Source organism: Thalia democratica, chromosome 5 (genome assembly GCF_965202585.1).
Source record: "Thalia democratica chromosome 5, ktThaDemo2.hap1.1, whole genome shotgun sequence".
NCBI lineage: Eukaryota > Metazoa > Chordata > Thaliacea > Salpida > Salpidae > Thalia > Thalia democratica.
The window spans coordinates 41,008,779-41,068,366 of NC_139169.1; the positions used below are offsets into that span (position 1 = coordinate 41,008,779).

The window sequence follows — 59,588 nt, forward strand, 5'->3', positions numbered from 1 at the left end:
TTTTATTAACCTACTTTAAAGTATTAAATCTTTTAATTAATAATTCAATGAAGTAAATTATGTTAAATAAGATATCATTTTTTAGAATTAGCTATACTTGATATTATAATTAAAAGCAAAAGCAGGACTAGCCTGATGTATATGATTGTATATTTTGTCGGTAGATTAGAATATGATTGTTGTATTTTTTTACGGTCTAGCTAATAATTTTGTACGATAATCTCATTGTTCTGCATGTAGTTTACAACCTTTTAGTAGCCTATTCCTGTTAGGTTATAGATATAAGGCTTTGATGATGTATTTTTTAACAACTTTCTCTGACAGGTATTGACGTGTTTCAATATAAGTTCTTTAAGTTGTTTAAACTATTTTCTTTTTTGACTTGTACATTTTAACAAAGTTCAATGTGTTAATAGTTTAACGTCAATAGAATACATTTTTTAAATACACTAGCTATTTACAACTACTATAGGCAATTTGTTTTCATTAAAACATAAAATAGTTAAATCAAAAATTGAAAATATTAAAATTGAGAAAATCAAAAAACAAATCCTATTTTTTTTTATCATTTACAATTTCCTATAGTATTTATATTATTTAACACTATAATTTTAAAATTTCGTAAAGTTAATAACTTAATCACTACTTATAATTTGTTGTTCTCAATGTTTAAGTTTTAACAACTTGTTCAATAATCTTATTATATGATCAGAACCAAAGCGAAATAGTAACATTAACTTTATGGTAGAAGTTTTAAAAAGTAACAAATATATTTTGGTGGCAAATTTATTTATTGCATAAATTTGTGAAATAAAATAATACAAAAAATTGCTTTCGAGCTAACAAGCTTCGATGAAATTTAAGTCCGTAGTCATTAGCTGTAAATTTGGGTAGAAAATTTTTCGAACAGTTTTAATTTTCCCTTTTTATATCTGCAAATGCACTACTTAAAGCAACTCTAAAAGTACTAACATCTTTTAATATCTATCTTATTAGTGTAACTAAAAAAGTAAACTAACTAAACTTTCAAAGCATTTTAATTAAATTTAATTTAAAATTATACTGCAACTTAACTAATGGGTGCTTAAAAGAATTTTAGTTATGAAAAATAAATTTATTGTAGAAAACTTCGTATTGGTTAACAAACTGTTTTTTTTGAGAACTAAAAGACAGTTTTTCAAACTTTGTATCTGTTTAAAAAACAAATGCTTTTTTTCTCAACTATCAAATACTAGGTATAAGTTTTTGTTACATATTCATTAAAAATATTAAATTTTAACTTTAACTGTCAAACTTTTTTTAAACAGCCAAGGTCTTTAAATGAAGTAACACCATTCTACGTGAAAAGCAAATCAAGATATTCGTGTTACCATCATTATTAGCAATGTCTATCTTAAGATGTGGTTCTTTTTTACGTTAATTTGTAGTGTTGTACTCCATTGTCAATAAACTTTAGTATCTTTTTAAAACAGTGGTATTTTGACTTTTTATTTATAGTTCATATTATGATATATTTATTGTACACCTTATTTATGTAGAAGGATAAATTTCGAGCGGTGTTAGTGTCTAAACAAACTTTAGATTTGAGTTTGCACAAAATCATACTTTTTATATGAGTTTTGACGACTAATTAACTTATTGAAATTGAGTTTTATTAATAGAAAAAAATTGGTTAATTTTAATTATATGAAGTATAATCAATAAATTCTGAATATTTAAAGGTATTATAAAAACATATAGGTAAACTAAAAGCCTGATTATAAAGTTTAAACTGCAAAAAACACACTAAGCAGGTAAAAAAAAAGTGATAGTAGTATTAGAAAAAAAGTTTTTTGAAAGCTGTTGTCAGTCTTTTTAAAAAACGCCTTCATTAACAAGACTACCTACATAGATATATACTATACTATGTTGGGGTGGGTGTCACTTTTGCACGAGCGTCACTTTTGCACGAGCGTCACTTTTGCACGAGGGGACACTTTTGCACGAGGGTCACTTTTGCACGAAGGGTCACTTTTGCACGAGGGGACACTTTTGCACGGCGACTCTTTTGCACGAGCGTCACTTTAGCACAAGGGGACACTTTTGCACGGCGTCACTTTTGCACACAGGGTCACTTTTGCACGAGGGGACACTTTTGCACGGCGACTCTTTTGCACGAGCGTCACTTTAGCACAAGGGGACACTTTTGCACGGCGTCACTTTTGCACGCAGGGTCACTTTTGCACGAGGGGACACTTTTGCACGGTGACTCTTTTGCACGAGCGTCACTTTTGCACGAGGGGACACTTTTGCACGGCGTAACTTTTACACGGAGGATCACTTTTGCACGAAGTGACAACTTTGCACGGTGTCACTTTTGCACGAGGAGACACTTTTGCACGGCGACATTTTTTTACAATGACAATTTTTTACGACAGCATTGTTGCACAACGTCACATTTTTACGATGAAATTTTTGCACAGCGACATTTTGGCACGATGACTTTTATGCAAGAAAAATCAATTTTACATGCAGGCTGATTAAAAGTTTTTTAGCAACTACCAAGTTTATACATAAAAAGAAACTGAAAACTAAAATTTTGTAATATACCTATTTTAAAGGCAAAAAATTAAAGATCTAAAATCTTAAACAGTAAAAGTTAATGTTAGAAACAAACTAACGAAAAGATAAAATAAAATTATTTTCAAAGATTCATATCAGGGACAAAAAAGTTAATTTATTTAGAAACTAGGATAAAAAACACTTTAAGTGTACGTAAGTTGTTCTACTTTATTTTGAATTTTAATATATTAGTCAACAACTATGCCTTTTTATATATTTTACTATACGGTTACAAGTTTACTGTTCAAATGATGAACCTAGGCATCAAAACCTAGACCGCTTACACTGGAAGAAACTTAAAGAAAAAAAAATAACACAAATAATTTATATATTATAACAAAGATAAAAACATAATTTGATATAAAATTAATAGGTTAACATAAAAAGCAAAATTTTACCACAAACTTATATTTATTTACGCTTTGATGTAGAACGAACAACATCAAATATTTAAATGCATTGACTAACAACAAAAATAAAATTCTAACGCTCCAAGGACATTAAGGTCAGGCTCTCATTGGCTTATTTCATGATCATGGAATGCTGGTGTAAGGATCTCTTGATACTTTTGATGAACATAAGTTCAAACTTCCAAATGTTACTCTCTCATTGGCTTATCATGATCATGCAACATTATTGTAATGAAATAATCTAAGTTTAAATCATGAAAATGCGCTACTTTATTGATTTTTTTTATTCTCACGCTACATTAAAAAATAAAAAAAACATCAGGTAAAATCTGAAATACCTTTACACTTCATAAACTAAGTAAATCTTTTTTATAATTTAACAATTGCTTGAAATAAAAAAAATTAAAACATTTTTTAATAGCTATATAATGCTAATTATAACATCGAGAGAAAATAAGTAAAAATAATACTCAAAATTCGTGTTTTAAAGCCTTACTAAACTAAGTTTGTCTTTCTGTTTAAAAAGAAACAAAATTCAGATTATTTTCATTTAATGTATTCAATTTTTTTTTTCTAAATTAAAAATGTGTATTCAACTAGTTTATTTAAATTATTTTAATAATAATAATAATTGTGGTACGTTATTATATTGTTCTAAGTAAAACTTCAAATAAAAACTTTACATTAAAATTTCATTAAAAAACTACCACATTTTATTTATTCAAATAACTTGCGTTGAAAACGAATATTATTTAAGTTAAAAAAAAAATTAATTAAAAAAAAATGTCGCCGTACAAAAGTGTCTCCTCGTGCAAAAGTGACCCTCCGTGCAAAAGAGTCGCCGTGCAAAAGTGTCCCCTCGTGCAAAAGTGACACTCGTGCAAAAGAGTCGCCGTGCAAAAGTGTCCCCTCGTGCAAAAGTGACCCTGCGTGCAAAAGTGACGCCGTGCAAAAGTGTCCCCTCGTGCTAAAGTGACGCTCGTGCAAAAGAGTCGCCGTGCAAAAGTGTCCCCTCGTGCAAAAGTGACCCTTCGTGCAAAAGTGACGCTCGTGCAAAAGTGTCCCCTCGTGCAAAAGTGTCTTCGTGCAAAAGTGACGCTCGTGCAAAAGTGACCCGTTCCCACTATGTTGATATCGCTAGATTTACTTTTTTTTTGGATAATTTTTCAAGGGTTGTGTTTAGTTTAGTAGCTACAACTTTAGTAGACAGAAATTTGAAATAATTCTGCAAAAAAAAAATGTATTATAAATGGATATTGATATGAATTGTTATTTGTTTATAAAAACTTAGTGAATTTTTTCCACTTAACTTTCTTAGTTATTTTAAAACTTGATAAAAATTTAGTAATTGTGTTTTTTTTTAAACTTAGAAAATACCAAAATTATTAATATGCTAAATTTGAAAAATAAAAATATAAAAAAATATATTTTTTTAATTTCTGTAACATTTCATTGTATTTTGGTAGTTATTTTTATATATAAAGTTGAAGATTTTGTAGTCAAAAAAAAATCTAGCTTGGAAATATATTGACTTAAGTACTTACCCAACAACAACATTTTTTTTTAATTCTGCAATTAAAAAAAACTACTCAAGCTTTTGAATCTGATAAAAAGCACTAGTCATAAGAGAAAAAAACATATTTTATCTTAAATTAACACCAGTAGTATCTTTTTTTTAGTTATAAGAAACTTAAATTAAGTTTATGAAAAAAAATCAAATTTAATTTTTTCCAGAAAAGTTTCTTGAGTAACTTTTAAATAGTACAAAACACCTGATAACTTAAAAAATATTTAATTGGAAACTGAGGTGCTTTATGCAATGTAAAGTTCAATAAATGGATACTATTTAGTTACAAAATGTATGTACACTTTTAAATTGTTTAAGTAATGATCAAAACTTGCACTGAATTTTTTTATAAAGCAACAAGTTACACTGTTTTAATGTTTTGCTATCAACAAGAAAGCTATATATCAACTAACTATATCTGATCAAGTTAGAAAAAGCATGCTGACAATAAGTTGAGTTGTGAATGATTCATTTTCGTCATTTTTTCGACTTTCATTAATGTTTAAAAACATATAGTACAAAAAAATTTAATTTTAAATTTTTTTTTATCTTATACAATTTTAATTCTAAGTCTACCGAAGGCTTGTGGTCTGATGATCGAAATGGTATAATCAACCCTTTTGTTAAACTTATACAACTTTTACACACGTGCAAAACAAAAAACATACTAATTATTAGTATTTTATCCTTTTTTATTTATTTGTTTTTTTTATGCAACTGCTTCACTCAAAACGGTTGAATGAACCGAAGCCTTGTCCTCAACTTTCCGCTTATTCAACCGCTTCCTTCTGTGGTACAAGTAAATCGTCCCAATTACCATGGCAACAAACAAAACCGCGGGACCCGAGATAATTCCAATCATAGCTTCGGTCTTTATAGCTCCACTAACGCCTTTCTCACCAACTTCGAATGATCCCCTGGTATCATTACGGTTGAGTGGCTCTGTGCTGGGTTCGACGAAGGTTATCCTACTTGTTGTGGTCTCGTTTGGGGTGGGTTCGGTAGGAAGCCCGATTAGATACTCATCGTTACACTCTTGACACTGGGTCCTGTTCCTGTTACAAAAAGTAATTTTGTATAAGTGTTTACGAATGTGTGTTTAATATAAACAAAAGAAAATATATTATTTCATTAGTACTTATCACTCAATCTTGCTTTTTTGTACATTACTTGATTACAAGTTTGTTTATTACGTTTTTTCGAACATTAGAAAAAAATACAGAAGGCTGTTGAAAAAGAATATACTTAAAGAAGTTTGAGAAGGTCAAAATCCTTACAAATGTTTCTTACTTGCAATTGCAGCAGTCGTACTCCAGTTGGCATGGCAACGTGACTTCCAGGTTCTCCCTGTCGCAAGGAGAACCTTCCAACGACCACGTATCACTGACACACTTCCGAGTAAAATTTTGTTCCGGGTAACACTTGGGGTGGTGGAATTCGCACTCACTACTTTCCCATTCCGTGTGGTACCTATGTCAAAGTTAAAGTTGTAGAAGTGTTCGAGTGAAAAGTGTATTTACTACAACTAGTTTATAGTGAACTTTTGTAATTGTAAATTTTAATTAAGAAATATACCTTTGCAGCAGATAGCTTTTGGTCATAAAATTAATTAATTAATATATTGATTCACAACTGTAAATACAATTTATACTATTTATCTTATTCAAATTTAATTTAAACAACAGTAAGAAAATAGTATTACACTTTATTAGATAAGTACACATTAATAGTAATAATATAAGGGTGTACCTAAAAATTGTAATCAACTAATTAAATCTATTAAACTGTTCTTAATATGTAAAAAACCTAGAAGTTTAGATAAACCTTAACAATAAAATTTTCAAGTTTACCTTCTATCAGTCGGACATAATTCCCGTTCTACCATAGTCACTGCACCGATCGATAGTCGACAAAATACCTAAGTAAAGTGCTAATTACAACAATCTTTAACAAAATCTTCACACATTTAAAAACTAGTCTTGGATTGAATATTTTGTTAAAATTTTAAATTTTTAACTTATTATATTTAATTTATAAAGATTTATTACACTGTAAGATATAACTCTACTTTACCTATCAAGTTTTTATGATAGTGCATTGTATATATTAATATTTATTCATCTACAACTACTTTAGTGTTATAATTAAACTTTATTGTAAGTTCTTAATACCTGAAAGTGCACATGCAACAATTTAAATAAAGAAATATCAGAAATCTGTTAAAGGCCAACTTTGAACCTCTCGCGGCTCAACTGGCTCATATATTTGCAGTTTTGACCTCTAAACAACGAAGACACGCAAAAAACTAAAAGTATCCTCTAAAACCAATATTTGCAAACAGTATTCTCCTGGTTTTACTCAAGTTACAAATTTGGTTAACTCAATACTTAAAACACTGTTTTAGGGCTATAAAAAATTAGTTGAACACAATTAAGTGTTAGAGCATCATACTTTAAATTTTTTTACAGTGAAATACTTTTTAATTTAATAAGCGTTTACTTATTCGAAAAGCTTTGAAGTTAGTGTTAAAGAAGCTTTTACCCGGTTGACGATTTTAAGAAGTTACTGATAAAATACACCAATCTTAGTTATAAAAAAAACTACAACTACCAGAACCTTCCGGTTCAATAACTTGAAAATGAATAAAACACTTTCTCACCTCATCAACAATATCACCTTTGCAGTCGATGCAAATTCTTCTCCTCACTTTCACGGGCCTTCCCCCTTCGCAAGTATTCTCTTGCTGCCACTTCCACTCGGCCAGGCAGTCGTACACGGTGTAGAGAAAGGGACACAAAACGGCTCCGAGTGCACACTCGATCTCAAAACTGCCCATCAAACTGAGATGAAAAAAAAACTATGAAAAAAACATTTCTTTGTTCTGATAATAAAACTTCTAAAACAAATTGACAAAGAATTTAGACGATTTTTAGTTTAGATTTAAGTTAGACCTTTTACATTTGACGTTAATCAAAAGTATAATTTATGACATAGAAATATAAAAAAATAGTTTTTGTTAAAAATTTCCCGCAGGGTTTTTTGTTTAAAATTTAACCGTAAAAAATTTCAAGTGTAAAATTAAAAACCAACACATTACTCTAACGTATGACTAAGATTACATAATTGTTAGTAAAACAATCTAAAAGTCTACAACAAAAGCATATAAAATTAAAATGTTGGAATGAAGGTAGTCTGCCTCTTTTGATTTTTAAAACTGGACAGTTTTTGAAAATTTTACTAAATAAAAACAAAAGATGGTTAGGAACCATCAAAAAAACCACTGTCTCAGTCATTTGATTCTATTTGAATAAGAATTGAAGATGTTTGTATTTTAATAAACGAAATATTTTTTCAAAGTGTTTTGTAAAAGACTGAGACAGTGGTTTTTTTGACGGTTCCTAACCATTTTTATTTTTATTTTTAAAAGCATATAAAGTTACACACACATACATCAAACATTAGTTAGTATTATAGCTTATGAAACTTTTATACAAATAAACTAAAAAAAAAAACATTATCTTTTAAATTAACCTAAAAAAAAGAAGTATAATAAAATAGTTGTGCTTATAAATGGTCAAAAAAATCTACTAGCTCTAAACTTATAATACAGAATAGATTCAAATAAAATTTTTTGATTAAAAACAAAGAGGAAAAACCTGAGACCATCACCGCACTTTCCATCGCAAGTTGTCGCAACCGAGTATTCGATGGGACATTTTCCCTTCAAGTTGTCCACGTAGAGATTCCACCAGCTTTCAAGTTTGTTTCCTTTGAGGCAGGTCTCCCTGTGCAAGAAGAAGTTGTAATCTCCACACTCCGGGCTCCCGAAGCTCGAAGAAATCGGTCCTACTCTCTCATCGGATAGTATTTGGTCGCATGCCAGGGTGTGTTGAAAAAAAGTAATTAAAACAGTTGCAAGTCGCAGATAGAAATATATAATCATAGATTGGTTTCGTTGTTTACCCACAAAAAAAAAAGTTTAAAACATGTTAAAAACAGGCCGAAGTTAAAACTTTTGACTTTTGTTTTAACTCAACTGCAAATTAGAATTATAAAGTTACGTTGTCATAGCGACAAAAAAAACTAACATAGTTTATTTGTTCATTTTTGTATTCGATTATCGTTAAACTTGGTTTTTCAATAGTAGACTAATAATAAACTAATTTTTAATATTTCCAGTGTAACAAACCGTATAAAATTTGCATTGCAATACTCAAGTTAAAACTAATGAATTGTTTATTCTTATACAAAATATTATTTAACAAGGCGCTAAATCTCAAATAGTATATTTGAGAAGTAAAAAACATAAAATCTGGTATAGTTTTTATGATACACTGTAGCTTTTACTGACTACAAAATAAATAATCTTGTGCTTAGATTTTTTAAATCTTGTAATTTAAGTTGATGTTCTATAAAGTATATATATATATAGTAAACTGTAAAAGCTTGATATCAAAAAAAAAAGATAACTAGGTGTTAGGTATGTTATAGTAACTGTATGTCAAGAAACGGTAAAAACTTGGTAAAAAAAATTGTGAATTAAACTTGTAAACTAGACTTGTAATTTTAACTGAATAACTGTTGGTTCACTTATCATATTTTTCATGATTTTTGTTCCTACTTTATTTTTATACTAATACTTAATGGAAATTATAAGTAATAAAATAGATATAATAAAAAATTGTGTAATTTTGTTAAATTGAAAATAAGTTACAAAGTTAATAATAAAAATTGATAAACACAACATTGTAAAAATTATACTCTTCATTTATTATTAAAACTTTATTTAAAGAACTTTCACAAAGTACTACATTTAAGTAAATTATACTTTAAAGATTTACCAATGTTTCTTTTTATTTTAATAAACAATATTAGACATGAATGAGTATCTAGACATAGTTTTTAAGACTAAGTAAACAAAAAGAATTGACGTTGTATGTTACTAGTTGTAAGCAAAATAAAATTATAAACTTGTTTAAATGTTTGCTTAAGTCGTAAATTTTCATTGTAACATCTTTTGAAAAAAAATAGAACAAACAACGTTATAGGTTGTTTTAGTTTATAGATGTATTACAAGCTTAGCATAAGGTATCAGTCAGTGTCAGGTATAATTTCAACAGTTTTAAAATGTTTTCTACAAAACTGTTTTTTGACTTAAGGATTAGGTTACTAAACCAATATTACACACATTTTTGTATTGTTTTCAAACAAACTAAAACAAATAAGAATTAGGCTAAAGTATAAAGGAGCATAATTTTCAACCTTAAAAGTAAATATTGTAATTAAACTTACGACAAAACAATCAACTTTTGCATAAAATTTTTCAAAGAAAGAATGGTTAATAAAGAAGAAAAAATGTAAGTATATCCCAAACAAGTTATAACTTTTTTTAATATTGTTACGACGGCTTTTAAACAAGAAGAGCTTGAATAAATGTTATATTAATTTTTTTGTTCTAGAGCTATGTTGTTAACAAAATAGAAAACACAACATTGTTAATCGGATTGTTTTAATATTCTTTTTAGTTATATATACTTAGATTTAAATAAAAAAAGAAACAAGATGTCGTTGTCAAGCGTGTCGCTGGAGATGAAGTCTCATGAAAACGCTGCGTTCGAATCCGACGGGGAGTTTGAGAAAAGGGGAAGCACCGAAGACGAAAAGGACAAGCTGAGGTCCGATGAGATGGGGGTGGGGAAGTACGTGTACCCGGAAGAAGGCTCGAGACCGGCGTGGGACAACCAGGTCCAATTTCTGCTGGCCTGCATCGCTTTCGCTGTGGGGTTGGGAAATATTTGGAGGTTCCCCTACCTGGCACAAAGTTACGGGGGAGGTTAGAACATGTTTGAGTTTGAAATCATATTTTTGTACATGTTTTATAACAGGTTTGTTAAACAGAGTATTTTTATTAATCAAATATAACATTTAAAAGTAACAACGCAAAGTAATTAGTTTTAATCCATTTTTTAATTACTTAGTTAAAATACAATTTAAAACACTTTTTTCAAGTATTCAAAGTCGGTCGCAGCTTAAAATAAACTTTTTTTAACAGAAATATTTCATTTAAATGCATTTAAGAATCAATCAATGCAACATAAATGTTACTATTAAATTATAAAACTTTACTTACTTTTATCAATATTTTTTCATCTGTTATTTATGACGTTTAAACAAGAAGAAAATGCATTACACAATTTCTAAAAGGCTAAAGTTTTATTTTATACTTGTCTTTGTTAGTTTTTTACGTTTAAATTTCCGATTAGTTTAGTAATTAAGTTAGTTTTTAAATACTGTTAAACTTAACTAAGTCACTTTTCATTTTTAAACATAGTTAGTTTCTTTTATTTCTTGTGAATTTTTTTGTGAAAGAGCAAAAGTAGTGTAAAAAACACTTCATAAAAGCTTAATTTTATACGTCATTTATTTTAATTGTACTAAAGTAATTAACATAAAACCACAGCTTTCGTAGCTTATTTTTTTAAATTAAAAGTTTTAAAAAAAATTATACTAATACTTAAGTTACTAAGTACAACTTATTGCATTATCAACTGTTTGTAATACAAGTTAAATTAAGAAAAAATAGTACTTACATAGAAATTCAAAAAATTTTGTTTTTTTTCACAATTTGTTCACCTTTGTACACTTCATTTTATTATTTTCTGACAACTAAAAACGCTGAAGCTTGGAAACTTTCATCGCTATATAGTAAAATTCCAGGTGCTTTTCTCATACCGTACATCATCATGCTTATAGTCGAGGGAATTCCCCTGTTTTTTATCGAGCTCGCACTGGGTCAGAGGATGAGGAGGGGCCCCATAAAAGTTTGGACCAGGTTTCACCCCTACTTGAAAGGTATCGGTTTCGCATCAATGATCACGGCCTTCTTCATCGGCTTGTATTACAACACCATCGTCGCCTGGTGCTTCTGGTACCTTTTCAACTCTTTCCAGGTACTTTTTTTTTTTGATTACGTAAAGTCTTTAAAAGTTTTCGTTTGAACAAAACAAACTGTGACCAGCCAAAGTTATGTTTCAGTTTAACTTGGTGAATACAGAAAATCATTTGTACTTTGAAAAAGTTTAATGGGTTTTAAAATGATTTTCTGTCTATAGGCTTTTTTTTGTTTATTTAACTTAAAAAATACAAGCTATAAAGTTAAAAATTTACATTTTAAATACAACTTTCTATTTTTTAATGTTTTGTTTAAGTTTTAACTTTTTTTTAATAACTTTTTACTAAAAATTCATATTTTATTTAACCTAATATTTTTCAAAATTTAAAAATCTCAAAATGACTCAAAAATATTTTGAAAATATAAATTAAACAATATATTTTAAACAACATCAACACCAACATAGCTCAACAAACAAAAATTACTTTATTTTTTCATAAACTTGTCAAGTTTAACAAGTGTTTACAAAACAAACAAATTAACATTGATTGTACTTTTCGCTGAAAAACATAAAAGCAAATATTTTTATGTCAATTCATGAAAAAAACATTGTAAATTTGTGTTAACAACCGCCAGAGCACATTTTTCTTATAGTTTTAGTACACAAAATCTTCTTAATTTGTTATTTAGAAATGAATAAACGAAACATTTTTCTAGTCAACAGTATAAGAAAAACTATAGCTGTTTTATATTTACTATAAAAAAATTGACAATTATAAGAAATGACTTAATAAAAATATAACATATTTTTTAGAAATTAAAAACTTAAAAAGCATTTTACTAACAGTTCCTGATTCTAACTATCATAATTTATATTTAATATTTTCTAAGCCTATTGTTTATTTATCATTTTCTATTTTATCGATAGCAATAAATGAGTAACAAATTTTAGGCAATTTTATATATATATATATGAAAACGGAGTTTTTTAATTATTATTTCTTTATACAACCAACATTTTTTTAGTATATACTTCTAATTTTGGTTTAAATGTCTAACATATGCTACTATAGAACTCCTCAGAAGTTCATTCGTTTCATTATCTAAAATTGTTGCAGGAGTTGCCGTACAGCTCGTGCCCGATCAGCGCAAACAAGACGTCTATCGACCCACTGTGCGCCAAGGTGGGACCGACCGAGTACTTCTGGTACAAGGAGACGCTCAACATCACCGAGGGTATCGACGACCAGGGCGGCCTCGTCTGGTGGATCGTCATATGCCTGGTGCTGGCGTGGGCGACCGTTTGGGTGGCCATGTTGAACGGCATCGAAAGTTCCGGCAAGGTATGTTGAGATATTTTTTAATTTATTTTTAAACTTGTTTGTAAAACACAAAGCTGTCTACAAGTTTCTGGCTTTTGTCAGAATTTGTTTTAAGGTTTTGGTTTATATTTTTTGTAATAATTCAATCAGCAATATAACTTTTTGAGTGTAAATTACTGTAAAATTTAAAATACATTTTGTTTTTTGAAGTTTAATAACTTATAATAACTCTGAAAACGATAAAAGTTTATATTTGAAAATTAAATAAATATTTTGAACATAAAAAAGTTATTTTTCAAATAAAAGTATAAACTTAACGATTTAGTTTTTACTGAAAGAAATATGCAGGTTGTTTAAAAAATGTTTCAATTAAAAAATTCTTTTGATCTTTTCACAAGTTGTTTAATACTATAAAATTAATCAATATATTATAAGATATAAAAGAAAATTGCCTATTTTACTCATATTCCTTCATAACAGTTTGTTTGCTTTTTTAGAACTTTAAAGCGTAAATTTGAAAGACGATATTTCTGTAAATATTTGCTCGTTGATGATATTTTTAAGTGCACTAATATTTACTTTTTACTAAATTTCGTCCGTTTAAGAAATTGTGATTATAGTAATTATAAGAACATAACATATTGAGGTTAACCTTGATATTTGAAATGTTGTAAAATAAAGTTATATGTTTTTGATTATTGTCGTTGTTTATGCCAATTCGAAATATATTTTAAATATCTAACTTATCAATATTTATGATATTTTTTTTGAAATAGTTCCTAAAAACTATTTATTTTTTAGGTTTTTTTTAATTTCTATATATCAAAATGGAATTTATCTTAATTTTTTAGTTGAATTTTCTGAAAACTAAACAAATATTTTAAATTTTGTTTCACTTTGTAAGCATTGAAATGTGAATTTATTTTTTTCATTTATGTTTTGTATTACTTTTAATCCACATTATATTCAAAATTTTGATTACAGTTGAACTTTACCATATATCAAAAAATATTTTTTTAAATCAGAAAATTTACTTAGTGGACAAATAATATTGATTTAAGCAAAACCACATAACTTAAATTATTGCTTAAATACATTCAAGTCTTTGTTATACGACTTTTACGATCTTAGTATGAATAAAACTAAAAACAATAAATTTTATTTTTTAGATAATAAACAAGACAAAGTAAATAAATAAAAATAAAATAACATGCTTGATTATTGGTAAAAATCAGTTATCTGGGTATCGTTTTAAACATCTTTTATTTAGAATTTCAGTTATTTTTCAGTTAAAAATTTTACAATATACTTATTTTTTAGGGTACTAACATACTTACTAACAAATTTTCAGGTTATGTACTTCACTGCAACTTTCCCATATGTAGTTTTGACAATTTTTCTGATCCGTGGTCTCACATTGAAAGGTTCCTCTGACGGGCTGGCCTATCTGTTCACTCCTGACGTTTGTTTTTTATTCTACTTTGTAAAACTAATTTAACGAATATCTAAAAATAAAACGTCTTGTAGTACTAAAAAAAAATAAAACTTACAGTTTTAGTATATTTATTTAAGTTTAGTTATTTTCTTTACTAATTTCTAGATAACCTTAAATATATTCGATATTTTTCAAACAATAAAGTTATAAACAAAACTCCTCCATTCGAAACAGTTGGAGGTTCTGAAGAATCCGTCTGTTTGGTTGGACGCTGCGACGCAGATCTTCTTCAGCTTGTCGGTGGGAATCGGCGGGGTGACTGCGTTCGCCTCCTACAATCCGAAGAAGCAGGACGTTCAGAGGGACGTGCTCATCATCTCCTTCGCCAACTCCTTCACTTCCATCTTCGCATCCATGGTCATCTTCTCCATACTCGGATTTCGCGCCACCCAGACCTTCGACACCTGCGTTGCAAAGTTCGTGCGATTAATACCATGAACATTTTTGTTACAAAACTTCGTTCTTATAACGGATGCATTTATTTTCATACAGTATTAAAATAAGTAAAAACATTTTGTTTATTGGCTAAAGACTTTTAAGAGTTTAATTTTTTTATTCGATTATGTTCCAAATATAAAAATGGGAAAAATTTAAAACATGTTTTTTAGTGTTACATTAATTATTTGTAACTTTTTGTAACTAGACGTTAAGATAATCCAGATTTATTAATTAAGTTTAATTTAGTTCTTAAAGAATGATAAATCAAATTATTTTGTAGTATTACTACTAACGATAAATTATAAACGAACTCTGAGCAATATATAATTTAATAACATATAAAATCAAATTAAAAGCAAAAAAGATATTTTAAAACGACTTGTATAAAAATACTCAAAACTTATATACTTTAACCGTTAAAAAACAGACTAATTTTACAGCAACACTCAAGTTATGTTGGATTATTACAACTTAGCAGAAGGGGGAATACCCTCAGAAGACTACGATTCGTTCTACAACAATTACACAAAATTGGAGGGAAACGAATCACTTGTATTCTGCAACTTGACTGAGTATCTCAACGAAGTTTGTTAAATAATATTTGCTTCGAGTTCAACTTGTATTGTTTAAGTTTCTTTTACGTAATGTGTTACAACTTAGATTAAGTTTAAAACTTTGGCCTTGAGGGCCGCAGTTTGGCGACTCCTTCCATAGAACAACAGTATATACCACTAACAAAGGAGTAAATATATTTAATTGTAAGATATTAGAAATAGTTACTAGATCTAAATATTAAAATGTTTTTATGTCAGAAACTTTGAACTTGTCGACCTTTTTTGCTAAAAGTTTTACAAAAGCATTACACGCTTTTTAAACAGTTTTGTTATACAAACTTTACTTTTTTAATAGTTACAAACAAACTCGGACATATATTTGTGCACTTATACTGTTTTTTATTATTTAGTAAATTAATTAACAAACTTAATGTGTTAACATAGTTACGTTATTATTTTCCCAAATAAAAAAGACCCTATTTTTCAAATAAGACAGGCAAGTTTTATTGGATGTGTATGCATGCATAAATATTTAATACATATTATTTATTTTCAGTAGTTTTCATACTAGTATATATTTTAAATTACACAATACAGAAATCGGAAGGGACGGGATTGGCGTTCGTTGTGTTCACAGAGGCCATAATCAACATGCCGGGATCTCCCTTCTGGTCCGTCCTGTTCTTTCTCATGCTGCTGTCCCTCGGTCTCGGAACCATGTTCGGTACCGTGGAGGGGGTCGCCACCCCGCTGTTCGACCTCGGACTGAAAATACCCAAACCGCTGCTCATTGGTCGGTTGTGGCTGTTTTTATTTGTTTGTATTAGTTATTAAAGATTAAGAAATTTTAAATGCTTGTATTTTGTTTTTTTAATCTTGAATGTATATAGAGCACATTGTTGTTTGAACTTCATCTTTAATTTAACATTTTTATTACTTGCTTCAACAGGTATAATAAGCGCGATAAGCTGCCTCCTCGGGTTGATATTTTGTACCAGAGCGGGAAATTACTGGCTGGAAATTTTTAACGACTACGCAGGTCAACAAACTTCAAATGTTTGCTAATTAAACAAGTTTCACAAATAATGTTGTTTCCTAAAGTCATGTATTTTAAAACGACCTATTTAATTTAAAAATTGAACAATGTTTTGTTACCAGGATCGATTCCTCTTTTGGTGATAACGTTTTGTGAAGTGATGGTCGTAGCTTGGGGATATGGAACCAGAAGGTTGTTGTTTTTTTTACGGTTAAAAAATTGTTTTTTATTCTAAAAAAAAATATAAGTATATTGTCAGCTCATACGTTTTCAAGTGTATAATTGTATGTACATTTGATGTATCTTTAAATACATCTTTAAATTTTAATACAGTCGTATATTTATAATATTATTATTAATCTTGAAAATAAAGTTCATCTTTTTAAGTAACATTTTAAATTTATGGCAAATAGTTGACAGTTTAAACTCTTTTTTTAATACTTACAAATCTTCAACGTCACTTTCAATAGATTTGGCGAAGATGTGGCTTACATGATAGGAGGACCGAAGTCAGTGGCAGGGTACTGTCTCCACTGGTACTTCAGACTCTGCTGGACCTTCATATCTCCGATCGTCCTCTTTGTGGTGTTCGTCGCTTACCTTTACGTGCAAGTCACTGAACCTATCAGATACGAGGCGTGGGTTGATGTAAGTTGTCTGTTATCTGCAGTTTTATTCTGTTTTTGAGTAACCTAGTTTTTAAAAGAATTTGTTTTGTTTAAAACAATCTAAAACTACAAAAAACTAGAACAAATCAAGTTGAAATGTTTATGTTTTTTATTGTTATTATAAATATGTGTTTTAAGAACTATATTTACCCACTACAATAATAATAACTCTAACAAAGAGTTTTATATAAATCAATGAAACATATATTTTTCTCTTTATTTTTTTTTTGTTTATCTGAACTTATATAGCAAATTTATTAGGATATGTATTATTCAACTAATTATTGATACTTTACTAAGCAAAAACTTTTTATTATTTAAGTAAATTTACTGTAACTAAGTAAATCAAAATTTTCCTATAATGTCTTATTTTCATGGTAGAAAATCAAGTTAACTGTTTCAAAAATATTTGTGCTAACAAATTGTTAGTGACTACATAACTTGTTTTTATATTAAATATGAATAAGTCAATTTCTTTTTACGGTAAAAAAAACCAAAGGGAGAATCAGTTGAAAAGGCGTATCCGTGGTACGGTACCTTCGTCATAGTGTGTCTGATCGTGCTTCCCCTCATCTGCATACCTGGTTACTGGATCGGCAAGGCAGTTCACACCAACGTCAAGCAGAAGACGAACGAAGGAATTTTGTGCGAGCGAAAGTGGCGTTTTAGCGACGTGGCTTTCTGGAAAAACAAATACGATAAAAATGGCGAGCTCAAGCGGTAGAAATTTTTAAAAACTGTTATTTTTTATAGAATAATTTTTAAAAGAATATTTTTTTTATACTTTTCGATCCAGATCTAATACATACAGTTATATAAGTTAACTATTTTTTTATAGTAAATAGGTTTTGAAAAACATAAAATTAAAGTTTACAAAGCCTTGATAATCATTAACTAGTTTAAATAACAATTATAGCACATTATTTACAGGTTTATAACCAAGATTTTGATAGGTTTTTGTCAAAGATTTAAAGTTAATTTTTAATGTTAACTTTAAATAAAGGTGTGCAAACTAAATATTTTATTTACAACCGGGCCTCGGTGACAAATAATTGTAACCTCTTCAAGTAAAATAAAATATTAAACTTTAAATGCTGTTAACTTTAAAAAACAATTTTAAATCAAAAAGTTTTTATTGTTTAGAAAACTGTTATGTACAAAAAGAATGTTATTTTTCTTTTACACACACAATTTAATAATCAATTTTAACAATCTTATTAAATAAAATTGAAACTTAACTTAAAAACGTTTTAAACTGTGTAATTAAATATTTTTACAGTCTTCAAGTACCTAGCTTAAGTAGTAGATATAAATCATAAAGTATCAACATACTTCTAACAACTTAAATAACAGTAGTTAGTTATGCAATATTTTAGATGAATTTTTTTTTTGTAATCTATATCTGTAAAATATTAATAATTTTTAAATTTTAAAGAAAAGTTAGTATACAAAATAATATAGCTTTGTAAAATATAAAATTGTAGACTGGTCGTATTTCGTATTAGTTTATGATTTGACTCAACAAATATAACATATTGTGAAAACTTTAAATTAAAAATTGTTGAACTTAAAATGTTTAATAAGAGTTATCAAGATTAGAATGATATGCTTTTCAATTTATCGTAACTTGATCAACTTTAATAAATAAGTTTCGATTTTAAGTTTTAGTGAAGATTTATTCAACTTTTGGTTTTAGAATTAAAAATGCTTTAAAGAACTTTTGAAACTTGAATTCTTCAATTATAAATAGTTTTAACACAACAAATAAGCATAACCTGTAACTGAATTTTAAATGTTACGTAATTAAGTCTCTAAAATCATACGAAGTTTAATTAAGTTCAAGAAAAATCCATAAGCGTCAGTATTAAGTATAATGCATAGAGAACTATAAATCATATTTTAAACAAGATTGAATACTTTATAGTTGTTTTTATATTAAAAAAAAATAAAGCTGTGCTTTTTTTATATACACGACTAAAAGTTTACTTTAACAGCTTTTTTAAAGAGCTATATTACCGCTAATAGTTATCTAAAGTTTTGTTATATAAAGTTGTTTAAGTAACGAACATTTACGTATCAACTAAAATAATGCTTTAGAAGTATAAAAATCTACTTATAGAATTATTTTAGCACATTAGGTAAATTGCTTTACTAAATGTTTCCTAGGATGATTTAAGTTAAAGCTGTTTATTTCCCTAGCGAAATTAATTCCTATTTTTATAAACAATATTTCTATTAGAATTATGTTTTTACCTGATTAATTCCATTTAATTTCTGTGTAAAAAATCTCCTCCAAAAACCAGTTGTAAAACTAATACTTAAAGTGTTATGAAAAGACATAAAGTCATAACTAAAAAAAGTTCGCTACAAAATGACTAGTACATCTTTAAAACAAAAGGTTAATTTTTTTTAAACCTTACGACAGATTTTAATATAGTTTTTGTATTAAATAGATTCATAGGTTAATTTTTAAATTCCGTTATTTATTTAATATTAAAGTATGAAAAAAATTCTCAAAAACTAATAAAGTTTTCTTAGTTCAAACATATTTGGGTAAGTTTAAATAAACAAAAAAAAATGTAAAAAACTCAAATTAAAAGACATAATTAAAAAAGTTACTGTAGTTTAAGATTTATATGAGTTTTCAACGTTTTATACAGTTTTTATTTGTACTATTGTTTTTACTTACAGTTTTTATCATTTGCTAAACCTTATTTTTTTAAATTTTTTAAATAGTCCTATAGTGTAAAAAATGTTGAGTATTAATTTTAATTAGAGGCAGTGTAATTTATTCCGTAGATCTGATTAATTTTGGAAACTGCTTTAATATTCTTTTAAAGTGCTAGTCATAAAAAGGAGTAAGCACAGATAAATCTAAAACTTGTTAATACTGCTTTAATGATTACAATGAAAATATTGAGCAAAAAAAATAATGATAAACCTAAAGTAACAAAACTAAACATAGCTGCAGAGAATTTCTGTTACTTCTTTAAGTATCATTGCTTACTGTTAGTCTTTTCTAGTTTATTTCAAGGATTGTTTCTTAACTATAACAGCAAAAACTAAAAACTTACAAACTTATAGTTATAGCTTAAAAAGTTTATTACTTAGTTTCAGCCAAAATATTTTGATACATATTTTCTAGCTTAATTTAAAGCACCTCTTGACTTCAAAGTTTAGCTTATTATTATGGATTCTTAAACAAATTAGTTAAAATAAAACTGTTTTTTATTATTATTTGATATCATATTGTTAGTTAGTGTGTTATATAAACAAATAAACATTAAGCTATATTTTTTGTAATCATTCAAAAAGATCATTACAACCTTTTTTTTTTTTGTAATCTAAGATTCTGTTAGTAAAGTAATTTTTTTTTTCAAAAACAAATATTAGAAAAAATTATTACATACATTTATATTGTAGAAAATGTTTAACTTTTCTGGCGTTTTTTGGCATAAACTAGTTTAAGTTGTTAAAATAAACTATTTGTTTAAAAATAACATTATTCTAAAAATAACTAAAAGTTCTTCTAAAGTAAATGTAAAATTCATTTTTTACGACTGAAGATTTCTGTACATCTAGAAATGAAAATTAAAACTACAATTTCTACAGTTTTTGAAATACTTTTAGACCTTTAGTTTATGTAAGGTAAAATTTGTACAGCTTCGAAAACTTATGGCTGAAAGCTTGAAACTTAAGGTGTATTAAATAAATAAAGAATATATAAAACTGTTTTAATAGGTGTTTTCGATGAAAAAACAAACTTAAAAAAAGTAATATAAAACTTGATAAAATAGCACGTGTTTTATAATTTAGGATTAATGAAGATTTACACCATTTTTGTTTTAAATTATTAACGAAATAAATTGAGTTAAACGTTTAAACCGTATTTTTTTACGTTTAGAATTGCCTTAAATTGCTCGAGAAACTTGTTACAACATCTTTAGATTGTTACTACATTAATTATTAAGTAAAGCTTGAGCACTGAGTTCAAATTTTATCTAAGCAATCTGAACGTCTGTTCATGCAGTAGCACTTTTCACTATTTGAATATTATATGTTACAACATAGTTGTGTAACTTTAAAAATAACTGAGCTTTTTAATTTTTTTTAGTACGCATAGACGGTTTTGACTAATGCAAGTACGAAGTGCACAATATGAAACATAAAAAAATTATATAGCTCTCTAAGCTTTATTAAAACTTTCGTTACATATACAGATTGATTATTTTGTCCGTCTAAATTTAACCCCGTAAAAACTAAAATATTATATTATACATAAAAAAGTCATACTTAGACCAGAGTGTCTTACTTTTAAATCTTTTTTTCAAAAAAATTTTCTGGTGAAACATAGGTGATTTGTTAAATCTTTTTTAAAAAAACACCCTTCACAATCTGTATTGCGGCTTTTAAAAACTAAATCAGACGTTTTGAAGTAGATATTTTGGTTGTGTATGCACAATTGTTGCCTTTTTTAAATCAAAACAAAAGAAAGGCAACAATCGTACATACACAACTAAAACATTATCTTCAAAAGTAATAAAAACCTTAATTAAAAGCAATTAAAACAAAATGAAAAAACCAGCGTTAAATACTTGTACACTGCATCAATATTAGCTAATTTTATTTATTGTTTTGTATTTATATTTGTTTCATAAGGTGACTACGTCTCATTAATGATATGTAAGTCTGTGAAATTTCATTCTTGTAAAACTATATGTTGCTTTGTGAGTCCATTTAAACGGTAAAACAATAGCAATAATTTTTTCAATGTAGCTATTATTTAACAAATACACTAGGTACTGCAGCAATTTAGTTGCTAAGAAGCATTCAACGGTTAGACAATAAGAAAAACGCTATATTTTTTTATCACAAACATTAAAAAGTACTTTTTTATTTTCACAGCATAAACTTGAAATGTTTATACAATTTAAACAGTAAAGGTCTTTATGAAATTTGCATACAAGTTTTAAAAATATTAAATAAGTAAAAAATATATTATTTTATATACAATGACAAAAATTGTTCCAATTAAAATGTTTATTTAAAATGTTAACCATAAAAACTATTTTTCCAAGCCTTGAAACTTTGGTAATTTTACGTGAAATTCATCACATTAAAATTTCATTGCATTTGACGACATATTGTGAGATAAAAGAGATAGTATTTCTGACAGAGATAGGGAAAAATTATTATTTTTCAATTTTTTTTTTCATTTTTACTTACGTGTAGATTTTATAACAAGTTGTTTTTTGAGTTCATTCACAGTTTTGGTTTAGAAGAGGTCTTGTAGCTTACTTTTTAAAAGTGTTTCATAATAATTTCAATTACGTGCTTAAATAAATTACTTATGTATATTTTTTTTTAATATGCACTGTAAAATTTCGTAAATCTTTAGCAAAATTTTAAATGTTTCAACATAAGGTGACATTAAACATTTTAACATTAATAAAACTGTTGTTAAAAACAGTAATAATATAAAAACTTCAATATGCAAACTACTAACTTGCTTAAACTTAAGAAGATTTCAAAGATATAAATAAACTATAAATATTTTGGAAGGAGCTTTAACTTATACTCTAGATAAAAAATAAAACTAAGATAGCAGATAATAATATAGTTGTATTCTATAAAACGTTATATCTTTTGTAACAATCTTTTGAATGAGGTAAAATATTTTTTAGATTTTAAGCTCGTTTAATAATTAAGAAAACAAATCCTATGGCATAAAGTGTTTATTGTGCAGCTGGTTTAATTTTGTAAATGAACATTATTGTAGCTATAAAAAACTACTAATTAAGAAAACTTTCAACAAAAAAACTAGGAAAGTATTGTTTCGATGAAATGTATTTGTGACAGTTTTCTAACTGATGGACAAATTTTTAGTAAAACAAATTAAAATTGCAACACTTTTAGCAATTTTGTTTGGAACGAAAATGGAGCTAACAGGTGCAGGTAAAAACAACTTGTTGTTACATTTAAAATTGCTTTTATTTGTTACAACAAATATTTTCATTTTTTGTGTTTTATGTGTTCCTAAGGAGAGAATAAAATAAACATACAGTTCCTTTCAAAATTGGTTGCATATTTAACTTGGTTACTTGGTACATTAGTGCCTTTTTAAGTTTAATTTTTGTATGTTTATTAAAATTCAATTCAAAATTTAAACATAAGAACTGTTAATGATGTCACCTTACCTTAAAATCCTTCATTATTATTTAAGTAATAAAATGCCTAACATTATAAATTTAATTTGCATTTTTACACCTTAGTATTTTTTAATAAATTTGAAACTTAAGTTAACTTCAATAAATTTTTTACTTTGTTTCTTAGGTTAACTGATACTTTGTTATCACATAAAATCAGAATTTCTAAATTTAGAAAAACGGTAGGTTTTTATTGTAACAGTGTAATTTTATACTTTAACTTATATTAATTTAACACGTATTACTTTTAAATCAAATTTTAAACAAATTAATTTAGCAGATATTGCGGTAGCTTTTAAACGAATTTATAGGAATTTAGTACAACTAACCTTAAAGTTTAATATTTCAATTATACTAAAATGCTTTTTGTTTTAGATATTCACTAAAAGTTATGTATCATCATTTTACACAAAAAACTTTTAATTATTAAAACATTAAAAGTCAATGCTTTAAGAAACCACCTATTCTAAAATTTTAAAACTTTTTTCTTCTGAAACCTGTTGATAATTACAAAAACCAAAAAAGAGCCACTAAGACAGACTTTGTCATCTTTGTTGGTTTTTTATTTAAATTTATCCGTAACCAAAATATAAGATTATTTTTTGTTAAACGACTTCAAACAAAATTTTTCAACTAAATCAAAGAAACAAGTTTTTAAGTAAAACAGCAATAAATTTATTATAAGTTTGCGGACAAACTAGATAAGAAAGATTATATTTGTTGTTAAACATTTTGAAACGCAAGAAAAATATTGTCGAACTTTTAGAAACGGTAGAGTGCTTAGCAACGATGAAAATTGTATTACAATGTACAAACTTTAGAAGTTGTTTTCTCTTTTATATACAGTTCTTGTATTTTATCTGCTAACAGTTTAAGTACTTTAAAATAGCTACAAGCTTAATTTGCAAAATTAATTATTATTTTATATTTTTAAAGTTGAAGTAAATTTAAAGTTGTTTTATGTTACTTGACTGTTAAGATAATTTGCATAACTTACATACCTGTAGTTTTCACTCAGATAAACCTAACTCAATATCAAGCAATTTAAAAAGACTGAAAACTTTAAGACAAGACAACTATACAATTTACAAAAGTAAGCCAAACTTTAACGATTTAATTTTAAGCTTTTTGAACTAAATTGCTAGTGGCGCCGAATATTGACTAGACAAATTATAGTCCGTTGGTTATTATGTTTTATACTAAAATGTATGTGTTTGTTTTTTATGAGTAAAAACTTTTTTTAATTAGTTTAGTGATACTTTATGATAACATTTAGCCTATTTAAATTTAAAAAAATTACTTGTTTTGTTGCTGCACTAGTAGCATTTAAAACTTTACTAGCATTAAGCTAATAAAATATTAATTTTAGATTTTCAAAAACGAAAAATTACATTCACATAGTGTTGGATGGTATTTTTTATTGTGTTTAACAAACGAAGTTTAAGCTGTACTCAAATATTTCTTTACAAAATTTACAACTTTTATATAAAAAAATATACCTTAATTGATTTAATCAAATCTTGTTATTTTTTACATTGAGTTCGGTATAAATATGTATAAAAAATAAATAACTGGACTTAAAAATAATACAAGTATATATATTGTATTTATTAGTGTAAGTTGTTTTTTGTAAAAAGTGTCATATAAACCTAATACAGAATAGATTATCTAGTAGATTTTTCATTAACATTAGCATTTTTCTTTTAAAACTTGATTTTTAGACTTGCAAAACAAAGTCAGCCGCAAACTTGTTTCAAAATAAGTATTTTTAGTATAAAAGTTGAGCAAACTACTGTATGTGAGTAAAGTAGATTCTCTTACTTTTAACATTACTTAAACTTAGTGGTAGTATAATCATCCTCAGAGAAAGTTAAACTAAATGTAACTAGTTATTTATAGTTATGTTTTAAGGCTGTCGAATAAATGTTTGAAATCATTAAATGACAAAACTTGTAAAATTTATAGTATGATTTTGCTTAAAAATTCAGCATACTTTCAAAAAGTTCAACATTGATAGTAAAAAGTTGACTTATTTAAATTTGTCATTATAACTTTTTTTATCAGTATTTATATTTTCTTTAAACAATAATTAAGTTGTAAGCTAGTATTTTTGTAACCCAGTATTTTTTTCTTTGATAATTATAATTAAGATTTATAAAAAATTAAAACATATTTTTCTAATAAATAAATAATAAATATAAAAGCTAAAAAATATATAAAACACTCAATAGATTGAATAACCAAAACAAAAATTAAACTTTTTATGCACAAATATAATACTATGTTACTAATAGTAATAAGACTTAAAAAGATAGGTAAGAAAATCGAACTACAGAAATTAAGGTTAATTTACTTAATTAAGGTTAACTAATTGAGCCAATTCTGAACTAATAAATGTTTGAACATGAATAAAATAAGTTGCTACAGTGAAGATGACTGGCAACGATCATTATAGTAATTAAAATATTTTAATCTTTTTAGACTTTAAATTATTTTGAACATCAGTTTAACATTTAATCATACGTTTAGTTTTGGCTAACCTCTGATAACTAATAATTGACAATAAGAAAATTATAAATTATTAGTTAAAGACTAAACTTAAAATTTACGGACTTAAATTTAAGTACTTACCATAATGAGGAAAAAAGTTGAAGCATAAAAAGTCTATTGTGTGTACTAAACAAGAAAAATAATTCAAGTTCATTACCAAGTTTAAACTTTTTATAAAATTTATTTATTGTGTCAACAAGGACAAGGAAAATAACAAAAGTTTACTATTTATACTTTATATTAAACTATAATATTAAAAATCATTAAACTTAGAATATACTCAATATCATAAACAGTGATTTAGCATATAGCAACTTTTGAATTTTTCTGTTATAAAAAGAATCCATCATTTATGTATATTCTTGTTTGAAATTGTAAAGATTCTTTTATTTCGAAGTTAGTTTCCCTTATGAAAAATTGATAGTAATAAACAGCAAGAATCTAAACTACTTCTTTTCGTTTCACAATTTTATGTTGCAAAATTAATTCTAACGTAATATAAATCAATTTAAAACGGCTCGTACATGTTTCTTTACTTTTGTAAGTATGCAAAATATTTATATACTTTTCACAATAAACTCCGTTTGTTTACACATTTAAAAAGAACCTAAAACTAAAAAAATTATTAGAAAAAAATAACACATAAGTCACAAGCCTAATTTACCAAATTCAACTGTAAAAATAAAATATTTCAAGTACAAAGCAAGGGAAAGATCGGACCGTGCGGAAGGACGCTACCTGCCGGAAAAGATGCTCGGTTGCTAAGCAATACAACGGAAGTGGTGGCCTTCTACATGTGCATACCCAACACAAAACGCAAATCGGGAAAGTCCCGTGTCGAGTGCAAGCAGGGAAAGTGGGACGGGAATCCCCTAAGTTGCGAAGGTTTGTTGCTAAAAATGAAATAAAAAACTAAAATGTATAAAATAAAAACAAAACGGTTATTTTTTTTTGTAAACAAAAAGTCTAATCTACTTTCAGAAAAAATATACTTCTTCGTTTCTTATTGTTAACAACTGTTTTCAGTTCAAAGTTAAGCTGTAAGCCTTTGTATAGTTTAGTTAGGCTTACTTAAAAAAAAAAACAATTTTTACCGTATTCAAGATAGCTCGTTGAACAAACAAACTATAACACGTCATAAAATTTATACCGACTGTTGATGTTAAACTATACTAATGAATTGAAAATGAAAAGTTTATTTTATTGACTACCATAGAGTAAAAGCAAAAATGACTTAAATTTGAGTTTTTTACTACAGTTTCACAACAAATTTCTCCTTGAGAACTTTTTTCCTGTGTATTAAACAAATATAGTACTTTATTTTATCTTACAGCTTTAATTGTAATACTCACGACGAAAATTAATTACCATCATCTTATACTTTCAGCAGACACAAAATTAGAAAACATCCGATTGTAAAATTGTCAAACTACACAGTTTAAAACAGAATTTTATTATTACATATCAAATATGTTATTTATTGAAAAAAATTTACTTATATTGTTTAAATATTAAAGAATTATTTTATAAAGTTTGAAATCCATTTTCATAAAATATACAAATTAAATTGACATAGACTTTTTCAGACTTTAAGCAAGAATCATAACTACTAAGTTATAATACTTTATACCCTAATTACTTCAATTCACTTTTTTAAACAAAAATTAACAGACAGTTACAACTGCAACGCTCACATAGACGAATATTCTCCATGTCACAACAAAGGAAAATGCATTGAGGACGACCCGAGTTTCTCGTGTCAGTGCGACAATGATAAGTACGAGGGTAGAGAAATATTCTTCGGCGGCCTTTGTGAGCACGGTTCGTTATTTATTTGTGTTTATTATTTATTATTAGTATTATTATAGTTATTATAGTAAATTAATATAATAAATAATAATAGATATGTTAATTATTATAGTAAGGTAAAAATAAACAAAATTGTATGTAGATAACAAAAAGTAGATTAAGTAATTAATAATATCAAGTTAATCAAGCATGTGTTTTGAACATTTTGATTTTTATTAATCATAGTAAAGTATTATTTTGCTAAACAGTAATTGGGAAGTTTAATAATAAAAGCAGTAGCTAACTAGTTATGAATTGAAAAGAGGCTTTTTAATAGTTGTAGTTAGTTTATATTAAGTGTCATTACTGAAACAAAATATTTTAAAATTATAATAAGTTTAATTTTGAGACTGCAAAAAAAATTTCAATGTCTATTAATCTGTTGTTCTGTTGTTCAAAAATATATTTTTTTTTTTTGAAACACTACACATAGTTTTATTGTAGATTTTTAAATACTATTTCTTAATTTTTATACTTTCACATTTTAAATTAAACAGCGAACGGTATGTGGTCGGAGTGGTCATCTTGGGACAACTGCACGTCAACGTGCGATGGAGGAGTTCAAATTAGGAGGAGGGAATGCGACAACCCCAAGCCGACTACGAACGGAAAAATGTGCGAGAAAAAGGGGTTTGAAGTTAGTACGTTGTAACTTTAAGTATTTTCTTAAAACAACATTGAGGTTTTTTTATTATTTGCCTACTTATTCTTGATACACAAAACAATTCTTTTTTCAAGTATTACGATGACTTTTGAATATTTTTTATCGTACTTATTACAAAAACGTTTCATAAATTTCATAAATAAGGCATGTAAGCTAGTAAAAAAAGTACATATAGCTGTAAGTTTGAAAATTTTTGATTAACATTTTTAAAAATACAATTTATGATAAGTAGTATCAAACACACGAGTACTATGAACCAGAGTACGCGGTGCACACCACAAACATGCCCAACCGGAATGTACAAATGGTGTAGCACGGATGAGCACAGATGCGGCAGAAACCCTGACATTAGCTTCTGCTCCGTCGTCGGGTCTTCTTACAGGTGAGATGATTTATGAAAGGTTATTAGAACAAAACAATACAAGTTGTAATGTTATGTTCTTGTACTTTTTGCGTTATGGCGATCCGCCCATTTATGTGCAGTGCAGTCAGTTTAAAGATCTTGCAATAATTGTAGAATATTTAGTACGTAGAATATCGATAACATTTGACGTAATAAAGACTTTTATTTATATACCATTTGCAACTTAATATCAATAGGTTCATTTTGTTTTTTATATTTCATTACACAAAGCTTTTCAAAATTATACAAGATTTCTTTGTCAAGTGATAAATTTTAAATGAAATTTGAAAAATTTTTGTTGAGTGAATAGCTTCAAAATAACTTTAAATTATGACGTATGAATAAATTAAAATAAATACAAAAAATAGAGATTCAGTAATTAAAACTAAAGGTATGTTTATTAATAGATTGTTAATAATTTTGTTTTACCATTTAATGCTACTTGCGTATTTAAGTTAGGTCGCTCTTCTTCAATCAATATTGATTCCAGGCTGTAAAGTTCGCTTTTCTTACAGCGTTTTAAAACTTTAAAATTTTGAACAATGTCAGAGTTTTGACAGGATGTGCAATTAAAAAGATCTTCAAATATTGCGCTGTTTTTATCTGTTCCGCAGTGGTCTGTAATTCGTCGGAATATTTGCCGTGATGTTTCTCCAATGTAAGAGATGCTCTGATCTGCAGAGCAGGTATATTTATAAATAACATTTGCGTCAAATACTTCCGAGCATTTACTTTTGTTGCTGAAGTAGTCAGAAACCTTTTTGGTGGTGTAGGCCGGTTTAATACTAATGTTGTGTTTTTGAAATATGGATGCTATTCGTTTTTGGAACCTTATTGAACAGCTTCCAACGTAAACTGTTGTGAAATAAGCGTAGTTTTCGGTTTCTATTTTCTTTTCATTTTTTGTGTTGATATTTTCATTTTGTTTAAATGTTGAATTGTCGATTTTGTGAGCTTCAAGAAATTTGTTGATTTTGGACTCTATAAGGTTTATTGGATACTGATTCTTGAGTAATAAGTTTTTAATTTTTGTAAGTTCATCTTTAAAAGCGGTAAAATTTGAGCATATATTAAGCGCTCTGTTTAGATAAAAGTTTATTAAACCGAGTTTACAAGATTTAGGACAAATACTAGTATATTGCATAATTAGACCTGTGTCTGTTGGTTTTCTTATTACTCAAGAATCAGTATCCAATAAACCTTATAAATTAAATTTTTTTATAACTCGTATTTCAGGTATAATTGTGTGCAAAGTAAACGAATTAAATTCTTTGATATTAAAACGATTTTTTTATAGATGCACTTGTATGGAAGGAGTAAAAGAAAAAACTGATGAAAACGGAAACTTTGTTACTTGTCTCGGTTTGATATTGTGTTTGTTTTGAAACAGTACTAGTTTGTTACTTAAAAAATGGATTAAACCTTATGTTTTGTAATTCCTACCTTAAAAACTATGTGTTTGAAAACATATCATTGGAATTTTAATAAAGTTCTTGGTAAGTAAAAGAAGTATGTTTTTTAGGATGATAATGTCCCTACACCTTATTTTACTGTGTTGATATACTAAAAATAATGTAAAATAAAGTTTTTTTTTAAATAATGTTGACTTCGAAACTTAAAACTTTTTTCAACTTTGTAGAAGTTGCTTTAGATAAATGTTAAATGTATATTGTGTTTTGCAAATAAAGCTTGTTAGTTTGTTAGTTTTAATTTTTTTATTTGAATGTTTATAGACATAAATGAGTGTGATGACCTTCTTCACACGTGCAACTCAGAAACATCAACATGTAGAAACAATTATGGTTCTTATTCTTGTATTTGCAAAAAAGGGTTCATTAAATTGTCAGGAAATAACACATGCGTAGGTTTGTTTCAGTCAAGCAAAGTTTTATTGCGTCTTGCGAAGTGATTCACTATACATAGATACTTTGATGAAGCTAAAAACATGAAATAATTAGAACTATAATTTTTACAACTGAGTCAAAAGTTTTTCGGACAAACTAGTATTTAAATAAATATACCTGCATTTCTACCTACAATCAGAAAAAAAAGACATACAAAACATTTAATAAATCTATTTTTTAAAAATTATTGATAATAAACACTTTTACAAGTTTATTGCTACTTATATAGACTTGTATGAAACAGTTTAAAACTAAGTCATTAAATAACACTACTTTTACACTTATATCTAGTTTTTTTTTTGAAAAATTACTAAATAACTCAAGAATACCCTCACACTTAAAGACAGAAAAAAATAAAAAGATTTTTTAAATTTACTGAAAGTGCATATAGTTTAAATTTATGAATTTAAAGTTTATTTTAAACAACATAGTAATTTGCTTTATCATTAGATATTCTTTTAACTGGTATAAAAATTAAAATATAAACGTAATCAAAGCGCTTACAACTGATTGATTGTATATAAGTAATTAATGAAAACAATTTTTTCGCAATTTAGTTTAAATACAGTCAAACTTAACTGAACTATTTATGTTTTTTTTATAAAATATCTATATATATATATATATATATACAGACGCCGATGAATGCAACGGTTTTAATCCTTGTGACAACAACGCGTATTGTACAAACACATTTGGAAGTTTCGTGTGCCAATGCAAGCCGGGATTTCAAAGCAAGTCTGCAAATAAGACTGCCTTCCCTGGTGAATGCGTTGGTTAGTTTTTACTATAATCAAGTTTTAAGCACTTTTTGCTCTAAGTTAATTATACTAATATTCAAAGATATTAATGAATAAAGACGAGCATGATAATCTTGAAAGCAAATAAAGCTAAAACTGTTGCGTTATTTTTTTAATTGGACTAAATTGTTTGCAGTAAAGTTTTGTTTGTACAAAACTGTTCAAAGTAGTTCAAAAAGTATTATGTATTATTTAATAAAGATAACAATTCAACAAAAGTGGAGAAACTTAATATGGGCATAATTTTTAATTATATAAAATAAACATTAACAAGCGATATGGTTTTTAACTCAACATTACTTTTCAAACAACTCATCAGAAACGAGATTGTTACCGTACGGATTTTTAGCTGGTGACGTGGAAATAACAGGAAGATCCGAATCGACAGGAGAAACTGTCTCACAACTGATTGAAATTCCTTCTGGGATTCCGCTACTAAAATACTCAAAAGATGAAGGAAGACTGTGCAAGAGTTTGTATGTGAGTGGATTGTTTATTTAAACAGTCAAAACATTTTTTTTAATACTAAAATGAGAAAACAAAATCGTTTTTATCACAAAATACTTTTGAATTTTTTTCTTTAAAATTTAGTTGAATGTTTCAAACTTTTTTTTCTAAAACTATTGATATTTTATTACTTCTTTGAAGCAAGTTGAAGAAGCTAATGTAAAGTATTGTTGGCTAAAAACCAAATTACTATTAAATAATTTTGTTTACTAATAGGCAAGTGAGAACGGTGTAATTGTGGTGACGAATCTGGCCGTAGGAGCAGATTTCAACAGGAAACCGACATTCAGAAACCCAATCAATGTGTTTGACTCAAATGGAGAAGACGCGGTAAAATTTCAGCGGGAAATTAAAAAGGCAGATCATATTTGCGCCATTTTGGCACCGTTGTGGGCAGATGCAGAGATGGGCAGTGAAAGCAAAGTTTGAATATTTCTTGTTATAACTACAACCAAATAATATTTAACAGTAGTATATGCAGTTACAAGACAAACATTTTACACTTCCTAAACTATCTCAAAATTAAGTAAAATATTAGCTTAAAACAGTTAGTTTACCACAAATTCAGCTTTAATCATTTGCAGATAAATAAAAAAATAAGTTTTCAAGTAGATTTTTACATTTTTTAGAAATAAAATAACTTTTGTTTTACCTAGTTTTATTTATAAAGTTCCAAAAAAATGTAAACACATAGATTTTTTTTACCTTGCGAACATTTTCTTCACAGATGTGGTATCAGATGTACGACTTGGACAATGTGGACGAATCGAGCAGTGAAGTACTGGATGCGGCGGAATTAGTGACAAATATGTACAACACAACCATCAGATATGTCACCAAGTTCACATGGCACAGAATGATGCCTTCTTGGCCTTCCAAACAGCAGGTTGTTATCGTTTTCAATAAAAATATAAATATTTAGTTTATAAAAACTTTCGCCTTAGTTAAACGTTTCATAGCCTATAGTGATAAACAATAACTTGTTATACTCGCAAAAATGTTTGATTTCTAAATTACTGTATCAAGCTAATAGCAAATTACATGATATAAAGTACGGATGACAAAAAACATGGTTTACTACAAAATCATAATAGTAAAAATAAATTAAAACAAAAAATATCATAACTAACACCAATTTTTTAATCTAACACAACCAATAACTGAAAACATATCCATAAGACATTAAGGTTTTAAAAAACTTATTATTGATTTTTCTACAGCAAATGACATACCAGTCATTGGTGATGACCAACGGCCTGCAGACCTTCATAGTCAACTTGTACGGTCACACCAGCAAGCCATGGCGACCGGTGTACCACGTACCAGCCGAGTTGCGGGAGTACAACGCCTTCAGCGGTATCCTGATACTTTCCGAGAAGCAGGAATCTTACCAGTGGCAGCACCAGTCGAGCGGAAAGTGGACTGAAAGCGAGTATGTCGACGACGATGGTAAAGAAGTTGAGGATACCGTCTACAGATTGGAAAAGGTTTTTGTTAAAACAAAGATGTTTAAAAAATTGAACTGAAATTTTGGAAAAATTACAGAATATAAAAACATCATATTAATTTAATAAACACTATACAAAAAAGCATATTTTCAAAAGGTGCAACTCAATATTAAGGTATAATCTGCACACTTTTTTACATAAAACTTTAAAATTTTATTAACGATTTTTTTTGTTTAGAGTATCTATACACAGCTCGTATGTCAAAATTTGAGTACTAAACTAGCGATATGTCTACAACATACAATATAGCGTTTATTTTCCACATAAATTTACAATCTAATACAAACTTGCTCTGTAACTGTTAATTTTCAAATACGACAGGTGAATTTCACGAGCACGTCGAGCGTGGGCAAGGACGTGAGAAACCTGACGACGACGAAACACAACGAGACACTGGATGCGCACCGGTGCAACAAGTGGTACTTCCAACAGCCGCAAGTCCCCGAATTTTCCACGTTTCTCTCCTCAACATGCCCACCGTTTCTGTCCAAACTGCAGGGTGACGTCCTGTCCAGTGTGGCTTGGTCCGAAGCTGCTGTGAACGAAACTAGCAAAGTTGTGTGTCATGATTGGCTCCTGAAAGATATAAATGGTTGTTAAAATTCTTTCGTACAATATTTGTAAAATAATTTTCGAGGAAAATGAAACTTATTTTGTAGTACAAGTTTTGACTTCTATCATTTGGCTATATATTTCATGGTAAAAAAGATTGAAAAACTAAAATATCCTTTAGCAAGTAATATACATAGAATTAGCTTAACAGTTACATACTTAAGCAAATACTTAACTTTACACAAATTAAAACAAACAGTTACAGAAAGCAGAAAACTTTACAATTGGGGTAAAATAAATTGTTTAAGCGAAATCAAGTTTTAATAGCTTTTCGTAGTCAGTGATGAGATACTTAAAAGTTTCAAGTATGCGAAAACAACATTAAAATTCAAGTTGTTTATAAAAGCACATGAAATACTATAGGTTATTAAAGCTAAAAATAAGTATTTTTTTCTTCTTAAGTTTATCCTAGTTCTAAGTTTTACACTTACGCTATTGTTTCAAACTTGAAAACCAAACCAAAAAGTTAGTCATAGTCAGAGGTAAAAAAAGCATAAAAATTTTTTTTAAGAAAAATTTTATCGATAGGCGGCGCATTTGAATGTTGCTATGACACGAGGAGGGCCAATTCACCACTGATAGAGGGACTGAACGCCTACAAGAAGGGAGCTGGCTTCTACTTCATCAACAAAACAGAGGATTCCGCTACAAAAGACGTTTGCTGCACCAACACCGAGTCCAATTACTTCTGCTCATTGTTTTCCGAAAGAAGGCCTCCGACCAACTCTAGAAACTACAAGCCAGCTCTCACAAGTAAGTATTTAGAATGTGTGAAGTATTTTTAATGTATTGCAGTTTGAAACCCGTCAAAGCTTAGTTATAGTAATCAATTTCTATGCCATTTTTGTAAACTATTACAAAACCTTTAAGGCGACCTGTTTCGTAAAATTAACAAAAGTTAAGTGTTTTAATTTCTAACTTTAAGCTATGTATTTTAAACACCCTTTTTATTTAATATCAATCTCTATTATAGTTTTCAAACAACTTACATAGCAAAAGGAAAAAGTGGAGTAGTATTAGAAGATGTTCTCAAACTCGCCTTCAAAGTAAACGGATCTAATGATGTAGAAATTCTTAAAACTTTCCACAACAATGATGTGTTTTCTACATTGTTTGGTAGAGTTATCGATGATCAAGTTGTTGCTCTGGCACTTGATTTCGGTTCTTCCGATGTAGAAGTGTTTGTCAGTAAAGAAGGACTTCGAGCCTACATTAATGATTCAAGATTTGAAGGATACAAAGAAGATAACTTGGTGAAAGTTGATGCGAATGATGATTTTTTCAACTTTATGTCTAACGAAGGTTGGACAGAGTTGTTTACTTGTACTTAAAGTAAAGTTAACTCTATTTACATGAAATTCTTAACTTTAGTATTAGGAACCAAGTAAATTTCTAGTCAATTATAACCTTACAAAAGAATTATATTTTTTGTTTTGTTTTCAGTATACCACAGAAGTATTTTCTATATGAGTTACAACGTTTTTATTACTACTTGATATTTTACTATATTTTACTAACTGTTAAATCTAACAGTTTTATCATTAAATTATATGTATTAATAAATATATGTTTTGTTTACAACAGATTGAACATTTTAAGTATAGAATAACTTAAAGTTTTAAATACACAAGTTAATAATGTGGTTTGATTTAAGGTTTTTTACTACAAGCTACAATGAATGAAGGAAAAGGGTTAGAATATAAAAGCGCAATTTTTGGAAAACCTTTGCACAAAGCTTTTAAACTTTCTGGGTTGCTTTCTCCAGACAGAAAATGCTTAGAGTACAATCGATGGGAATATGACAAAATAAGAGAAAAAGACTGTAAATTCTATGATAATTTTTGAAATAGTTATTATTATAAAGCTTACAAACTTTTCTTTAGCCGTATTAAAATAAAATAAATTCTACTCTAGTGATGTTCTTATATATTTATAGGTCTTAATAGAAAAAATAACTTTTTTCTTTAAAAATGCAAATAATTAAAACTTACTGATTAACTGTTAACATTTTTGAAATTAAAGCTTTGTTATCAACACAGGTGAATTAAATAGAAGGAAATCTTCTAAAAGTATGTTGAATCGTCTGAAAAAATTTCCAACCATAAATAAGTTTACAAAAATTGGCCACAAAAAACTATCACCTGAAAGCAAAAGAGAACGAATTACTTCTAAAAACAGTGAAATACTCAACTTACTCTCAGGTAAAAGTGACAGGATTGAAAAAAAAGTATTGAGTGTATAACTAAATACAACACATAATACAATAATTTAGTGAAATTTAATGTTTAATAAAGGTAACTAAATAAATACACTAGAACTTATTTAAAGCAAAACTTTTTAAAATAATAAAAAAATATTGATTTGTATAAAAAAGTTTATTTTTAATTGGTCTAAAAAGTGTTTGAAAGCAAACTTATTTTTGAAGTTTCTAAAAGTATGTATTTTCACAGAAATGGAAAATTACAAGCAGTCAGAAGACCTCATTGCAAATACTAAACAATTTTATCCAAGTACTGCAATTTCAAGTCAATCTGCCACAAATTCTTTTCAAACTGATGGAACACTTGAAGACAACTCAAAAACGAAATGTTTTTATTTATTTAGTTTTGACATATCATAAACTTTTACCTCTCAAATTATAAAAGCTTTTGTAATTGTTAGCTGTTTTTAGGTAATATTCTTAAAAACCAATTCGTAAGCCTTAAAAATAACGTAATACTGCTTTAATATAAAGTTATAACAAACTACGCTATCAACTAAAACAAAGTTATTAAAAACTAAATATGTAAAAAATTTAGTCACTGGAAAAATGAGTGTTAAATCAGTTGTAGTAGCGAGAAAATCGTCAGGAAAAAGTTCTTTTGACGTCACAATACAAACAAATATTTTGAGCAATTCAACTATCAAAGTCCTCAGTAAAAACAAAGAGGTTAAGTATAATGAAGATAGTTTTACCAAAGATTTCAAAGAAACAACAGAAAACTTGCAAAGCTTTCATAGAACTGTTCCTTACAATGAACAAACTACCGTAACAGTAAGGTATGTTTTTAATGTACAACATTTTGATAAAACAAAAGTTAATTAAAAATTATATATATTTCGTAAAAAGTAGTATAATTGCTTTGTTAGTTTACCTACTTTTTAAAGAAATCATTTGTTCATAGATTTAAATAGACTTGTATATCAAAGAATTTTATTCTATTTTCTCAGAACTTTTTATTTCTTTCAAGAAAAAAACGTTTAATACTTTTATACTTTGAGCACTTTTAATAACAAAAATTCAAATTTTAACCTACAGTTACAATACAGTATACTGATTGTTAGTGTTATTGTGCCGTATAAAGTTTACACTATAAACACAAACTGACGAGTATAATTTGCTATGAATTTTTACAAAATGTTAATAGATTATTTTTTAAACATGCGTCAAACTGAAGAATTAAGTATTTTTTATAGTCATACATATAACTATAAATACTAGTCATACAACAAGCTGAAGACATAACTTAACTGTTAAGATTAAATAACTTAATAGATCTAATGTTTAGACCGAATAAGACGATTACAAGTGTAAAGAGTAAAAATTGCTATAAATACTAAGGATATATCTGGTAATAAATCGCAGTGTCGACAGCCTTCAAGACTTCAACCTCGAGCGAGTTGACGCCACCACGGGGCTGACGTCATCGGTCGTTCACCCGAGCGTGATACTGTGCGATTGTGACGTCACGAGGAGCGAGTGCGTGACGTCACAGGTGACGAGGAGGACGCTGGGCCCGTTCACGGTGGAGGGAGCTTGCAAGTGCGAGGAGGGATGGCAGGGAGTGAAGTGCGATCAGAAGGTCAAGCCGTGCAGGTGATGATAATTTGTAGTAACTTTTATTAAAGGTAAAATATATCGGTAGTTCTAAAGGTCAATCAAGTGAAACTATATTCGAATATTATGTTTTATTGAGGTTTAACTAGTTTTATTTAGTTTTTTAGACATTAGATTGTTAGTAAAACATGAAGGATTACTTTGCAAGTTACAAACGACTATTCAAAATGTAAACTTTTACCTTTAGTCAACGAAGATTTGATTTCAAATAATTTGCTAGCAAAGGTAAAAGTTTACATACTTACTTACTTACTTAAAGTTACTTATCTTTATAGCGTCGATAATCATTTAACATTAGACTATAAGTTTAAACTTTGACAAAATTATCTTAAATGCAGTTAAAGTTAAAAAAAAGAAACTAACTAAAACTGTTTGAAAGTGTATTTAATTGGTTAGCGTTAATACAAAAGTTCTTGATTCTATTTTCTAAACTAAAAAAATCGACAAAAAGAAAAGTTCCTCATTAACAGTGAAAATCCCTGTTTTAACAACGTCACTTGCGTTGAAGAGGAAAGTCATCTCATGACTAACAATGGCAAGAAATACAAGTGTGGCAAGTGTCCAGACAACTTCGAGGGTGGTAACGGGGAGACTTGTTACCATGACAACCCGTGCTCGTTGGGGCGTGACGACCCGGATGGTCACTCATGCGTGAATTCGGAGTGTGTCCACGTGGTTGGGGGGTACAAATGCGTTTGTTTGGAAGGTTATAAAAAGGACCCTGAAGATGAAAAATCCTGCTTAGGTGAGTAACTTTTATAGGTGAATATGTTAAGTCGAAAACAACCCTGTTTAGGTGGAAAACCAAAAAATTCTATTTTAGAAATGATAAAAAACTTAAATACTTAAACATTTGTTGAGGTTTTATTTCTAAATAACTTTAACAAAATTTATAGGAGTTTTTTGTTCGGGAAAGTGTAAATTTTTAATAAGATCAGCATTAATAAATTAAAAAATCATTTTATTTTAGAGTAAAAAATTATAGAGTATGTTAATAGAAAAGGTGTTAATCTCGTAATAAACATTTTAAATTTTCCTAAATATTTTACGAGAAAAAAAGTGTGAAGGTTCTTAGTTTGCGAACTTTAATTAAGTATTAAAAACAACAATTTTAGATGTTGATGAATGTTCTAACGGCAGAGCAGAGTGCAATTTAAAAATTGAATATTGTGAAAACGTTCCAGGATCCTTTACATGTGCTTGTAAAGCTGGTTATGAAAAAGTAAGTTTGTAATATTTTTTACAATTGATAAGTTTTTCAGCAAGTAAAATATAGTTTATATTGTTATTTTTAACTGCCTAACACATTAAAGTTGATAAAAAGAAACTATGAAATTATTTTTAAAGTTTGTCATACCATTTTTATCATTAGCTGACTAGAAGTTAATTTAATTTTTATGTTGAAATTTTGTGATATAAAAAACTATAAACTCCTCAAGTCTCATTGTTCACAATATAAAAATTCTTTTAAAAAAGCTCTATTATGCTTTTTATTTGCTCATTAATTCTAAATGTTATAAAAATTTATCAATTTCTAAATGTAAATAAAAGTGAGTTTATTTGCTCTTAAAGTTCTAGATTTTATATTTGTACGATTTACAAAATATTATGACAGTTTATGAAACAGACAGAAACGGAAGGATGTTCGGATGTGGACGAGTGTGCAGATAACAACGGCGGTTGTGAGAGGAGATGCCATAACACAATCGGCAGCTTCAATTGTGAGTGCGAAATCGGATACATTATCAACGAGGATAGAACTACTTGCACTGGTTGGTGTAATTTTTTGTATTATTTTGTAAAGGATTTATATATATGTTTATTTAACTTGCTTTAAAAAATAATTAAAATATAAACATTTACAGTGACATTATTTAACTACAGTGTTGTTGTATTTTTGTAAGTATATATAAATTTTTTATTTTAAAAAAAGTTATTAATTTTTTACGGTATTTCTAATCAGAAATGCAATCTATTTAATTGACGTTTGTTTTTGATATTTTTAGGTTTAAAATAAAAAAATGCTATAGAATATTAAGATAGTAAACATACAATTTTTGACATTTTAGTTTAAAAAAGTTTTATTTTTAAACACGTATTCTAGTCACTAGTGAAAAGAAATAACTAGACTTGTTTAATATGTTCCAATAGATTGAAAGGTGATTATTATACTTTTTTTTAATAATTTGTTGTTACATTTTATGCCTTTGAACCTTATTATGTACTGAACAAGACGTTAAAAGGTATCCGTGGTATGCGACTCGATAACCAAAAGGTTTTTTCGTGCACCAGGTTTTAGGACCAAACATTTTGAGCGCTTTTTTGTCGTTCAATAAACGATAACTTATTTTTACTACACTTTAGATGATAAATGGGTATTAAAATATGCTTATAACTAAATATCTTTTAAGTTCAAGCATTTCTACTCTTAAAAGTTGACACATATTTTTGTCAAAGAAATAGACGAGTGTAATGAGTACGCGAAATCATTTTGTTCTCAAACTTGCATTGATGAACCAGGAAAGCCTTTTAAGTGTGGTTGTCACGAAAACTACTACCTTGCAGAAAACTACAAGGACTGCAAATACAACACATCTATTACAACAACAGTTAGTGATAAAGAACTACACCACTACAAGTTTTAGTGTATATAATTATTTTATAGAATTATAAAGTTTTGAGTACTTCAAAATTACTTTGTTTCCTATTTTGTAAAACTGTTTTTTATCTAATTCTCAGTTTGCCTGAAATAACTACTTTGTTCTTCTAGCAATGGGTATAAAAAATGGTTAACTTAAAGTTCAATACCCATATATAGATTTTTTATACAGATTTTTAATTTAGCCTCCTACTACGACTATTACTACCACAACAACAACAACAAAACCTACTACAACAACAACAAAACCTACAACAACAACAAAACCTACAACAACAACAATATCTACAACAACAACACCTACAACAACAAAAACTACTACTACGAAACGTACTACAACAACTTTAAAACCTACAACAACACTACTTGAAACAACGACAAAAGCTACAACTACAAGACCTACAACAACTATTCCTCCTACAACTCAAACAACTACAACTACAGAAAAAGTAACAACTACATTACCTACCACAACAAGTAAGAGCTTACGCTAATTGAAACTAATGTTTTTTGATTAGAGTCCTCGTTTTTATAGTTTAGTTATTCGTATACCTTGTGTTGTGACCGTAACAGCAGTCCTTAACAGCAGTCTATAGAAATTATACATATTTTAATTAAAGCGAATTGTATACTGTAACAACACTGTTGTAAAAGTTAATAAGGTTTTCATCTTCACAGCATTAGTCACAACTACGACGACTACCGAAAAATTAACAACTTTAATGTCGACTACCAGTAATCAAATAAGCACCCCGATTCCTGTTTTTCAAGTAAACTATTAGTTACAAAAAGTTTAATTAAAAATATGATAAGTATTTAGTATACTATTAATAAAACCTAAAGCTAACTTATGTTTTTAGGTTTAATTTTTTTTAAGTTAATTTATCTAATATAAAATCTAAAATTATTAACTTTTTTTATTCGATAACAAAATAAATTTTACATTATAATCTTTGAATAAACAGAGTACGGATGAGTTTAACGATTATATACTACAAAGACTCACTCCAAGAGAACAAAAGGCAGCCTTAAACGTTTTAAACAAGTTAAAAAACTTGTTTAAAAATGCAGCAAATTCTGCTGAAAACTCTAATATTTACAAAAAGTTGTTCAGTATCCAATCTAATTCTACTTGCAAGGATATTTTTAATGCCGTTTCATCGAAAAGCAATGAATGCTCTCGAAACGAAATCTATAAACTTCCAATATTTCAGTTGGAACCAAATCTTAACGAGCACTCTGACTCGAAAGTAAGTTTAAGGATAATAAAGATAAAAATAAAGCTACTTATGCTTATTATATCAAAACACAAACTTCTTACCATTTTTTAGTTTTAAAACGAACATAAATCCTAAATAAAAGTAAACACCATAAAACAAACTATTTAGATATTTTAATATTGAAAACATATTATAACTAAAACTAATGATGTAAGTAAGACTAACATAATTCAAACTTTATTTATTTATTTCCTTAAGTGTTTAAAAGTTTTTAGACAAAAAATCACTTAAAAAGGTAAAAGAAGACAATAAGTTTTATATAACTACAAAAATATTGTTGCCTGTTTTATTTTACAATTTAAGCAGATTGTTTAAAGCATTTTAAAATTAATCGGTGACACTTAAACCTAAACTATACTAAAAAAGTAGTTAATCTATCATTTAAAAATATTAAAACAGTACTAAAACCAACTCTAATTTTTACATAATATTAGCTCGAGATAATTTAGTTTCAAATGTATAAATACTAACTTATTATTAAAATGTTAATAACTAAATTTAACTAACTACCAACACCAGTTTAGGTAGTTTATTCTAAATAAACTAAACAAAAATCTTTGATATACCTTTTAATTATGACGTTATAAAGATGATGGAAATAGAAGTGCAAGTTCCTGGTACAAACAAGACAATAAACTTAGGAAAAATCAAACAAATATTAAACCAGATACGTAGCTGTTCCAGGCAGATTCAGAGGTTTTGTGAAGAAAAAAAGCAGAAAGAATTAATGAACATGGTTTTAAATAAATTTTTTAATAAATTGAATATTTCAATATACAATTAAGCAAAACTTACGCTAAAACATAAACTTTTTACAAATGATTAGTTTAAAAACTGGAAAACCGTGTAGCTTTTTTTACTAAGTCCGAAAATATAATTATAAATAAAATAAAATTATTTCGTTTTCTTACACTTTATTTCAGAAATTTTCTTAGAATTTATATTTGAAATAGGAATTTTAACAAATAACTTATTTAACAATATGTTTGTAGAACAGCAAAACAAGTTATGAAAAAAACAAGTTATGAAAAAATGTTATCCTTGTGTTTAAACAAATAAATTTTAAATTAACATTCAATAACAAAAGGTTGTTTAACAGACCTTTGACGAGCGCAACAAATATATCTTTAAAAGTTTGTCTCCAAGAGAACGAAAAGCAGCAATGCAGATTTTGAACGAAATAGCCAATTTGTTTGCGAAAACATCAAATTCCGCTGAAAACTTAGATTTTTATAAAAAGTTGTTCAGTATCCAAGCTGATTCTACTTGCAAAGATGTGTATGATGCTGTTTCATCGAAAAATACCGAGTGCACTGAAAATGAAGTCTACAATCTTCCAATATTTGAACTAGAATCATACTTTTACGACTTTTCAACATCAAAAGTGAGTCGTAATCAAAGTTTTACAAAATATTTCTTGTACACAGCTAAAACTTTGTTTACAACTACTTTTTGTAAAAGCTTAAAGTTATTTACGAGTACATCATGTTCAAGATTGATACATAGTTTTTAAAACTTTGAAGCTTAAGAAAATTACAACATTTTTTTTTTAAAGTTAGATTATGTTAGACTACTGAATTCTTATCTAGTTTTATCTCAGTAAGTCAACTTTTTATAATTCAAAAGTATGATATTGTTTACCCTTACTTAAGAAAAAAAAAGATTTTTTGAATTCTATTATCAAACAAAATTTTAAACACTGTTATAAGAGTAAAACAAAAGCATACGTTTGTAAAAAGTGCTTTTTAAAACGTTTAATCATTATATCAAACAGATAATGGAACTCGAGATAGAAGTTCCAGGAACAAATTTAACTATTAACCTGGAAAGAATAAGACAAATTTTAGATCAAATAAGCAACTGTTACACTGAAATTCAACAGTTTTGTAAAGAAGACAAACTAAAAAGGGAATACCTGGAATATATGAAAAGAAGACAATTAGAAGCAGCTCAAGAAAGTGTCACAACTCCAAAAAAGTACCTAAGTTAGTTTTTTATCACACGACATTACTTTGTTTGAAGTAGTAATGAATAAAAATAAACTAACCTTTGTTTTTATTGTCTTCAAGCTCATTGCTAAAGCTGTTCAAATATTTAAAAGATTTATGAACAAAATTGTAAACTAGGAGCTGCTAAGCTACGGCTCTTAAAGTATCTCGAATCCGTAACTGATAATAATTTTTTACTAACACAGTCTTGATTTAATCTTTAGGATTTAATTCTGGTTTCATGGTGCGTAGAGCACATTCCAAAATTTGTAAGAGATCATATTAGCAATCAGCCAAAGACAATCAGTATCGCAACTTCAAATGCAATGAATATATCTTCAATATCAAAACATTTAACTAGGTAATTCCATTTGTGGAAAAAGTGACAATGAAATGAAATTTAGACTATTAAGATGTTGTAACAATTTTTTTTACTTGATCAAAATTGAAGCCATACAAATTAGTTCAAATAAACCAAAGTTATGTAAGGATAGAAATTTTAATTATCCATTACCCTTGTTTAGTTAATTAGTGCTCTTATGTTATGTTTAATTATGTTTTCGTAGAATTTTAATTATTTTTTTATATTATGTTTTGCTTGATTAACTAATTTCTGATGCAATTATAAGGCTAAATAAACTTAAAATTTTATTTGTTTTGTAACAATTATAACACACTGATGAAAATTTGTTGCAATATAATTGTGTATAGTAAAAGACATTGTTTGTTTTAAATCAAGTACAATAGCAGTTTAAAATATTGGTTGATACTTAATTTTGTACTCCTAAGAAATAATTTTGACATATATCTACTTTTAGCACTTTTAGTGGCGTAAAAATTAAACGAATTAAACACATCTAACTTGTACACATTTATATCATATTGATTTTATTTATCAAAAAGCTATGCATTGCAAAATTGAATTTAATAAAGTCTGTAGCTTTTTTTTTCAAAATCATACAACTTTATGTTACAAAAATTTGCATAATTTAATGTTATTTTCACTGACTACGTTAAAGGTTAGATTTTGAAGAGTTCCAAAAAAAACTGCGAAAATTGTAAAGTTAACAATGTTACTGTTTAAAATTTAAACTTTTAGGAAAATTGAGGCAACAAAAACCAAATAAGACTTGATGAAAATGTCAAGATTTTTGAAATTTAATAGTTTAGAAAATATTATTAAATTTGTTAAACTTTAATTTTGTAATTATTTTTTGTTTATTTATAAAGTTCTAAAAGTGTAAAATGTTTATCGAATAAAAGTAGAAAGTTTTGCAAATAACTTCTAAATTGTGAAAAATGTTATCAAAATTATAAATTGTTATCAAACTTGTTTTTAAGTTAAATTTTGATTTTCTTATACTTATTTTGAATCAAAGATTTTATCGATTTGCACAAGTTGCATAGGGATTCAAGAACAACATAAATTGCCTTGTATACAGTTATTACTCATACTTCAACATTCCATTTATTCTCCAAGTTTTAACATAACTGCATAACTTAATATAAAGTACAATAACACCAAAGATAGTTTAAATTGCTCTGTTCCCGGTATGATGTCATCGCACGTTATTTCAGGTGTTTTAATTTTTTGCAGATTCGTAACTTTTTCGAGCTATCTACGTCCCTAGTATACTATATATTACTCAATAATAATTTAATTAAAACTTGGTTTTAAACTCTCCTAATGTATATTTAACATAGGTTTTTAAAGTTAGGTTGCTTGCGAAGACTTTTTACAGACAATTGGGCTCTTTATTCATTATAAGCTGCTCAATACTCACAGAAAAATGTTGGAGTTATTTAACATGTTAATAAATCTGTAAGTAATTTTAACAGAATTAGGAGAGTAATATTTCTAAATCCTTTAAACTATCAATTTTATTATCTTGAGTTCAACATATGAACCTATTGATTTCAGGTCCGAGCCAAGGATTGTTGATAGGCACTCTCACCGTGGCTTGTATTTCAAGTTTGATATTTTTTTTGAGTTTAGTCGTCGGAACACGAATTGCGTTTATATTGAAAAGAAAAAATAAAACTCGGCGAGAAAAAAACTTGAAGTACGAAGAACAGCTTCACAAGTTTGTTTTCTTGGTAACTTCGTAAATAACACCTAATTATAAACACATTTTACCATTAAATGTTAGTACATATTTTAGCTAAAACTTAAAATTTTACAACATAATTTTTAAAATTTTTAATCGTCACTTTTTTTACAAAAATAAAGTTCTAAAAATTGTCTACCATCTTCATATAAATACGATGATACTTAAAAAGATTAAACATAATTCAAAAACTTTTTCGAATAAAAAATTAATGCTAATCTTTTTGTATATTGGACTCAAAACGTGTCACGAGTTTTAAATTTTTATTAAAAGATTGATAATTTTACTTTTTTTTTTGATAGAATTGTTGGAATGAAGTGGCCGAGAGAAGTTCAATACTGGGAAGCTTGAAAAGTTTATTGTATAAAATGTATTATATGTTTTGATTTTTTAAAAACAAATAAAGAGATCTCAGCTACTAGAGGAGAAATAGTATATTTATTTTATCAAGACTTTATTATACAAACTAAGTTTCGGTCAAAGACCTCGTCAGTGCTTAAATAAAAAAGATTATTCAAATAGAATAGTATAAAATTTATGCTAAGAAAAAGTTTAAAAAAAAAACTTATTAAGTTTTTACTTATTGATGGTCGAAATATCTGTGTATTGCAAGTTTATTTTTTGTTTTACCATTATCATTTAAAACACTTTAAAACATTAACTTTACTATTATTCTTACTAACAGCTCGAAAAAAAAAAAAAAAAAACTAATACACAAATCCAAAATATTTAAGATACTAGGTGCTCTTTCTTATATGTTGTTAATAAAAATTGCATGTTAAAAACTGTTTTATACAGATACTTATAAATTAATATTGTTATAAACATATTTTAATTAAGAAACTTAGTAATTAACAATAAGTAGTTTTTTCTTTTCTTGATAGTTAAGTAAGCAACAGAAACTACAAAAATAAGTAAAAAAGTATGCATACAGTTTTGAATAAACATATTTTATGTTGTGTACAATGCACACAACTTAAATCATTTGAATTAATATAATATTAGTCTTGTGTATTTATATACCATTTGCAACTTAATATGAATAAGTTATTCATTTTATTTTTTATATTTTATTACACAAAGCTTTTCAAAATCATACAAGATTTCTTTGTCAAGTGATAAATTTTAAATAAAATTTGAAAAAATTTTTGTTGAGTGAATAGCTTAAAAAATAACTTTAAATTATGACGTGTGAATAAATTAAAATAAATACAAAAAATAAGATTCAGTAATTAAAACTAAAGGTATGTTTATTAATAGATTGTTAATAATTTTGTTTTACCATTTAATGCTACTTGCGTATTCAAGTTAGGTCGCTCTTCCTCAAACAATATTGATTCCAGGCTGTAAAGTTCGCTTTTCTTACATCGTTTTAAAATTTTAAAATTTTGAACAATATCAGAGTTTTGACAGGATGTGCAATTAAAAAGATGTTCAAATATTGCGCTGTTTTTATCTGTTCCGCAGTGGTCTGTAATTCGTCGGAATATTTGCCGTGATGTTTCTCCAATGTAAGAGATGCTCTGATCTGCAGAGCAGGTATATTTATAAATAACATTTGCGTCAAATACTTCCGAGCATTTACTTTTGTTGCTGAAGTAGTCAGAAACCTTTTTGCTGGTGTAGGCCGGTTTAATACTAATGTTGTGTTTTTGAAATATGGATGCTATTCGTTTTTGGAATCTTATTGAACAACTTCCAACGTAAATTGTTGTAAAATAAGCGTAGTTTTCGGTTTCTGTTTTCTTTTCATTTTTTGTGTTAATATTTTCATTTTGTTTAAATGTTGAATTGTCGATTTTGTGAGCTTCAAGAAATTTGTTGATTTTGGACTCTATAAGGTTTATTGGATACTGATTCTTGAGTAATAAGTTTTTAATTTTTGTAAGTTCATCTTTAAAAGCGGTAAAATTTGAGCATATATTGAGCGCTCTGTTTAGATAAAAGCTTATTAAACCGAGTTTCCAAGATTTAGGACAAATACTAGTATATTGCATAATTAGACCTGTGTCTGTTGGTTTTTTTTTTATCTTTAACCCCTCAATATTTTGTTGCGATAAGCTTTCAAGAGAAACGATAAAAATATATAGTTAAACAATTAAGATTTAAAAAATATCTGAGAAACAAAAAGTAATTTAAATAGACACTTTTACACTTCTTTTTAAGATTAGAGTAGTTATCCACGTATTAATAAAAAAGGTATGTCATCAAAATTTTAAAAATATGTATATACCATATAATATGAATGATCACAGTTAGAAATTAGTTGTTATTTCTTTAAAGGTTGCAGCGAACTTAGTTTAGCCTAAGTTTTTTCCGATTCAAAAATTTACGTTTAAGAGTTTTATTATTTTATTCGAGTATAAAAGATTTGATTAGCAAAAAATATATTTGAATATAGAATTTTAACCGAATGTCAATTATAGTGAACACTAAAATAAGGTTTATCTTTAAACGTGAATAACATGGATCTAAATACAGGCTCTAAAGCACATTGAAGCTTACCCGTTATTTAAATAGAGTAAAACTTATTGAAAAAATGAATATACAAACAAATTTATAACATAGTTGAAAAATTGGTGTTTAAATTCAAAAAAAGTCTTAAAAAAAGTTTTGTAACTAAATTTACTATGATTAAACTATAACATTACATTACTTTAAAAAAAAAACACATAAACTCGATTTTACGTGTACTCACTTATTTGAATAATAGTAAACAATGAACATCAACACACGACAAACAATAACAACATCCGAGACAACGCATGACCGGTTTTTGTCCTTATTAGGACTCATCAGGTAGACATAATCGTGAAAAAATGTATGTTAACCTTTTCGACTTTGCCCACAAAGGGTAGCTTACATGCATATGTACTTTTTCTAGCAAAGTTAGGTAAAAGCAGCGGTTTTTCGCGACTATGCCTGCATGATAAGTCCTATATGGACGAAACCAGTCGTGAGTTGTTTTGGATCCTATCATTGTTTGTCGTCCGGTGAAGTTCATTGTCATACAGCAGCTGTATTGGTAAATTACCATACTTTTGTTTAAGTTTGATATTGGATTCTCACCACCTGGTGTTAATATCGGTTTAAAGGTGAAGACGATTCTAAAGTTTGCTGCATAATAAATATTTCTTATCAGTTGTCTATTTTAACATTTCTTAGCTTTTATTAATGAATGGAGTTTTTAAAGTATCTTCACATTTTTCAGGTCCTAATTTCTTTACTTTATCCAAATTTTTCAAATTTCAATGAATTGTTTTATTAACTAGTTTTGTGGGTACCTTCAGCTGCTATTGAAAAGCAAGCTACATCTGATTAAGAACAAGTCATCTAAGGAAAAGGATAAAAGAGCATATTCAAAAGAGTGTAGAGAATTTCTGCTTTTTGGATAAAAAAGATGATATACCGGTCAAGGTTTAAAATGCATATAAACGTTCATCCATTGCAGAACATTTGGTTTATAATTCAACATGTGCAAGCAGTTATAATCCAAATAGATTTAAAATTATTAAAACTAGTAGTAGTTTTTTCGAACTGAGAAAATTAAATCGATTAAATCAGAAACTATTTTTATTTTGCTAAGGAAACCTGTTTTATGTAAGCAAAAAGATTTTGACTATACTGTCTCTTTATTTTCGTAATGCTTTATAAGTGTTGTTTTCATTACATTGATGTTTTGTTTTACTGTAGATTAATTATAACGTAAGTAAACTTTAATGGTTTTAATTGTTACTAATTGCTTTTGTTTTTTATTAATCTATTGATTATTTTATGATTACTTGGTTACTATATAAGTTTGTAAAATATTATCTGTTGTTAGCTTTGTACTCAACTGATGAGAATTGCTCAAAATATATCTAGTGTTACGAAATTGTGTGTCTTGTAGATCTTATTTTGTAACTATTGATTAATACGTTTTTATTCTGATTATACATCAATTGAACATAGATATAAAAAATTGTTTTTTTCATTATATATTTTTTTATAAACTTTGGTTAATAACAAAAAAGGATAAAACACTTAAGTTTAGTGTTATACATCCAAAAATATGAAATACATTAAACAAAACTTTAAAGATATTAAAGAACTTTCTCAAGTAGATGTGGTAACCTTTACTTTTTATTAAAATAAATTGATTATCTTTTTTAATTTTGCTGATAAAGAATAAAGGATCGTATTTTAATTTATTAAGCAAAAATTAAAAACTCTTATTGTAGCCAAAAGTATTTTAAAACTAGTCGTAAAATCATCATTTCTAATTACATCCTTTTTAACAACTATAAACCAATTCAAAATTTTTGACAGACATAAAATATTATCAAGTTATTAATTTGGCGAAAATTGATAACTATTTTATTAATTTTATGATAGTCTTTAATAACTTAGTTTGAAACATGGGTTGATTGTAATCACCTTTCAACAATATTTATTTAAAATTTAGTTTATGTAAGTTTTACTTTACTTTTTTTCTTAGACAAGTTTCCAAAAAATTCAAAAATATATTTTAAATAAGTTAACAGATATTTAAATAATTGGAGAACAAAAAGTCTCTTAAGTCCAATAACTATTTTTTTATACCTGTTTCACTTGTTTACTTTATACTATTTATAAAGTCCATTATTAATCACGGTAAAATTTTAGTTAATTTCATGTAAGGAAATGTTTACCAAACATACTTTCATTAAACAACAAATGTTTGACAATAGAATTAGTACCATTTTTTCCAACCAAAGCATAAAACACTCCCAGCCTGGTTTAGGATGCTACTTTAAGGCTTAATTAGTGGGGCTTGGCTTTAATTTATGGTTAAACACTTTTAGCGTTTAATTCTGAAGGTTTTACCTGACCCTTTGAAATACTATCTTATAACTTGTAGTATTTATAAATATCAAAGTTTAGTTGTCATGTACTACTAAATTTACATAATACAAGTAATTAAAGTGCATAACAAAGTTTATTTAAAAAAAGCAATCTGCTACATACTAAAAACCTGAGAACAACTGAAAATTATAATGCTTACAGAAAAACAATGATACTCTCTACCGCAAATATGACAAATGTATGTGGCGATAAAAAATATGCCAAAAATTACAAATAACATTATGTTTCAATGATATTTATAATTCATAATAATTTATATTTTTTTGCTTATAAGATTATATTTGTTTAGTTTTTAAGATATAGTCAGATATGAAAATGTAATTTAAATGTAATATATGCAAAACAGCGTTGTTAATATGTTACCAGACTTTAGATAATTAAGTTTAAAACTAGTAATATTTATAACAAACATTAATAGACAGACAACATTGTAGTTTTATTTTAAAACGATTAACTTAGCATGTTAACTTAAACATGTATTAACTGTCTAAATTATTAACATCATCATTTTATATAACAAAAGTTGGCAGTGATATTTTTTTAGAGCTGCAAAATAGTTAATAGTTAACAAAATACTTATAAAATTACAATAAAATCAATTTAATAAGTATTTTGTTAACTATTAACTATTTTGCAGCTCTAAAAAAATATCACTAAAAAAAAAACAGTTATTTTAAAACTGTTAAACATAATTAATTGAATAAACTTTTGCTTACAAGCGATTTGTGGTAGTTATAAAATTACAATAAAATCAATTTAATAACTACCACAAATCGCTTGTAAGCAAAAGTTTATTCAATTAATTATGTTTAACAGTTTTAAAATAACTGTTTTTTGGTGGAACCTTTCCACCAATGTAATGCCCCTGCTCTATGCCGAAATTTATAAAAATAAATAACAGCTTTAAATTTATACAGTTGGTTTAATTGTTTATACAACAGCGTAACATATAATAGAATAGCAACACGTATATGGTATAAAACATAACAAAAAAAAAAGTGAAAAAATCCGCTCAACGTAACACTGCGTGATTTCAGCAAGCTACTGAAGAAACTCTTCGGTTGTCAGTTCGTTCTTGACGTAACGATCTCCTTCTGGAGGTTTATGAGGAAACAGTCATTTATTTCTGGTATTAATTTTTGTGTTTTACTCTGGTACTGTTTCGGCAAAAGTTTTATTATATAGTTCAAATAACTACTTTGTTTCTGATATATGCTGTTAAATTTCTTCTAAAGCTTCTTTGAACTGTTTTGAGGTATCTTTGTTGCTACGTTCAGCCTTGTTTTGACTGTAAGAGAGCATTTATTTCGCGCTAAGATGACCGTAATTCAACATAAAAGAAAACATAATACTTATCTGCATGCTGTGGTTTCGTTTCATCAACCGAGTAAATTATACTCGGCCAGTATGGATAACCTGGAAAGTTTTATAAAACAAAATTGTACTGCGAAAAGCTTCCTAACGTTTGAGTGTCAAATTAATCTACCCGTTTTTGAATTTTTGATTTCAACTTCAATTTTTGTTATTGCTTTATTGAAGTTTTTAGTTCTTCTTGGTTTTCCATACTCATATTTGTTATCTTCGTAAGAAAGCAACTTTCGATAAGCAGTTTTATGAGTTATGTAGAAATAAACTGCAAACAACCTCAATCGTCAGTTTTTTTATCTATCTGTACTATTCTGCTGGGCCAATGAGATAGGTTTTCGAATTTGGCGAAAACGAAGTCTTGAAGACAAAACTTGGTTTCATTAATTTTTGCTTTCTTTTTCAAAATACCTTTAATTTTTGAACAGTTTGAGTTAATTTAACTTTCAGCATCTTTTAAGGCCGTTTCAAGGAGCTTACCAGTTGTATCAATTGTTATTTCTTTACTTATTTTTCTGTTTTTTATAATATGTTAAGAATCTAAAACTGAAACAGCTTCTCTGCAGTAAGAATAAACAAAATACCTTTCCGAAGAAAAAGATCTGTCAATTGCAACAATCTTTCCCGGCCAATGAAATGTTAGAATTGTATTATTTCGTAAACTTTTGTACTTGCTAAAGACAAAGTCATGAATAGAAAACTTTTCGGCATTTTCGTTTTTTGGTTTGGTGCTTTCTAACAGAGGAACGCTCTTTAATTTCCTTCGTAATTTATTTGATACCTAAATAGTACGTCGGATTACTACTTTTTTAAGTTTCTGAGTTTTTACAACAATGGTCATCATTTAACAAACAATTTACGGTCTAAATTTTGTAAACTTTATTTACTATTTCTTAATTTAGGCTTGTTTTAACTTATTTGTGTTTAAAATACTATTTTTTGGCTACTAGAGCATTTTCTATTTCTAGGAAACCTGGTCTGTTACTTACAAAAGCCTTTTGACTCCTAGTCTAGTGTAAAGCAGTTAATTATTTTTACAAGAAACTTTACAACAAAAAACGAGAACTTAAGTTAAACTTTTGACTTAAATATTATAAAAATATACAAATTACCTATTTTATTTATTACCCGGTTTAGTTGGAAAAATCTGACATTTTCGAATATCAATAAGATAGTAAATTGTACAGAGAAATTTTTGTTTATGTAGTAAAAATTAAATCTATTTATGCATAAAATATAAACAAAACTATGAAGTTAATTTTCACATATATTGTCATAATATTTTCACATATTAAATAAGCTCTTTGAGGAATATTTTTTAGTTAATACAAATTACTATCATTTTACTTTTAAAACTTTTGAGCTCAGAAAATTAATTATTTTGATTAGTTTTAAATCTCGTTTAGTTTAAACACTTTATCTGCACTAAAATAATTACTAGTTTAAATTTAATTTTGGGTCTGATTAAGTAAAGAATTTAATGTCGTACAAGCAAAGTGTATTTACAAATACTTCGGTACATAGAATGTGGCGTTTATAAAAACTATTTATGAGAGTTTAAATTAATCAGTAGATCACCTCATAAAATTTACAAGGTCAAAATATTGTTAGATAACTTGTATAATATAATTTGTCTAGAGTTTTTCTTTTAAAAAAATGGTATTAATGAGATTTTTGAATAATATTTTTGTTTATTTACTATAGTGTTTTTATTACTTAGTTTTATGTTTAAGTTTTGAAAAAAACGTCAATGAAAAATTTTTGTTATAATTAGAATAAATTTACTATCACAAAAATATTTACCACTGTATTTTTGATTGTTTTAGTACAAAAACAATGTTAAACAAAACTGTTTTAGTATGAAAAAAAGATTTTATTAAAAGAAGGTTGGCCGATTAATATATGAAAAGTTTATACGTCCTTATATAAATTTAAACAAAATATAATAGATAAAAATTTTTTAATTATTATTCATCATCATGTTTTATGGCTTTAGTAGAATGGTACATTTAATAAAACTCAATGACGTAAATTTGCATAGCTTTTATATTAAAAGTTTTACTTTTTGTATCTAAACAGTTCAACATTGGTAGTAAAACCTTGACGAAGTTACGGTCAACGTTTTTTTTTAACCAAATTTTATATTATTTTATATTTAGTTATTTTAATAACTGAAAACATAATTAAGTATTTCAAAAACATGAAAAAATAGATAACTATTTTAGTAAATATGTAACTTTTTTATCTTAGCAAACTCAAAGATTTACTGTTATAAGAATGCTGAGCAAAAAAATAAACAAATAAAGATGATTTCACAATGACTGCTTAAGTAAGAAAACATATATAATTTTTTAAATTTAGGTTTAAAATTGAGTCGTTTTAAAGCCTACATCTTAACAAAATTAAAGCTTCAAACCAAAAATTTTTTAATCCGATTCGAAATGAAGCTATACTAGTTGGCGCAAGGCCGTTGAAGGAATGAATCAAAATTTAACACGTTATAAACTGAAAGTATAACCTTAAAAGTTAAAACTATTTAAAAGTACCTTTGCATAAAATTTGAATCATGTGTTTTTCATAGTTTTTTAATCCTGATTTTAAGTTTTGTTTACCAAATTAAACAATTAATTTTACGGGAATATGTTATGTGAAGTTACAGACTTTTAACTATATTACCAATACTGACAAAAATACTATAGTAAATATTTTTATAGTTAAATAAAGTGGTTCAAAACTAACAAAATAACAAAAAAATTCATCGCTATGTACATAACAAAATATGAAAATCACTATTTTTTTTAATAACCATTTTATCGTTGTAAAACATAAAACACTTAATCTAACATACAAGTGAAAAAAAACAAGTTAATTTAAAAACAAAATTGTTTTCAGTTTTTATAAACTGTTTAATAAGGGTATAAATTAACTAAAATTTTAAAAAACCTAGATTTAAAGTTTTCGGAACTACTTAGAAAAAATAATATAATTAATATAGAAGTTTCCTGTTGTTCTATTTGGTTTTAACACAACACATTAAACAAAAAACATCAGAATATTTCTTAAACATCAATACTTATAAGTACAATAGTCTCTGAAATCTTTATTTTCTCTTCAAAAAGTTAAAACTTTTTCCAACTCGTTTCCAAAAAGTTTGCTTTGTAGATTTTTTCTTTGCGATTCCGGAGCTTGGTAGTTCTTCTATTATGATAGAGGCTTCTTGATCTTGCTACATTTTTTTTTAAATTTTCAAAAATAGTATAAAAACACTGATTTAACATGAAACTTATGTAAAAAAAAATTATTAACTATCAGACTAAATATAAACTACATCTATTTTTACTTAAAAAAACAAATTAAGCTAACCTCGTTAGTCAGGTCAATACTTTGAAAACTGTTGGTTTCGTTAAATTCATTTAAACCTTTCTTTTCAACAGCAGAAACTATTGTTGTATTATTTGCTTCATTTCCCGGCTTTACCTAGTTAAATTTATTGTTTGTTTTAGAACAACCTATATATACAGTTTTTCATTAGCTATGTTACTTTAAAATTGTAAAAATTTGTATCTAGTTAGTTTTTCAGAACATATTTTTCATTTTAAACAATGTAACTAACTATGTATACTGGATCAATGTTTTCATAATGGTGGTTCAAGCTAGATCTTTTTTCTGGTAATTCTACCCTGTAAGCTTCTCCTTTTGTTTCAAGTGAAACTTTGTCTTTTACCTTATAAGTGTTACCTAAGAATGTTTACTTTTTTATAAGATTGAACACTCTTATTGTCTTAAGCGTCACAAAATTGTAGAAAAAATAAAACTAGATGATAGTATCAGTAGTATGAACATACAGTTTATATAAACAAAAACATGCCAATACATCAAAATTAAAAACTTACCCAGTTAAAAAAAGATAAAATTATTTAGTAGGCTGAAGCATTACTATAAGGGAAAAAAATTCTCAGTAAAACAATTTTGTAGATGTTGTTTAACTAAATACTTTTATTTTTTAACTTAGTAAATAGAAAAACGAACTATCAACTCTTGCTTGATATAAAGGTTCATCGGGGTTTATGAATGGAATATTCCTTCCATCAATATTTATCAATTCTACTAAACTGCTTTCATAGTTTTTATTGGCTTTCTCTTCACACTACATGATAATGATAAAAATAAAAGGTTTTGTTTGTTGATTTTTACTTACTAGAAAGAAAAATGTTATACAACTAAAACACTAAAAGTATTTAATTTAAATTCAAAACATTTATCAAATTTAAGCTATATTGTTTAAAGTTAAATTTGCAGATTAAAAGTTGAATCAAATTTAGGCAAAAAATTTAAAAAACTTTTGTTTAAAGAACTTTAAAAAATTTCACTTGGTCGTCAGCAACAACGTGATTGTATGAACAGCAATCCAGTTCCTTTCTTTTAATTTCTGACTTATTGCTCCGGTCGAAATTAGCTGAACAGTCCTTTTCAACAGAATAAATGTCAAGATGGTCATACGAACTGCCTCTTTGCTCTTTTGTACCTGTTTCATCATTTGTTTTAAATTAAACTTTGTTTTCGAGCTAAAAAATTTGAAACCGTTACTTACGTTTTAAAATTTTAAATAATTAATTTATAGCAAAATGTACGTTTAAAAACCTCTAAGGAAAAGAAAAAACAATGTGCTCTAAAGATCGAATAACACTTGTATCAATGCGTGAAATTAAAAACCTAAAACAGATTAATATAATTTAACTTTTATAATTTTTAATATTTTAACTTTATTTAAACAGTTTTGTATAATTGTCAGAGGAATAACAAAACAAAGTAATAATATTGTAAATACTATCTTGCTAACTAAAAAAATACCATATGTTTTTTGATAAGTTTTTATAAACTATTTCAATTATATTTTTGTAATGAGTTGCTCAATATTTTTTAAGCCGTTTTCTTTAAACTGACTATTAAATTCACAATAAAACCGAAAAAAAAATTTTGAGTTTATACATTTAGTAAAAAGAAAAAGAAAGTATTTAAAATACTACTATTATACGAAACATAGAATAATTTTTCTAACGAAGTTGAAGCTTTGAATAAACATGGTTTCCGTTTTCAGTAAACTGCATTCTATGTTCATTGCGATCAGACGGGCACATTTGCATTGGTTTATGGACTTTATTCTCTTGTTTTCAAAATAAAAAATTAGAAATAATTATTTATTTGAAAAAATATTGTATTCTAATTTTACTTAACACGTACAGCCTTAAAAGAAAAAATCTATTATAAATACACATTTATACTGCCGCTTATTAAACTGTATTAACATATATTGTTTATTGAACAATAAAAAAAGCGCTCAAAAAGTTTGGTCTAAGGATATGGTGTACAAAAGAACCTTTCGGTTATTGAGTCAAGTCGTACACAACTTTTCATATTTTAGAAAACATATTTAGTCGTAGAAAAACAATAACTTGTCATTATTATTCAAATTAAAAGTAATTATTAATGTATTGTAACAATTTGTATAGGAAAAGCTCTAACAAAAATTTAGGAAAAATTAACCTTAATCAAATTAGCTTCTAAAACTTTTTCTAATCTTATATTGTAAATAGTATTTTTAATAATCAAAATTTAACCTACCACATGTCACGTTTTCGTTTTCATGTAAAGTTTTGTTTAGTTGCATCATTTGTAAACGTTGTTCTGTGGTTTTTGGAACACTTTGACACTGAATACATAAACCACATTCTGTTCCTGTGAAAGTTTTTACATTGTATTCAGTTAAAACAAAATAAAAATTGTCAATATTTTCAAAAGCAAAAAAAAAGTACAAAGTCTGAACAAAGTATAGAAGTATTTTACCGACTTATTGTGTTTCAACCTGTTTTCTATTTCTATTGTTGTAAAAAAAACACATTAAAAGTGCATAAACCGCAACAAATTTCTTAACAACTTGCTAGACAATAAGCTATTGATTTAATTTAATTAATGAATTTTTATGATAATATAATAATCAGACTAGTTGTGATACCTTTGGCGCAAAAGTTTTCGTATTCCGTCCTTCTTTTTTTATTAGCCAGGCCTTTATTTGTCATATTTTGTTGTGTTTGAGTTCTCATAGTTACTGGTTGCTTGGAGTTGACTGCTGCTGTAGGTAGAGCTAATTCATAATGTGTTTAATTAGTCTTGAGATATTTTTCTTGTACTAATTAAAAGCTGAGTCTTAATCAGTTTTTAAGCAAATCACCAAAATATTTTTGAATAAGATCGCCGTAAAAAAATTAACTTTCACTCAAAAACGTTATAGTAGCGTTTATAATTTTACTTTTAAAATCTACGACGTTAATTGGAAAATTATTTTGTATATCAAGTAAAAACAATTAAAGCTATTGAAAAGTTAAGTAGTAGAATGAAAACTTTGAAGAACTTTATTAAGTTTTTTATTTATTTCAACTAGTTCTATTGGATTTTACATGTTATCAAATACTCTTCTCATTTAAATTAAACTTCAAATATGATTTTCAGATTAAATTAGTATAAATTTTTAATTGTTTGTATAGAGCATACACATGAATTTATTACAGTAAACTTTTTATTTCTTGTTGAATTGTTATTAATCATTTTGAAACTAGCAAAATTTTTTGTCAAACAACTTTCCCTAAAACAAGAGCATTTGTTCAACAATTTACTATAAACAAACTATTTACATGTGATATCAAATATAAATCTATTATTATTAACTGTTGGCATTTAGAATAATAATTATAAAAAATAAGTCAAGTATTCATCAAACCAAACATAATAATAACATAATAATACTTATATTAATCAAAAGCTTATAAACAACAAATAACTAAAGTTTCCTGATTTCTCTAATTAATCTGAGAAAACAGCTTTCAGTTAACATAAGTTTAGGTTCTAAAAATCCGTTGACTTGCTCAAAAGTCATCTACTAAAGGAAAAATGTTTTATAAAGTTTATACAGTAACAAAGTGAATTATAAGTAAGTAAAAGTTTGTCAACGCAATTTTTTTTAACGATAATGAGTTAGTTTAGCAGTCTTAAACACTGAGTAAAACTTAATAACGCAAATTATTAACTGTTTAAAGCAAAATATTACAACTTAATTTGATCTGGCATGTATAAAGCATAATCAATATAATATGCACTATCTGTAGTACCAAGACTCTTGTAAACTTCACACTCTAATATGGTAAATCAGTTAATCTTTGTATACTAAAACATAAGTAAAAGTTCTTGATAACTAAAGCAACAAAAATGGCTAAAAGCTACATAATCAATTATGCTTTTTTGGTCCATTAAAAGTTTGTTATGTTTTCTTTCGAACCATAAAAACTTATGATACTTTTACTGACTAGAATAAGTTTTAAAGGAATTTTCTATATTCACAAAATTGTACACGTAATTAAACAGTATATAAAAGAACATTTTCTAAATGG

At 26.9% G+C, this 59,588-nt stretch overlaps 2 protein-coding genes across 2 annotated transcripts; both read left to right on the forward strand.

Moving 5' to 3' along the window:
• Positions 1-10,140: 10,140 nt before the first annotated feature.
• On the forward strand, positions 10,141-17,707 carry LOC145836533 (sodium- and chloride-dependent transporter XTRP3-like). Its single transcript, XM_082944327.1, has 11 exons — positions 10,141-10,411; positions 11,296-11,528; positions 12,589-12,813; positions 14,144-14,254; positions 14,462-14,703; positions 15,166-15,310; positions 15,877-16,082; positions 16,239-16,318; positions 16,438-16,507; positions 16,786-16,963; positions 17,483-17,707. The coding sequence occupies exons 1-11, from the start codon at positions 10,141-10,143 to the stop codon at positions 17,705-17,707; spliced, it is 1,986 nt and encodes a 661-aa protein (XP_082800453.1).
• Positions 17,708-22,740: 5,033 nt separating this feature from the next.
• LOC145836534 (uncharacterized) lies at positions 22,741-46,248 on the forward strand. Its single transcript, XM_082944328.1, has 32 exons — positions 22,741-22,938; positions 26,436-26,624; positions 27,411-27,560; positions 28,085-28,224; positions 28,512-28,633; positions 29,952-30,016; positions 30,388-30,519; positions 31,194-31,334; positions 31,678-31,838; positions 32,082-32,288; positions 32,593-32,751; positions 33,086-33,352; positions 33,695-33,965; positions 34,514-34,738; positions 34,979-35,287; positions 35,640-35,807; positions 36,025-36,186; positions 36,436-36,573; positions 36,784-37,024; positions 37,611-37,841; positions 38,333-38,607; positions 38,978-39,084; positions 39,490-39,634; positions 40,320-40,471; positions 40,707-40,998; positions 41,200-41,291; positions 41,487-41,771; positions 42,391-42,537; positions 42,901-43,185; positions 43,576-43,786; positions 45,711-45,873; positions 46,200-46,248. Exons 1-32 carry the CDS (start codon positions 22,854-22,856, stop codon positions 46,246-46,248), a joined length of 5,766 nt encoding a protein of 1,921 aa, XP_082800454.1. The 5' UTR covers positions 22,741-22,853.
• Positions 46,249-59,588: the final 13,340 nt, after the last annotated feature.

Excerpts from the sequence above, each read along its gene's own strand:
- LOC145836533 (XM_082944327.1), top strand. The coding sequence starts at position 10,141 with ATGTCGTTGTCAAGCGTGTCGCTGGAGATGAAGTCTCATGAAAACGCT. Across the intron at positions 10,412-11,295 it reads GGCACAAAGTTACGGGGGAG|GTGCTTTTCTCATACCGTAC; the intron begins GTTAGAACATGT and ends GTAAAATTCCAG. Across the intron at positions 14,704-15,165 it reads TTCGACACCTGCGTTGCAAA|CAACACTCAAGTTATGTTGG; the intron begins GTTCGTGCGATT and ends CTAATTTTACAG.
- LOC145836534 (XM_082944328.1), top strand. The coding sequence starts at position 22,854 with ATGGACAAATTTTTAGTAAAACAAATTAAAATTGCAACACTTTTAGCA. Across the intron at positions 39,635-40,319 it reads GGATAGAACTACTTGCACTG|AAATAGACGAGTGTAATGAG; the intron begins GTTGGTGTAATT and ends TTTTTGTCAAAG. Across the intron at positions 40,472-40,706 it reads ACACATCTATTACAACAACA|CCTCCTACTACGACTATTAC; the intron begins GTTAGTGATAAA and ends TTTTTAATTTAG.